This window comes from Lygodium microphyllum, chromosome 16 (genome assembly GCF_053477565.2).
Source record: "Lygodium microphyllum isolate KBCC chromosome 16, Lygodium_microphyllum_v1.1.10, whole genome shotgun sequence".
NCBI classification, from domain to species: Eukaryota; Viridiplantae; Streptophyta; class Polypodiopsida; order Schizaeales; family Lygodiaceae; genus Lygodium; species Lygodium microphyllum.
In genome coordinates, this window is record NC_141150.1 from 49,310,299 (window position 1) to 49,382,387 (window position 72,089).

Consider the following 72,089-nt stretch of genomic DNA (forward strand, 5'->3'; position numbering starts at 1 on the left):
TTTAAAAAGGGGAGGTGAGGGGAAGAGACTTTAATGAAAAAAGGGAGGGGAAGAGAAAATGAGATATTACACGTGAGAAAGAGAGGAGGGGAGGGGATTTTGATTGAAGAAGGAAGGTTTGGAAAAGGGGGTAGGTTCGCGAAAAACCCTCTGGAAATAACTAATATAGTAGTAAGACATTAGACCTATCTTTCTTCGAAATGTGATGCCCTCACAACTCCATACAAAGGAATGGTTACAAATACATTACCCTTCCAATGAAGCATAATAAACTTGGAAGAATTATTATATAACTTTCCAATGTCTCTTTTAAAATTAAAGGGGAGCTCTTCTAGACCTTTCAAATGAGAAGTTTGGTGACTCTTCAAATTTGAGGCCTGCAAAGGCCGTTTGAAGGAGTCCGCCTTTAAATTTGAAAAAAGAGATTAGAAAGGTATGTAACAATTTTCTAAGTTTTGTACCTTTCATAAGAAAGCTAATTTGTTTCTAACCCTTTCCTACACTACAAGAGATAAACAGAATGGTAGTTTTTCAAAAAATTTCTTGGCCTCAATATGCACACTAATATGGATGTAAAAAAAAAGCCCTAGTGTTCACCGCCACTATTTTTGCATGTACATACAAGTGCATGTATCGATGTTACACCAATACAATTTAAAAATTTCCCAATGCTTATATGGATATGTTTTCCAACATTGGTAAAATATACCTATAGTTGGCAATTTCTCTTCTCTTTTCATCTGATACCATCAAGCTTGAATGTAAGTCCACAAACCCTACATGATTTTTTAATTTTCCCTCTTCTTTGGGTCATTTGAGGTACACTAATGAACCTAAGGGTAATGTAGGTTATAAAGAGTAAAAGATTTATATTTTCTTGTGTATTTTTTGGTAGAGAGGGAGGGAGGGAGGGAGACAAAGAAATGAAAATAAATACCTTATTAACATTTACAAGAGGCCAAAAATGATGGATGAAACCAATATTTATAACCAAAACATGCTAGTAGTAGTAATGCAAATGTACAAGAACTATGAAAGGAGAAAGAAAATCTATATAGCCATATAAAAACTATATAGTCAAATCTATAATGAGTCTAACTGGCTCATATATGGGTGGCATGATTGAGGGGTATGATACCTTGCTTTAGCACAGTAATAATATTGCCATGTATTCTCCTCTACATGTGTCATTGGTGCCTATGTTGAGGTCTGGGACACCTCAATTGGCCAAGCTAGACCACTCGATGTATCACAACCCCTTGTATAAGTATGAACTATGCCTATGGCAATGTCAAGATGTCCTCAATGCCTCCATTAGGTGCAAAGTGGGGTAGGGACTACTTTGGGATCCTCTAGATACTCCTAAAGAAATCTATAAGGTGCCTCTAGGTAGGACTATGGCGACCTAATGCTTTGCACTATAAGGAATTGGGCAATTAGTGACGCCGATTAGCGACGGCGGATATCGGCGTCGCTATTGGCGTCACAACTGGCGTCGCTATTTGCGTCACAAAGGCGTCGCTATTTGCGTCGCATTTGCGACACAAATAGCGACGCCAATAGCGACGCCGCAGGGAAAAAAAACGCGGCCGAAACCAGAGCGCCGTTTTCATTTTCTTTTCTTCGCCTTTTGAGAGCAAGAGCGAGAGCGAGGGAGAGAGCGAGGGAGAGAGCCAAGGCTTTGTGAGAGAAGAAGAGGAAGAGACTTGCCATCGCCGCCGCCGCCGCCACCGCCACCGCCGTTGTTCGCGAAGGAGAGGAGGAGCCCTCGTTGCAAAGAGAAGCCGCCCACGCTCGCCATATCTCATTGGTGAGTCTCCCTCTCTCTTCTTTTACTTGTTGAAGGTTTAAATCGTTCTCTTTTGTTTGTTTAGGAGAGGAAATGAAAGAGAAGGAGAGGGAGAGGGAGAGGGAGAGAGAGAGAGAGAAAGAGAGGGAGAGGGAGAGGGAGAGGGAGAGGGAGAGGGAGAGAAAGAGAGGGAGAGTGCATTCTCTCTCTCTCTCTCCCTTTTGCTTGTTTAATGTTTGAATTACTTTCTTTTTTGCTTGTTTAGGAGAGAAAACGAGAGAGTAAGAGAGAAAGAGAGGGATAGGGAGAGGGAGAGGGAAGGAAAGAGAAAGAGAAAGAAAGAGAAAGAGAAATAGAGGGAGAGGGAGAGGGAGGGGGAGGAAATAGGAGAGGGAGAGAAAGAGAAAGAGAGGGAGAATGAGGGAGAGTGCATTCTCTCTCTCCCTCCCTCTCCCTTTTGCCTGTTTAATGTTTGAATCACTTTATTTTTTGCTTGTTTAGGAGAGGAAATGAGAGAGAAAGAGAGTGAGAGGGAGAGGAAGGGGAAGGAAATGAGAGGGATAGAAAGAGAAAGAGAGGGAGAGTGCATTGTATCTCTCCCTCTCCCCTTTACTTGGAGGATGTTTAAATCACTTTATTTTTTGCTTGTTTAGGAAATGAGAGAGAAAGAGAGATAGAGAGGGAGAGGGAGAAAAAGAGAAAGAGAAAGAGAGGGAGAGAGAGAGGGAGAGGGAGGAAATGAGAGAGGGAGAGAAAGAGGGAGGGGGAGGGAGAGGGAGGGAGGGAGAGGGAGAGGGAGAAAGAGGGAGGGAGAGGGAGAGGGAGAGGGAGGGGGAGGGAGGAAATGAGAGAGGGAGAGAAAGAGAATGAGAGGGAGAGGGAGAGGGTGAGAGAAAGAGAGGAAGAGAGGGAGAGGGAGAGAAAGAGAGGGAGAGGGAGGGGAAGGAAATTTAAGATAATATACTTATTGATAATGGTATGCAATGTGCTTTGCATACGGCCACGTAATTCATCAAAATGAACCCAAAACTATTGTTATAGAAGAAGAAACCCTTAAATTGAGTATAGGATAATTTCTCTCAGGTCTTATGACTATGAGTAGAATTGATTGAAATAAATTTTATTACTATAGTTATAAAATTACATAGATGGCGCGCATTAATTTTAAAATGGATTACTTATACTCAAAGCCGAGATATAACAAAAAATTATCTACCGGGACAAACAAATCGTTGAGCATGATACAAGGCCGAGATATAACATCGGAAAATCTCTCGACTACTATATACAATGCAAGGTTTATGGTCAACTTGCAACTTGATGTACATCTCCATAAAGCTATCCATTTAAGCCTCGTTTGCTGTAATGTAGATAAGATGGCAAACGAAGAAGGTCTTATTGTTCAAGACCGCGAGTCGTATCTTAATCAGCGTGTCCCATGTCCTTGCTCTCAATGCAAGTTGACAATTAGACGAAAACGCCGATTGTCTATAGAACACGTACGACGATTTGGCGAGTTTCAATCTGAGATCATTGATCAGGTGATTGCAGATTTTCAGCAAACGGTAATTTGAAGTTAGCATTTTTCATGCATTGTACTCTCAAGCTAATTGAAAACCATACACAATAAGATTGGGTCTTGTTGGCAAATTTTGTATCCAGGGGGGTGATGTCTTGACCCAAGGGGGAGTGCACCCTTTGCGGCCAATTAGAAGAGTTCATGGACGTGCGATGGATGGATTGCAGGAGCCAATCGACCACTCGCAAGGCCCATCTATACCGTCAATGCCAGAGGAGACAGACAACCTTCCCGACTTGCCTACAATCTTGGAGCCTGAGATGGAGGCAATGATCGATGCATTGATTCCCATGGATGTTGAGACATCTGACCCGCTTAGAGAGGAAGCATCCATACCATTATATGACGGGTGCCGAGTATCTCGGTTGAAGACATTGCTTGCACTCTTAAGTGTGCAAGCAAAATACAGTTGGAGCGACACGAGTGTGACTGAGTTATTCAGGTACCTTGCACACAGACTTCATTGTTTTTTTTTTTAAACAGTATTATTGCAAACATGGATGGATTTTTCAAGGTGTTTTATGATTTTTTCAGGTTATTGAAATATCATATATTGCCACCTGCAAACACCATGCCCGAGTCTCGTGATGATGCACGACATGTTTTACGGAAGCTTGGCATGGACTACAATAACATCCATGCATGTATCAACGACTGTATATTGTTTCGAGATGAATACGAGACTATGGAGACATGTCCAAAGTGTGGTGCTCACAGGTATCGACAGGACTTGCAAGGGCAGACCATCCCTCAAAAAGTCCTCAGACACTTTCCGCTCATCCCCCGCATAAACCACATGTTTCGCACGTCTGCCATGGAAAGCTTGACAACGTGGCATGTGCAGAATAGGTCCACAGATGGAGTGGAACGAATATCAGCAGATTCGCGCGCATGGAGCCACATTGACTCTACCTTCCCAGGCTTTGCGCGAGAGCCAAGGAATCTTCGGCTGGGTCTCGCCATGGATGGTGTGAACCCATTCGATCTGCGCTCGACTTCTTACAATGTGTGGCCTATAGTGCTTGTCAACTACAGCATTCCTCCATGGCTTTCTACGAAGAAAGGACATCTCATCCTTAGCTTGCTCGTCCCGGGCCGCTACAAAGTAAAAAATATGGACATGTATCTTCGTCCATTAGTCGATGAGCTTAAGATTTTGTGGGAGGAGGGGGTCACGGTGCAAGATATGAGCAGGCACGATGGTCGGCGGTCAGCCAACATTCGAGCCATTCTCATGTGGACGATGCATGACTTTCCGGGATTGGGAGAGTGCTCAGGTGAGCAGACCTTTGTTCTCGCTGGTAATATCTATATTTTATTTCATTCAATCAAGTATTCACTAGGTCGTGGATCGCCTTGCAGGTCTCGTTACCTCAGGTTATCATGCATGTCCATTGTGTGGGCCACAGTTAGACTCCCGAAGGTCACGAACCATGAAGAAGATGGTATATCAAGGACACGCCACTTTCTTGCCGGAGGATCATGAACTCAGGGAAGGTTTTCTTGGACGACCTCCAGCACGTATGAACGCTGCAAGCTGGTACGAGCTGAAAATGGTAAACTCGAAATCACATCCAAATGGAATGCGACGGTTCTCAGTTTTCTACGAGTTGCCATATTGGACCCACTTATAGGTCAACCACTTGTTGCATCCCATGCATATTTTCAAAAATGTGGGCAGCTTGCTATGGGACCACATCACAGGAAAGAGAGACACTATAGGGTCACGTATGGATTTAAAGGAGGTAGGTAAGATGGAGGCGCTTTGGCCGCAGTCAAGTGCTGAAGGGGGAGTGCAGCTTCCTCGCGCTCCCTGGGTTTTGTCTACCAAAGAAGAGCGCATTGTGAAGCAAGTAATCAAGTCTATCCGCACTCCGACGGGTATGATGCGTTCTCTCAGGTCCGCATTTTCTAAAGATGACCAAATGTCTGGGCTAAAATCCCATGATTGGCATAAGATATGTCAGGTTTGTGAATAGAATGGATTTTAATTAGCGTGGACATTTTGAAATTTGAAAAGTGACCATTATTCTTAATGCTTTCTCATTTGTGGCAGTTTGTCCTACCGATCGCGATCGCGGGATGCCTAACTCCAGAAATTCGCGGGGCCATTTACAAGTTGCCGACTTTGGTGCAATGGATCTCACAGAAAGAGATTAAGACGTCCTCTATTGAATCCGCAAGGCGGGGAGCAGTTGAGACGGTCTGTCTCTTTGAGAAATACCTGCCCACTAGCATGCTCACGATACAAGTTCACCTTCTTGTGCATCTTGTGGACGAAGTGGAGATTGCTGGACCTGTCCATACGCGATGGATGTTCTTCTTGGAGCGCTTCATGAAAACCCTGAAAGGCTTTGTGCAACAATGAGCTCGTCCAGAAGGTAGCATGGCGGAAGGTTGGTTGGTGTCAGAGGCGTTAGTGCATATCTCACAATGGCTACCAACGGTGGAACCAGACAATGAAATGCTATGGACGCTGAAGGACGATGACAGGCTGACTGGAGATGTGGTGGTTGGAAATGGGGTAGAAAAAAGAATGGATGCCTCAATGGAAGAGAAGGTGAATTGCTTTTGTATGTTGCACCATGCCTCCATGGAGACGTGGCTCGCCAAGTACCAGATTGCAAGGCAAGATCGAGAGGAAGCGCGAGCTGAATTCCGACGCAGTACGCGTCACCGACCGATTCGATATCCCGAAGGCATGGAGGAGATGCCGCGGTTTATGTCAACACGATGGTTGCATGGAGCCTTGACCGCAGCATCCAGCGAAGGGACAGAGGTCTCAATGGAGGAGTGGGAGTTCTCGAGGGGATGTAGTCCAAAGGTAATGAGGGGTTTAGAATGTATCGTATCTAAATTTGCTTGCTACATCTAATTTGAGTGTTTCAATGTGCAATACAAAATATATAGTACAGCGTGGTCGCGCCGACGGCATTTTCGGGTGGAGCGTATTGACCAAATGCGCTCCACAATGGACTGTGGTGTCATGGCAAGGTTTGAGCAAGAGAGCCGGCGATGAAGTATTCGATGTGCAGTGGTTCAAAGTGGTACTTGGAGGAGCTGGCGCAACAGTTCGACAAGGTCCATCTGGATTTCTTGAAATAGATTCCGAAAAAAAATGGATGGATTTGCGCGACACCTTTGTGTTGCCGGCCCATTGTGAATAGGTACAAATAGTCATTTGCTTGCTAATTGTAATACGACATGGTTTATGTCACAATGGTTTGAAGCCGCTTTGTAAGTGTTTGTGAACAGGTAATCTTCTATCCAAATCCCCGACAACCTCGATGGTGGTATGTTATACCTTCAACTCCTCGAGGTGCGAGAGTATACGATCAAAGCGATGTTCCAGGCATAGATGAAGAAAATATGCAAATAGAGGGATCGAAATTACAAGGGGTGGAGGCCACCGCAAGCTTGGAGCCTGCATCGGCTAACAATGATGGAAATACAGAAGTCGTAGAATTTTTTGAGAACGAGACAGACTCGTTCTTTTATGGTGACATGTCTATCGACCTTCCAGTGTATGCAGAGTTGTGTCAGGAGATTAACATGGGACCATAGAATACTTCATTCTTGGAGAATTGTATTACTCAATTCGTTGTTTAGATCTTCCATAAAGGTAGATAAGATATGCATTTTAAGAGGGATTTTTCAAAAATGATTTATATTAATGTGCTTTGTATAGTTTAAATTGATTATTCTAACATCATTTTTTATATGTGCAGGTATCGACATTTTCAGGATGAGTCGAGGGATGAGCGATGAGGAGTTTCAGGAGATGATGGCACGCATGTCTCTAGATCAGCTCGCGAGATTCAGAGAGATGGCAGATCAGGAGATGTCTCGTTCTTCGTCAGGGCGCTCTGCTAGATCAGCTTCAGTGTGATCAGATGCTTCAGCTTCGAGCAGACGATCTCGACGCTCGCGACTTGGGCCAGAGGGAGGGATTGCGACTGCGGGAGGATCAGGGGGTGCTGCTGTGGAGACACGGACGCGGTGTCTCCGTCTCGTCGTTCAGCTGGAGCTCGGTCACCTCCAGGATTTGTCACACCTATGGGGACGTCTACTCCAGTTACTCCGGCTTTTGCGCAGCCGTCGGCAGATGGCACGCCTTTTGGTGGCACTCCTTTTGGTGGCACCTCCTTTGGTGGCACCCCTTTGAGTGGCACTCCGGGAGAGGGTACCCCTGTCGGTACACCGGATGTACAGGGGTCTCCTGGATATGCCTAGGAGCGTGGATGGAGATGGGAGAGGGCCCATACAAGGCATACTCCTAGGGGTTATGGATACCTAGTGGATGGCAGGTCAGGAGCCATCATCATGAATGATGAGGGGAGGAGGGTGATGGCTCGCATGAGGGAGTTGTGTCAACAAGTCTTTCGGCACAACGTCTTGGATCATTGGAGGAACATACCGGAGGGGAGCAAGGAGTACGTAGTAGCATCCTTGCACGAGGAGTTCCCGGTGCCAGCCGCAGTGGATAGATTCTCTACGGGCTGGATGATGGATTGCATGCGTGCATACATGTCACATAGACGATCCGACCCACGCAAGGTAATCAAGAGTGGGGCTCCAAAGCCCGAGTGGTTAGATGCAGACGACTGGCGCCGACTGAGGGAGGAGGCCACAAATTCGCCAGGACGTTGGAGTCAGCAGCGGGAGGCGGCGAGGGCACGAATCGAGGCCGGATCGGTACATCATCTTGGGAGTGGCGGCCACAGGACATATTTGGAGGACTTTGTAAGTTTCTCTTTTGTTTTGCTTATTTGTTTTTTTGAGATATTCTTTGTACTGACAATCGTGTTTCTAACAATTAGCATTTTGTTTTCTTTGCAGCACTCCATTACAAATCGTGATCCGCAAGGCCTTGAGACTTGATATGCAGAGAGGCACGGTCTCAGATCATTGATCGACTGATTGTATAGACGCGGCGGCCCAGTAAGTCACTCATCTTTCTTGTCCGTAGTTACCATGAGATATTTGAATGCATTATTCTATGGTGGATTGATATGTTGTTTCTTTTTCTGCAGAATTCGTTTGATGCTCCTTTGCAGCGGGAAGAGCTTTCGGGGGACGAGGATTTGTAGCTCGCCCTTGGATCCTTAGAGCTCACATACCTTTAGTTTTTAGTCGCCCGATCTATGTAGACATTTTCTATGTATTAGTGATATTGTTTTATGATTGTACCAATCGCATTTTATGCGATATCATGTATTTATTTCATCTATCAGTTTTATGATTTCAGTACACATTCTTTTTGTTTGCAAACGCTTTGTATGCAGCAGTGCAGAAACTATTTTGTATGGCTCTCATACAGCAGACAGTGCTATACAAGCTGCCCTGCCACAAATTTTTTTTTTCTCTGTTACCGTCGCTATTTGCATCGCAAATTTACTGCACGCGTCGCTATTGTCATCGCTATAAGCGTCGCAAATTCTCTATAACCGTCGCTATATGCGTCGCTATATACGTCGCATTTGCGACGTATATAGCGACGCATATAGAGAAATGTGACGTATATAGCGACGATTCTATGGCGTCGTCAATAACGACGATTTTGCGACGACGGGGGCAGATTTTGTTGTTTGTATTTTCGTCGCTTTGAACGTCGCTATAAGGTCTATATCTTGTAGTGTTGCTCCTAAGTAGTGCCTCTCTAAAACGTCATATCTCTGGGAGAAAGAGGCCCAAACATCATTTGTTAGTATAATCCATGATCCTCGATAGTGGTCTAGACATCACTGGTCAATATAATCCATGATCCTCTTGATAGTGATCCAATTGCATCTTTGAATAAACAATGAAATCATCCTTAGATCTCATAGTATATTGTGAAATGGTAAATATAGTGCTCCTCAATCTATAACTCTAGTTGACATATGTGACATTGACTTTCCTATGGGGAGTGAATCTCTATACTAATCTCAATCTCTAATTGATGTGAGGAGGTTTGCAACTTGCCAATAGCACATGTAACTCCATAGGATAGGTGCATGTCCATATATATTGAGCAAACTATAAAGCTATCTTGTGAGGCATGAAAAGAAGATCCCAATAGAAAGCCATCTTCATCCCAAGATCCTATAGTGGTGCTATCCATGTCCTTTTGATATCTAACTGAGAGAGAGAGAGAGAGAGAGAGAGAGAGAAGCAAGAAGAGAGAGAAAAAAATATGTTTTTAAATCAATTAATGGCGCAAGGCATATAATAAAAAATTAAGTGGCTAGCTAGACGTTGCTAAAAGAACATAACAACATCTCTCCATGGTTGGGAATCCTCTATACTTGAAAGTCCCAAAGCACCATTCTATACCTGGCTAGACTTTGTTAAAGTTCAAGATGTTGGGAAATCTTCAGACTTAAATCTACAAACTTGAAATATAAAGAAGATGCCATACCTTGCACAAGCTAAGGAGACTTTAAGAAAATGATTATAGCAATAAATAATGATTGAAAATGGAGCTATAAAGAAGAGGTTGAGAAATCTTTAGACTTAAATCTACAAAATTGAAATATAAAGAAGATGTCATAACTAACACAACTTAAGGAGACTTTAAGATAATGATTCTAGCAATAAATAATGATTGAAAATAACGGTGAGATTAAGAATTCAACATCATGAATGGAAACTAAACTATATTTGTTGCAATTTCTTTCCTAAGAGAAGGACTAAAAGTTACCTATTCTTTTGGTTTCCCAAGCTGTTTTTACAAGTAACATGTGGGATTAGTTATAACATTTTAATTTATTAAAATAAACAACCCAATCTAAAAACTATTCATAGCATTTTAAGTAGAGAGTAGAGACAGAGACAATGAATGGAAGACAATAGGCTCTAACATGTTATGACCCATGATGAGTTGTGCTTGAAGGTAACATGATATGACAGTTGGATATTTGCATACATCATTAGAAAAAACTAAGAAGATATGTGTACAATAAGAGAATATTCTCTTGTCCAAAAAGATAACTTCCAATCTACCAAACGTCAGCACTATCTTGATATGCTCACTCGGTTGATAAGCCATCTCTAGCACCAAGTCTATTCTCAACTACTTGTCTAATCTGCACCTCCTTGAGAAGACAAGTACTTCATGAAGAACTTGATACTATAGTTTTCTTCTCATGTGAGCTTGTTAAGTTTATGCTTGAGGATGGTGAAGTAGCATTGATGCTAGATATTGAAGGTTTTCTTCTAGAAGAAAACTCGAGAAAATCTTCTCTTAATGTGGGTCTATCATCTCAAGTTTTTTCTCTTGTGAGAGGATCTTCTATTCATGTGTTGCACTATTTGAGGCAGAGTGAGATAGATTGAAGAGCTATCCTAGATAGGATAAATAGGTAACTTCACAAAATGAAACTTTGACATGGATTGAGACAAGCCAAAGAGAGAGAGAGAGAGAGAGGAAGATGGAGAGAGGTAACTTCATAGAATTGGACTTTGATACATCCTGAGGAAGAGGGAGAGTAGTAGAGAGATATACAGGGAAAAAGGAAGTACACTAGATTTACTCATTTACTTATTTTTACAAGTTGTGAACGCTTGCAACTATGAGTTGTAACCTATGTAATGTTATTGAGTATTTCTCTACAGTGCATGTAGTCATAAAGGAAAACTCGTGTAAATAGGGGACTTTGCAATGGGTAAGAAAGAATAAAATCAAAATATTTATAAGATTTATGAATAAATAGTTTTTTTAATCATTTTGTTCCCCATTGTTTTCTTGAAACGATGCTTTCATCTCTTGCCATCACCCACATAACTAGACATGCCTTCATAATGATAATAAAAGTAAAAAGAGACAATGTTCATGCCATCATGCTAAGAGAAAGAAAAACCAACTAACTATGCACCTCAAAAGGCTCATTCTCATCATAATATAATAGGTCACTATGAAGAAGAGAGGTCAAATCACCTAGTCGAGCTAGAAAGAGAGATAATCTCTTCAGTCTAGATGTTGAGAAGAGAGAGAGTCTACTAAAATTGAGGGAGAGAAGAATATTAATCATAAAGTGAAACAGAGAGTGTTTAGGAGTTGTAACTTTAAGAGACTATATAATAAGACTTAGGAGGAAACATTAAGAGACTTTTTAAAGTCATCATCTATGATTATTCAGTTTTGAATTCATTAGAAAAGGATTGGTAGATGGATTATCTATTCTAAATTTTTGTATATTGACATAGATTGATTCTAAAGGAAGTGTGCTAGACCTACTCCAAGGTTAGCCCTACTCTCAACTCTTCCCCAAGGAGCCGTTTGTCTATTTGATATGCTAGGACTAGAACCGAATGTAAGAGGTCCCTCTTTAGATATTGGATATTAGCTAGGAGTCACCAAGGAGTGAGGGGACTCTCACGTAATTCCATGGGTATGCTAGGACTAGTCTAACCCCCCCATGAGCCCAAGATAGGACTCCTAGAAGAGCTGGATGCTAGTTGAGGGCTGATTGTGGTTTTTTCTTTGAGAAAAGTCCTATTTTTGGACTAAAATTGATTTAATAAGACCATGATTATACAATCTTTGAAATAAAGGTTATGTTTTCTACAAAAAGAAAACTATAGAAAAAGCAATCCCAATCCCACTTTGCACTTGGTGGAGGCATTGAGGAGACCTTGACACTACCATAGTACCATCTCATATCTACATAAGGGGTTATGATAGATCGAGTGGTTCAACTTGGCTGATTGAGGTGTCCTAGACCTTGGCATAGGCATCGATGCCACATGTAGAGGAGGATACATGGGAATATTATTACCCTGCTAGAGCAAGGTCTCATACCCCTTAATTGTGTCATCCATATTTGTACCAATTAGACTCATTGTAGATTTGGCTATATAGCTTTTATATGGCTATATATATTTTCCTTTTACTATCCATGTACATTCAATACTTAATTATAGAGTTGTATCACTACTACTAGGGTGTTTTGGTTATAATTGTTGGTGTCATCCATCATTTTTGGCCTCTTAGGCCTAGTATGGTGACTTAATGCTTTGTCTTAAGAAGCCCAATGTGCGGATCATGGTGTGTAAAAAGTGATTTGACACATAATTATGGTAGATTATACTAGACAAGGAACTCCATGGCTAAAGATAGAGGAGACAACATCCACAATCAACATTGTTAATTGATATTCCACTCCACACAATGCTACATAACAAGGCTTCTTTAATAGATATCCTTTTTCCCTTTCACTCATACAAGTGGCCATCTTAGGCTACATCCTTATCTTGACTTTTCCATAGTCAATACTTATCTACTCACCTTGCACCTTTAGGAAACTATCACACATATACACACACACCCACAAACATCGAGCTTATATTCTCAACACCCCTCTAAAGTGAGTTGTTTACCTTACTTTGTCACCCATCCAATGTACCATTGCACAATTACAAGTGCTCTCTCTCTCAACACTTGTCATTTTTTGACTTTCCCGACTTCTTGTACATTAAATTTGAAAATCTTGGACTATCAAAAGTAGTTTCTCCAATAAAATAATCCATATCCCGTACCTCGACACCTTCCGAGATCAATACGGCTACAAATATCTCATCATGAAAAATGTCATGTGAATGGCCATTGTGGCTAGGTAAGCCAAGTTTAGACTAGGCATGTTTATGACTTAGGCAAGTCAAGCAAATCAAAATTTGATTTGAAGAAGACTAAAAGAAAGTTAAAAATCTATAAGCTTTTAAAAGCTTAAAGAGAGAGAAGGAGACGTCGACATGATGTTCCCCCCTCTCTTCTCATGATTTTCAATGCCATCATCATCCCCTCCTCTTTTTGGAAATTAAAGAGATTAAATAGAGACATACAATCTTCTTTCCATGTCTTAGCGAAAGACTTGAGCTATCTCCCCCTTTTCTCAATTTGACAAGAGGCCCAAATTGAAGGAAGATCACCCAAAAGCCAAATGAATCAATCATGGCATCTTTGGTAGCCTCTCTAGACCTCAAAGAACAGATTGCCAACATCAGATTGTATCTTGAAAGCTCCTAAATAGCTAGATTAGCAAGATACCCTCCACAAAGAACTCCTCTTCTTGGTCACGACTCATGAGAACCCCCCTCCTTTCAATTAAATTATAAATATGAGGCATGAGAAGCCATAGAACACATTAGATTTGAGACAAGAGATGAGACTCTACTCGAATCAAAAGAGAAGAGCAATAGAGAGAAGGCAAGAGGAGAGCAAGAGAGATTATTCTTATTGCAAAAGACACAGGAGATACATTGCCACATTTCTAAGTCAAATCCCATCTCTTTCAACTTCATTCCCTTGTAAAATTGAAACTTTTACTCGATTTTTTCTCAAATTCCTATTGTAGCCATCTCTATCAAAATCAAATCAAGATGACCCATAGTTCTATTACTGAAGTCTTCTCTACAATTCTTTGATCGAAGACCATGGCCACAAATAGGAAAATTGTAAGATCTGTGGGAGTGAGAGTCATTAATAATGTTGTGGAAGCTGCGGGAGCAAGAGTTGCTAATAATGCTATAGGTACGACCACTACAAATGGAATGGCAAGTACCGAAATTACAAATGAACTTACGAATACCAATAACAGCCAAGCGTTCGTCATGAATCCCCATGTGCCATATTTGGCTAATATCTTAAATATTAAATACGACAAATAGATCAACTGATAAAGGATAATTGCATCCATGATAGTAATGAAAGTAAAATTTGCATATAATCTCATGCATAGAAATTTTACTAAAGAGAAAATTTTCCTTGATAATCGCAATTCAAAATAATTAATTTAGATTGCATGGGATTTATTAGGAATGGGTTGTATGAAAAATATTGCACTACATGAAAATAATTTATGATTTTATTGTATCAAGTAGGAATTACAAAGAATTACATTCAAGGACTATGATTTTGCAATAAGAAATATTTAAGTAGTTAAATTTTAAATCCAAATTTGTACTAAATTGATGGAATCTCCAATCGATAGATACAAACACTAACTCTTAGAAAAATCTTGAAATAGAACTATTAGAATACTTTCCATGATAAAATATCCAAGGGTTTTGAATCTAGTGAGGCTAGACAAAGGATCAATAAAATATAGTTTTAAAAATGTTCATCACGAAAGCTTTTGCTCATAGAAGTCCTTTAGAAATCTTGGAAGGATTAATTGGTTGTCCAAACTCTAGAGGAGGAAAGCTTTGAAAAATTAACTCCTCGTTAAGATTTATCTTGGGCAAGATACCAAGGAGAAGAGTAATCCAACAGGATTATTGAAAAATATTGCCACTTAGGCTAAGTTTAGCCTTGATATTGTCACCCTAGGAAAATGGTTTTGTCTAGAAAAAAACCATTAAGTCTGTTGTGTGTGATACACTTAAAGTAAGTTGTTTTTTACTGTAAATTAGATTATGATTTTTCTTAAATTTATCAGGATAAAGAATGGATAATAGGGCATAGATCCCCAATTGAGGCAGTATTCCTAAGCAGAGACCATCAACTGAGGCAGTGTTCTGATATTAGGCAGTGTTCTAGAGAGTATTTTGGAAGTCTTGATACTAGTCTAGGGACTAAACTTAATGGAAATAAAACCTTCGAGTTGATATGATGTCTAGTCAGGTACAAGAAGCATTGTAAAAAGATGTTTTTTTTAAGAAAATGTGTAACAAAGAATTGCTTTACACTATTTTTGCGTTGTGAAATAGAGATATGTAATGAATTTGTATCAGAAGATAATCAAAGAAGCTATTTTTATATGTCAAAGCTAAAGTGGTAGGTAATTAGGTAATTAAAAGTCCTTAGGGAAGCAGGTGGATGGATCCCTGATAGGTCCATACCTATGGCTGGGTGGTATCAATTAGCTGAGAGCTTTTCCCAAAAATTACATTAGTAAATAGGCAAACAAATGGCCAACGAGATACCAGGTAGACTATGACTTGCATTTTTTTAGGGGGGTGGAATGGGATTTTGCCTTATGGGCAAAAGGGTCGACATGCTACACTCCCCTTTGTCTCCCATTCTCTTTGAACCAACTGTAATGCAAGTTTGCTTCACTTCGAGTGATCCACTGAGAAGTGGAAACTTGAAATACTGATGCTAGAGTTGATTGATAGGTGACTCAACCAATATTAGGAACCTAGAACTCAAGTTGATCCTCATGGGAATGGCCGAAAACTTTCACTGTGAGGTAGGCTCAAGTGAGCCTCAACACCAAACTCCGAGACATTCCATGGAGTCCCAGATGGGATTGTCTAATATATCTCTAATGGACTGCTAAGAACGTGCCGACAAGAAAGCAGCTCGGATGGGCACATCATAGTTGGTATTAGAGCCATGTTAACATAGGATACGACACAAGTATAAAATTAGTAAATATTTATAATTACAGCTTAAGATATATTTTCCTTCAGCTGTAAACTCTTCTGTTTGTTAATATATGTTTTTGATTTTTAGCAGAATGACAAACCTTGGGAACGATTCTTGATTTTCCAAGTCATGTTTATGTCAACATGCACTCATCTAGTTTTATCTGGAGAAGCCAAATGATGCAAATATTAGTTAACCTTTGCCCTTGTATTGTGAAAGACGATGGATGTTAAGCGGAGGATACTATTACATTGATGCAAACCATCTTGCTTACCTCTAAACAATTTAAAGAGGGTGAAATGGATGGAAAACCTTAAGATTTCCAAGATTTATCTATTGTATGAGGCCAGAGTAAACTTGAACTTGTTCACCAAAGGATGACAAGTCAAATTAAACTAGTATATCTATGAGGAGGTCACAAAGATCATACCGACCAACAAAGTGATGGTTGTAGGTCACTCTAATTCTAGCAACTACAAAAAAAATGGATTACCTGATCTTTTCCTAAAATATAGGTTTTTGGATATCCATTCCTAAAGCCCTAATTATTATTTAATGGATGTATCATAGTGCCATGCCTAGGTTTATAATAGAATATCCTCTTCCAAGAATAATATAATCCTCTAAGCTACTCAAATAATGTATTCTCTTTCCTATTGATGTAAGGAATTATTTTTGTCCATTTGTTGTAATCAACACAGGTTGCCACTTTAACAATTGAGAATAATGGAAAAATATTATCTGCTTTATTGTACTTTTTTGTAAATTTTTTAAGAAGTCTACATTTGTTAAATCCTAATAGGACTAGGGTTATTACAAACTAATAGTAATTTATTTCAAGAATAATGAAGCTTTGAAGAAAGTTCTTGTATTTTAGTAGGCTATATTTATATATGCCATGCATTTGTCAAATTATGAATGGCAAAATAACTTTATGACTATCTTAGAAAAAAAGTACGGTCCTTATCCCTCCTATCCAAAATGGCGTTGGAGGAAATATGGGATGAATTGTTACATTGAGAGTGATTGTCTCGACCATATGAAGATCAACCTTATGTGAATCCAATGGATGGAGAGCTTAAAGATTGTTGAACTATTTCTCTGTGATGACTAAATAGAATCCCATTCTTCATATTAATAGCTGACTAGTTTGCCAAAATCATTACTTATATGAAGAATTAACTAAGTTCATTCCACTCGATAGAGTTGCTATTCTAGGGCATGACCCTCGTCATAACAACTACAAAGAAGGATATCTAGATCTTCCTACTAAATACCGAATTTTGGATGTACATGCCGCAAGTCCATTCGATAAAACTGTTGAGCTATCTAAGATCCATGGATAAGCCAAAAGATAGAAACAATTTCGGGCTGTAATTGAAACTCTATTTTGATGTACATACCTTGACTATCAATCAAGAAGACTAAATAATAAATACTTCCTTTCCAAAATTTATGTGATCAAATTAAGCAAGTTAATATTTTTCTTGAATACTATTACCAAAAAATCATGAAAATTATTAAAATCTCTAGGATGTTACTTTGAACCTCAATAGCATAGAAGCTCAAGAGAAGAAATTTCTTTTTAAGCAGTATAGGCCACCAGACTTCCATGGTAAGGGGAAGGATACTCCAACCGAGGTGGAAACATGGATAGAATCTATGGAGGATTATTTCATTGCTACAAGGACTGCACTGTTAAATCAAGCAATGCCCATCTTTAGTGGAAACAATGATGCAAGGACCAAGGAATGTCCGAAAAATTGCTATCACCTAGGATAGGCTTAAGGATGCTCTGTATGAAAGATACCTTCCATCCACATATCGAGCCTAGAAGATGAATGAATTTTTCAATTTAAAGTAGCTAATCCTAAGCCTAGCATCTTACTACTCTAAATTCCTAACGCTTCTAAAGTACGCACCATCGATGGATATTTTACAACAAGTATCCAAATTTTGCAATGGTCTAAATCCACCCCTGAATACACGTCTTGAGTCAATGTGACCATTAGACTTACAAGATACATTGATTTGAGCAGCTCCAATAGTTCAAGTGGTGGAGCAAAGCCAAGAAATGCTAAAGTATGGAGCAAAAACTGTCAAAACAAGGGCAACTCCCAAGGCTATGCAAAAAGAGCCCAAGGGCAGTATCAGCCAAATACGACAAAGAGAGCCAAGTCAAATGTGGTGGAAAACTTTGTACCCATAGGAAAAGACAACAAGGCTCCAATGTGATTTTATTGTAAGGAACCAAGACACTTCAAGAGACAGTGTCCGAAGCTTGGCCCAAACAACTACTAAGGGCAATTTCGAGGACAAAACCAAGTTGCCAAGGGCAAAGTTTCTGGAGTAACCTTGAAGGAGATAAGTGATGATGAAGATCCTACAATGGAAACTGATATGGAAAGAGCAAGAGTACATGCCACTCTCAACAAGAAGGCCGAATCGCCAATTCTCGATGATCCAGACACTAGCAAATTAATGTAAACCCTTTTGAATTTTAATTGACTGTGGACGTACCCATTCTTTCATATCACCAAGGTGTGTAAAAACGCTAGACATAGACACTATTCTTGCACCCAGATTGCTTGTGGATCTAGAAAATAGTAAAGAAGTTCTTTTAATACAACAGATTAGCAAGGTAGAATTTATTTTGGGTGTCAATTCTTCCAAAATGGATTTTCAAATTATGAATCTCGGGGCTTATGAATGTCTATACTGGGTATGAATTGGTTAATTCCAAACAACACCTATATCCATTGCAGAAAGGGTCAAATTACATTTCAAAACTTAGAAGGAGAAAAAGTAGCCAGTCACGGAGAAGTGGAAAAACCTAAAGTTTAGCTCATGAATAGTGAAAGGACAGAAGAAAGGATTTCCTGTCTATCTAATTAAGCTCAACAAGGTCGAGCAAGATAGTAAAACCAAGGACCCAACCATCTTGGTCAAAATATTATGCATATGTTTTTTCAAAAGATCTGATAGAATGTTAGGTTATCGTCAAAGAAAGAAATCATTAAGATAAGCTCTGAAAATGTCTTACATCAATCTATTGTACGTGGCAGGAGCATTCATTTATCCAAATGACATCACAATAATTTGTAATGACCGTACCTTGTGTTAAAGGTGGATTTGGGGATATCTTCCTCCTTGATTCTTATTTTATAGTAGCCTGATCTGAGGTTAATCTTTGAAAATATCTTTGCTCCTTGGAGTCAATCAAGCAACTCATCTATCCTTGGGATTGGATATTTATTTTTCACTGCCACCTAGTTCAATCTGCGGTAATTGATACAAAGATGGAGTGTTCCATCTTTCTTTTATTGAAATAGTATTGAGGCTAGTGAATTACTTGGCTGGATGTATCCTTGGTTTAATAACTACTTGAGTTTTTCTTTTAGCTCAATGGCTTTCAAGAATTGACATCGGATAGGGTCTCTTGGCTATAGGAGCAGTGCCACCTGGAATGAGTTTGATCTCATGATCTACCTCTCTTGATGGTGGAAATTCCAAGGATGAAGAAGACCATGAACCACAACTACAAATAGTTCTTGAGACAATGAGAACTCACAAGCTTTATGCTAAGAAGAAGAAATGAGCTTTCTTTAAGAAGTAGATTGAATATCTAGGGTTCATAGTATCAACAAATGGAATTTTGGTGGATCCATTCAAGGTCAAAGATGTATAAGATTGGCCACCTCCAACAATGGTTAGAGAAGTTTGAAGCTTTCTAGGGCTAATGGATTGGTATAGAGTCCTCATGAAAGACTATGCCTTGATCGATGCACCTCTTACTAGCCTACTCAATCAAGAAGCAGGTCGCCATTATATGGATATATATTGAGCAATCCATCTTTGAAAAACTTGATCATAGTTTGGTAACTGCCCCTATTTTAACGTTGTCTGACCTAAGTAAGGAGTTTGAAGTCATAACTGACACAAGCTCTCTTACATTAGGATGCATGCTTATGCAAGAAGGATATCCAATAGCCTATGCTTCATGGAAATTAAAGACTCATGTAAGGTTCAACAAGGCCCTTTCTGAAGGCTTTCTTGCCAATTGGTTAGCTACTATAGTACCAATCCAAAAGGCTAGAGATGCTATGGTTTCCACTAACTATAGAAACATCATGGTTGGCCATATACTAGCCAAGGCTTATGGACCAGTACTAGAGTATAAGTGAGCAAATGGGCGAAGATGCACCAACATTGGGCCTTAATATAGTCAGAAAAATCTTCTATTGGGAGAGACTCAAGGGTGATGTATTCAAGTATGTTATTGAATGCCTAAAATGTCAGAGAATCAAAGCTGAAACACGTCAAGTTGCTAGGTGAGCTCCAACCACTTGACATTCCTCAAATGAAATGGGAATACATTAGCATGGACTTTATAGCTGGGTTATCCCGAGTACAAGGAGGATATAATTCAATTATGGTAGTCTTTCATATGTTGACAAAAGTTACACACCTTATTCCTGTAAAAACCAATTACAAGGCTTTCGATATCACTAGAATTTTCATCAAGGAAATTTTTAGATTACATGGATTACCCTAGAGAATCATCAGTGATTGTGATTCTCTCTTCACATCAAACTTTTGCAAGAGCTTGTTTTGAAGCTTCAAGAACCTAGCTATGCTTCAATTTTGCTTACCATCTCCAAACTGATGATCAGACAGAGTGGGTTAACCAAATTATTGATGATATACTTAGAGCTTATTGAAACAAAGAACCTAAGCGATGGATCCAATACCTACCCTTAGTTGAATTTTCCTATAATGCATCATATCATCAAAGTATTTAGATGACTCCTTTCTAGGCATTGTATGGGCAAGATTTTCTTATGCCACTAAGTTTTTCTTATCCTACCCTATGGGTAGAAGCATCTAAGAAAATGCTGGGAGAAATGGATCAACAAGTAAAGGCTATCATGCAAGATATTCAAACTACCAAGGATTGGTAGAAAGCATATGCTGATCATCGAAGACAAGAACACATTTTCAAAGAAGGTGACATGATTTTTATTCAAGTTCGCCCAAAGAAAAGTTTCTTATCTTTGGAGAAATTTAAGAAGCTAAGTCCCATATATTGTGGACCATATAAGGTGCTAAAATGTCTATGACCTAATGCTTATAACCTACAACTCCCTTACAACTTGAAAGTGCATAATGTATTCCATGTCAGTATATTAAAAGCCTATGTTCCTAACCCGGATCATGTACTTAATTATCAATAACTTGTATTGCCAAGTCAAGGAGTTCTTGAACTTCAACCAGATAGGATGCTTGATATGTGAAAGAAAGTTCTAAGGAGTAAAATTCTTAGGGAGTACCTCATCCAATGGAAAGACCATCTTGAAGAAGATGCCACTTGGGTTGATGAAAAAACACTATGTAACCAATATCCCCAATTTCATTCGAGATGAGGACATCTTGATTCCTCTAAGGGGAAGAGGATGTAATGTTTCGACTTTTCTGACTTTTTCTACATTAAATTTGAAAAGCTTGGACTATCAAAAGTAGTGTCTCGAATAAAATAATCCGTTTCCCATACCTCAACACCTTCTGAGATCAATATGGCTACAAATACCTCATCACGAAAGTAATCCATATCCGGTACCTCAACACCTTCCGAGATCAATATGGCTACAAATACCTCATCACGAAAAATGTCATTTGAATGACCATTGTGGCTAGGTAAGTCAAGTTTAGACTAGGCATGTTTATGACTTAGGCAAGTCAAGCAAATCAAAATTTAATGTAAAGAAGACTAAAAGAAAGTTAAAAAGCTATAAGATTTTAAAAGCTTAAAGAGAGAGAAGGTGACCTCAACAAGATGTGCCGCCCCCTCTCCTCATGATTTTTGTTGCCATCATCATCCCCTCCTTTTTGAAAATTGAAGAGATTAAATAGAGACATAAAATCTTCTTTCTCTATCTCAAAAAAAGACTCGAGCTATCTTCCCCTTTTCTCAGTTCAGTATAGCAAGAGGCCCAAATTGAAGAAAGATCACCCAAAACCCAGGCGAATTAGTCATGGTATCTTTGGCAGCCTCTCTGGACCTCAAAGAACTAATCTCTCACATTAGATTGCATCTCGAAAGCTCCCAGATAGCTAGATTAGCAAGATACCCTCCACAAATAACTCCTCTTCTTGGTCACAACTCATGAGAACCCCCCTCCCTTCAATTAAACTATAAATATGAGGCATGAGAATCCATAGAATACATTAGATTTGAGACAAAAGAGGAGACTCTACTTGAATCAAGAGAGAAGGCAAGAGGAGAGTGAGATAGATAATTCTTATTGCAAAAGACAAGGGACATACTATGCCGTATTTCTAATCATAATCCCATCTCTTCCACCTTCATTCCCTTGTAAAATTGAGACTCTACTTGATTTATTCTCAAATTTCTATTTTTGTCGTCTCTATCAATCAAATCAAGACAACTCATAGCTCTATTATCGAAGTCTTCTCTACAATTATTTGATCGAAGACCATGGCCCCAAAGAGAAAATTTGTAAGAGCCATTGTCGGAGGGGTTTTAGTCAAAAGGTCGTATCCACCGAGGATCAGAGAGAGAATGAATTGGAGAATAGGAGATTGAAGAGAAGAAAAAGAATAGGTAGGAGATTCAAATGAATCCCAAGAATGTTGGAAATCAAGTTCTCTTCAAGACATGTCCATACATCATGACTCAAGCATAAAACCTTCTGCACTCCAAATAAACTTTAGTCTTGTGTATTCTTGGTTATTATAGTAGTCATAAGCTGAATATTTATGGTGGCTAACCTCCATGAAAAATGATTCTTGGATTATCTAGGCAGTGTCTACTACTACTCGGAAGCAATCTCAAAGCGTTAGATCTCATGGGGCTCCCTATTATACCAAAGACACGCACCAAAATATTAGCTTCTTCTCTTCTGCCTCATACAATAAATTTGATGGTTCTATTGGCTCCAAAAGGGGGCTAAAACCCCAGGACACTTGCTTGGAATTCTCTCAAATCACTCCTTCTCCCCTCCTCCCCCATTTGGAGTGTTGTTTGCTATCTGAAAACTACGATCTGAAAAGAGAAAAATCAAACAACAGGCTTTGATGTTTTCTTTGATCACAAATACTATATCGGCAGGGTGTTGAGGATATCTATCGCCAATGTGTGATGCCTGACGACATTCCTTTCATCTTGGAGGAGTGCTATGACTCTGCATGTGGAGGGCACTTTGTTGGACGGTTGACGGCACAGAAAGCTTTAAGAGCTGGATATTGGTGGCCATCCATCTTTCAAGATTCCTTTGAGTATGTTAAGAGATGTGATACCTGTCAAAGACATGACAACAGAGAGAATAGGAAACGCCCACTTACGCCTATTATGGCTATCCTTCCCTTTGAGAAGTGGGGCATTGACTTTGTGGGTCCTATCACCCTGTCGTCTACTACCCAGAAGAGGTACATTATAGTAGCAATTGATTATTTTACAAAATGGTCAGGAGCGCGGGCGACGAGGTAGGACAATGCAAAAGAGACTGCAAGTTTTCTCTTAGAGCAGATTATCTATCGTTTCGGTCCACCGAAGGAACTAGTGTCGGACCGTGGAACCCATTTTTTGAATAAAGTGATCAAAAGCTTGACTGAATCAAGTGCAATGAAACGACCCCCTATAATCCGCAAGACAAGGGGCAAGTTGAAAGTACTAATAAGCAACTTGTGGGTATCTTGTCTAAAATCGTGTCTGAGAAGAAACAAGACTGGGACAGGAAGTTATATGTGGCAGTATGGGCATATAATACAACGTTCAAGCGAGCTACCGGCTATACTCCATTTAAATTAGTTTATGGGAAATAATGTGTATTACTCCTCAAAATCGAGTTGCCAACCATCCAGTTTGCAATTAACCACTCTTTGGGAGATGAGGATGCACTCTTTGAATGTTTCACGACCATAGCCCACCTGGATGAACTGAAATTGCAGAGCTTATTACACCAGGAGGTAGCTAAACGTCGGATGAAGCAGTTGCACGACCTTAAATAAAATAAGCATACCTTTAAAAAAGAGCAATTAGTTCTGTATTATGATGCGCGTAGGGAGATGTTTCTAGGGAAGCTGAAACCTAGATGGGATGGGCCCTACAAGATTGTCAGCATAGGGAAAAATAGGTCTACGGCTCTACTAGCTGATCTGCAGGGAGTAGAACTTAAAAATAAGGTTAATCTTAATAAGATTAAACCTTATTATTTCCAAGTATGCTAATACGGAAAAATGCATTGCAGGTCCATGCTAGGGCTGATTCGAGACCTACAAAAGAGCTTAAAGCTGGTTGATGGGGTGGTTAATTCCTTATTTGGAGCACCCATATTTGGAGCAAAGATACCATCAGAGAGAGCACTTGTTGGCAATTGAAGCTTACAAGTATAAAAGTATTTGTTTCTTAAATTGAATCCCTTACCTTATTGTGTTCACAAATGTAAGTGGTGCTTTGACAATGAAGGTTTACAAGGTTGCTGCTTATTGAAACACATTATTTGCCATCTACATAAATGTAAGGTCTATTCGGTCAATGGAAATGTAAACGTATCTATTGTTATAGGTATTATCGTATGTTTTGACGTGGTTTTAAACGTGTTTTCCCCTAAGGTTTCTAATGCAAAACTATCACAGCACGTATGGGCTGCTTGATGTTTCTTCTTATGGGCCATTTGACATTTTTCTAAATATGTTATAGACTCAATGAGCACACAATCTGATGATATTATTAATGTGCTAACTATAGTAGGTATTTTCATTATGCTGATATTACTCAATTGCTTTCAATCAAGATTATTAATTATATATTTTTATTTTTTGGTTAATTTCTTATGTATGTAGGGTGTAGCTCATCATTAGGCTATCAAAGGTATAACTATCTATATTCAATTTTATGTTTGGTTTAGTTTTATCATACTTATGGTTTATTAAGACTATAGTCAAGTGGGTGAGGGTATCTAAGCCAATGCTTGGCATTGTATGATAGTTTGGTGATAGATGTGAGAATGTGTGGAGTTAATATATGTGATGTTAAATATGTTTATACAAGGGTGACTAGGGATCTAATCCCTGAGCGGTATAGCATGCTCCTTTTAGAGGCCATGGTGGTAGTTAACCTACTAGGAGGAGTCTACTATTGTGCTCTAGTGGCATGATTATCAATGTGTTTGGAAAAATATAAATTATTGGATTTGGGATTAGTAGTTTGTGGAAAGTGATTAGGTCATTCTTATGCATATATCTATACATATGGTTATGTACATACATGTGCATGTATATAGGCTATGCATACCTATACGTATGCTTACTCATAGTCTATGTGTCTATGTAGGTATACTTGTGTGTAGCATATGTGTATTTTCACCTGTATACATATCGGCTACATATACACCTATACATATATGTGTATGTATGCATAGCCTATACGTATGCATGTGTATATATGCATACACACACACACACACACACACATATATATGTGTGTGTGTACATGTTTGTATAGCCTATACATATGTATGTGTGTGGACTTTGTATGTGTCTATGTATAGCTTGTACTACATGTGCATATACGTATGCATATGTGCATATATATACACATAGGCACATATATATTCATGAATTATGCATACATTTGTAATCTTACACATGCATACATATAGGCTATGCATACATCTATACATATGCATGTCTATAGTCTATACTTGTGCATATATGTAACCTATGCATGTGCATATGTGCATCATATGTGTATGTTTATGCATATATATGCATGGAGGCTCCTTATGCATGCATAATAATACGCTATTCATATGCCTATATGTATACATGTGTCTACGGAAGCTCCTATACTTATACCTATGTATATATGCATATAAATTGATATACATATGCATATACATAAGCCTACCTATGCATAGTCATGTTATGCTATTGATCTTGTTTTATTGTGTTATGCTACATATACATTATGGGGACACACATACACATAGGTTACATATTATTAATACATGTAGATGTGCCTATACATATATGCATTCTATATCCATGTATATCTGTATATCACATTATGCAACTAAACCTCTAGTATACTATGTTTTTGGAGATGTTTCTACTCTTGATGCAAGTTTTGATGTTGTATGGGTCATCATCACAACCTTGAGTATGAGACACAAAGGATGATGACTGAGGTAGAGGCCTTGTTTGGGCACCCTCCTACCCCACTCAATTTATATGACTATATGGTTACCCCTCGATCATCTTGAGCATAAATGACCACACAATTGCCAGTCACTCTAGTAATGTTAGCTTTGTCTTATGAAGGTCCAAACCATCAATAAAACCCTAAGTATGGGTCGTACCATGATAGTGCTAATAGTAGCATCCATGGGCACAAGCACAAAGACAAAGGTTGCTTTGGTAGAGGTTATTTTGGTGGTGATTGGAGCCCCTCTCCGTAGCATGAAGAGAGGGAGACAGAACTCCAATGGTATGGGTAATATCAACTAAAACCTTTGGGTGGGGTTCTTTAAGATTCTATGGGAAATGAGGTCTTGAGCTACTAATTGCACACTGTAGTGTAGGAAAACTATAGATATTGCTTTTTAGCCTTCAAAAACCAAGACCTAAATGCACTGCAACAACCAATAATCTAGTGCACAAGGAGTATCCTAATCCCCACATATAAGATTTATAGATCATTGTGCTCTAGAAAGAATAAAAAAGGCACTTTTCAAGAAGAGAGCCATGGTCAAATTTACGGTAGTTGAAAATAAGAGGAGGTTAGAGCAAGGCTTAGATCCTAAGCCAAAGCCGATGTGACCACATACAGTCAAGAGCGGATAAAAGCCAAAAGTAGAGTGGAACAAAGGATCTTTAGTTCACAATAGAGGCACACACAATGAATTCAAATGAAGCGATTTGGTTCTATCACATTTTGGGTCAGGAAGCATCGATACATGTGAAGCAAACTTTATAAGTATATATATTTTTTCAATTTTTTATATGTGACTATTTTGCACGAGTTGTATCTAATACTTGCAGTGTTTTCATTTTGCAATTAAATGTCATTAGTCAAATGTCCACTTGCCATGAGATGGCTTATAAGCATCATGATAATAAGATTAACACATGGATGCACTTGTGCTAGCGAGACGTCATCATAGAGCAACAATGGCATGAAATCATAGTATAAAGAATTTGTTAAGTTGTCTCTTTTGCTAAATACATTGAAAGCTCTAAGTTATTCTAAGCTTGAATCTTTTGCATATATAGGGACAATAGTTGGCTAGAAAGGGAGAAAGTGGAGCAAGGGGTGATGCAAATTAGAGTGAAGAGGAAGATAGTGATGAGGATGATGACAATGATGATGTAAAGGGAGAGAATAGTGGTCACAAGAGGTATGAGCTTTGATGTACATAGTAGCCTATTAGGTAGGCTAAAAGCTATAATAGCTGGGTTCAAATTCATATGCACATCTTTGATATATTTTAAGCAAATACCAACTACTCCTGATCATTTTCAAGTAATATAAGCTACTTTTTCTCGTTTTTGTTATCTACATTTAATTGTCTCAATCTTTGTTAATATGTGTAATATTTTTCTAATATGTGCATATAATTTGTAAAGTTGATACTTAGCCCAATGCGTACACAAGAAGGACTTAACAAAATTGGGGAGCTGTTGGTTATAGATATGCACAACCAGTAGCTCCTTGTCTTCAACATTACTTAGCCACATGATTGATACTCGTGCTATGCAAATTTCCCAGGGAATTCACTATATGTATACTCTCTATATCACGTTTGTTCAAGGCCTATTTATAAATATCCTTATTTGTGATTTTTTCCTTAATAAAACATAACCCTTTTCTATTCAATTTGTACGTAACCCATTTATATGGGACCCTTTTTTATGTAATTTTTTTAATAAAAATGGTATTTTAAAAATCCCTTATGTTGAACCTGCGTGATACGTACATATATTTATGACTTATCTCCTCGAGGTAGATTTTGCATAGCACTTTCTTAGAAGAGGCCTAATCATGGCCTATTCTTTGTATAAAAGTGCTTACAAGGCTTTTTTGCTACTTAACAATTATATTATAATGCCTAGAAAGTAATGTTTTTGCAAACGACAACATGCATTAGAACTTTTGATTATGGTCCTAGCTCTTCTACCTCTAGAGCTAGATACTTCCTTGCATTCTCCTTTTATGCTTTGTTAGCAAAATTGAATAGATATCAAATCCATAATTGGATATAAGAGAATAAAATTTTTATGTTACATAGGCAAAAAGTACCTGAGGACCATGATATAAAGGCTATTGGAAGGTAGCCCTATGTACCAATATTTTGAAAATAATATGGCTATTTAGATTTCATAGACATTTTTTGTATTCTTCATTCTTTGAAGCTACCTTTAAAAAAACCAATTGATTAACTCCTCAAGAGCATTGCTCTTTGTAACTTCTACATAGCATCTTGTGCTCCAAAAGTAACCTTTATGTCCTTAATAGTGAGATTTTTCCATATCTTTTTACTGTAACCTGCTAAGGGCCCTTGCTCTTTCACAAAATAAGTCCCATAAATAATAAGAATGTGTTGCACTATACAAAATGCAAGAGTTAGTTTGTATCATTTGACCTTTATTTTGAAAATGTAGAGATTGAATTCTATTTCTATCTTACCAAATTCTAACTAGTAAAATCAATTTTCCCTAATGCTCCCTTTATTGTGTGAACAAGGTCTGTAATTGAATATCTATACACTTTTGGATACTTGAATGATGTCTTTTGCTACCCGAGCACTTTTAGAAAGATGTCAAGCCGGTTTCACCAAACCTCCATTCGTAAAAATACAACTCAGGGTGTGTTGACCATCATTTATCGTGATCTCATACAACTCTCTCCAACTCCCACACCACATTCACTTAGTTTTCATCACGACTTCTTAGAAATTGTATAGCTTCTACAGGACCCATAAAGATATCTGCTAAGACATCTCTTGTTTTCCTTGGAACTATTGGATCTTTAACCCCCATGAAAATCCATTCTTAAGAGTAATGCCTCACATTTATTAATGCACTCATCTGACAAGGATATTGGCTTTATTGAATATGCATAATCAATATGCAATATGAGAAGCTCATCAATTATTCTAATCTCTACATGCAAAGTACAACTATAAACATACATGAGAGAGAATTTAGACTATGTGCTCTATGTAATAAGTATACAATGGTAATTTTCATTAGCCCCATTGCATATTCCAAGCATAAATTAGTTAGTACTCATATACCATTCTACATTGAAATTACCAACCACTCATTTGTCATTATACATTGAAATTACCAACCACTCATTTGTCATTCTACATTGAAATTACCAACCCCATTAACTATTAATGTTTCAATGTTCATATGTCATTCTAGATTGAAATTACCAACTCCATTAACTATTAATGTTTCAATGTAGAATGGCATATGAGTGGTCACTCATAAATATGTACATTACAAATGTATATAAGTGGATTCAAAAGAAGATATTTTTAAAATAACAAATTTACACATTTTTTATATACATAAGGGTGCCATATAAAGGGCTCATTTACATATTGAATAGAAAAAGGGGTGTGTTTTATTTTGAAAAATCCCCCATATATGAGTAAGTGTGAAAAAAATAGAATGCAAAGGACAAAAAGATGATGTATTGTCTATCGAGAGTCATTGATAATACTATGTTGAGGCATATAAAAAATGTAGAAACTTCACATGCATCTTAGACAAAATTTGAGAATATTAGTAAATACAAAGGTATAGAAGATTCAACTCAAGAAAGAGTGAAATACCTTAAAAAAAGGAAAAATATCTATCAATGAGTATGTTTTGAAGGTGAGGAGTATTGCATATGCTTTAGTAGTGATTGATGCAATGCCTAATGATGATGATTTGGTTTTATCTACTTTGGGTGGCCTTAATAATGGTGGAAAGTCTTGGAAATCATTTGTCACTTTTATATATGTACGAAATGCATTTCCAAATTTTGATAAGTTGGTCTCTCTCATGATCACCAAAGAGATCAATATACAAGGTGAATCATCTGAAAGAAGTGGTGAACATGTCCAAGCATTTTACTCAAGTTCACGAAGGGGATATGGCAGGTCCTCTTCAAGAGGTTGTGGTATGGGATGCCTAGAGACAACCAATAAAGTAGGTTAAATTAGCAATTTGGTGAAATGTAGGTTTTAGGAGGCCATGGAAACTTTAGAGGTATTGGGAGCTCTAGAGAAAGAGGTGTATGAAAGAACAAAGGTTGTGGAAATTGTGGTATTGTTTTTTATTTTTTGAAAAAATAAATGATATTACAACTCATTGTTATACTAAGAAGGATAATATTTACAATGGTAAATTACAACAAGGAAAATATCCATCGTCTTCACAATAGAATGAAGACAAAAATGAGCATCTATTTGTTATGCAACATATGATGAATGTTATTTCATGAAAGAAAACACATGATGATATATGGTATATCAATTCAAGTGCATCTAATGATATGACCAATCATGCTAAATTATTCAAAGAGATGTAAGATTTACAAAATCTAGGTTATGTGTAGATGAGTGATGATTTATGTCACCCAATTTCACACATTTCAAAAGGTTCCCTGGTTATTGCATGATGGCTAGACAAAGAGTGGTCAGATGTATTACATGCGCCATCAATCATAAATAATTTAGTATATGTTGGCCAAATGGTCAAGCAAGGGTTGCAGGTTTAATTTGATATAAAAATTTATTTTGTAGAAGACTTTAATGATAAGTATAGCTTGGTCGCAAAAGGAAGTAGAGTTGGCAACATGTTCACTTCAGATACTAGAACTCCTGCTATGAATGTTGCTATGTATGCTGAAGAAAAAGAAGTGGTTGTAGACATTGATATATTTCATAAATATATTAGACGTGCAAATGTGCAAAGGTTTAATTCAATGCAATCCAAAGGATTGGTTACAAGATTGCCTACTTTTAGAGTTACAGAATTTCATAAAGTGTGCCAAGCATATCAAGAACATATCTCTTGGTAGTAATATATACTTTGTCATGTTTATTGATGATTGTTCAAGAAAGCTATGGGTATATTTCATAAAGAAAAAGAGTGATGTATTTGAGCACTTCAAGGCTTTCAAGGCTGATGTTAAAATAGAAACATGATTGAAAGTTAAGTGCTTGAGATCAGATAGAGGAGGAGAGTACCTCTCTAATGAGTTTAGTTTTTTGAGGTCTTATGGGATAAAGAGACAGTTTACTTGTAGATATACCCCACAACAAAATGGGGTTACAAAAATGAAAAATATACATAGTGTAGAAGTTGCATGGGCATTGATGGCTAAAAAGAATATGTAAAATACTTTTGGTCTAAAGCAATTTATACTATTGTTTATATTATGAAGACAACTCCCACAGTTGCACTTCATGAGATGACCCCTCAAAGAATTCTTTACATGCAAGAAGCTTGATGTGTCACACTTGAAATTGTTTGACTATATTGCATATGTTTATGTCCCAGTTGAGCTACAAAAGAAGCTTGATCCAAAGGCTAAAAAGTATATTTTTATTGGATACTCTTTAGAGTAAAAATGATATCATTGTTATAACCTTGTCATAGGCGAGTTCAGAGAGTGCACAAGGATGTTATTTTTTATGAGATGAGTAGTTGTTATGTATCAACACAATATTAGTGAGTTTGGGAATCTCCCAATTCCCATTTTTTGAATACTAAAAAGGTGGCACACGAATAACATGCCCATAAGTTTCTCAAAACTATATGATAAGACCTATCATTGGAAAACACTTGAAAAATGGAATCTATTGAACTATAGAACACTCAATTTGGAGTTATAGTGTTCAAGTTATGACAAATCCAAATATTTGACCAAGTGTCCCAAACTTATGGGAAATTCCCATTTTTTCCAATATGGTGTTTAGCTAGTGGTGATGCATTAGACGATGATGATGATCATGATAGTTATATGTAGAAAGAAAAGTAAGAATTATGAAGCCTTAGTGGACCAGAAACATTATTTGGTACTACATCTATAGTTAGTCCTTGGTCTAGGAGAGTAAGGAGTAGCCCCACATCTTCAAGAGTATCTACAAGTGTCACAATGTAAATACAAAGGGAAGAAAAAAGTGTCAGATGGTAATCATGTATCTACTAGTCATTTGATAGCAGGTAATCATACATCTACTATGCATTTGGGATTTGTTAGAGATTATAGTGGTTCAGAGAGTTTGGATAATGAGCTTGGTATTCCTTCAATCAAAGAGCACATGGTAATATAAAGGCTCCACTAAGAGATCAAGTGGTATGCAGTTCTAGTAAGGTTAGCTACCCTATTAAAAGATTTAGTTTTAAAGGTTATGCAACTTATCATTATGATTGTATGATAAAGGTGGTTGAGGATGTTGAGCCCACTTTCTTTGAGGATATTGTTAGTCATACTCATTAGAATGCAACAATGGATGAGGAGATGGTTGCATTAGAAGCCAATAAGACTTGGGATCTAGTACCATTATGTAAGGGCAAGAAAGCTATTGACTGTAAGTGGGCTTACAAGATCAAGCATAATGTAGATTATTCTATTAGCATGTATAAGGCTAGGTTGGTTGCAAAAGGCTATACTCAAACATGCGGTATAGATTAGGAAGAGATATTTAGTCCAATTGCTAGAATGGAATTGTTAAATGTATGATTGCTTTGGCAATATCCAAAGGTTGGATTTTGTAGCAAATGGATGTCAAGAACGCCTTCTTGCATGGTGAGCTGCAAGAAGAGGTATATATGGAGCAGTGAATAGGTTATGAGGATTTAGAGCATCCCACATATATGTGCAGGTTAAAGAATGTGCTCTATGAGCTGAAGCAAGCACCTAGAGCATAGTATAACAATATTGGACTAACCACTCACTTTATGTGAGAAAGGGAGATACAGGCTTGGTCATCATTGTCATCTATGTGAATGACCTGATCATTACAAGTGATAGTGACAGTGGGATTGCTAAAGTTAAGGACCTTTTGAAGGAGTTTGAAATGAAGGATTTGGGTCAGCTGAGGTACTTTCTTGGTATTGAGATGATCAGATGTGATGATGGTATATGATTGTCTCAAACGTAATGTAGCTTGGATATGTTATCCAAGTATGGTATGAGAGCATGTGAGCCTCTTTTAGTGCCATTGGATCAAAATGTGAAGTGGACTACTAATATTGGAGATGAGATAGAAAACCCTACTATGTTCAAGAGGATAGTAGGGAGTCTAATTTATATGACTATCACAAGGCCAAACTTGAGTTATGATGTTGGTCTTATCAGTCAATTTATGAGGATGCCTAGAAAGTCTCATTTCGATGTAATTAGACACATATTGATGTCCCAAGGGGTTCACCTTATAGAGCATGTAAGATACCACGTGAGTACAAAAGAAAGAGTATTATATTTAGTAAAATTTCCAAGATTATATTTATAAAAGGGGGTTTTAAATTAGCGTTTGAAACAAATCCATAAGTTTAGTAAAGTAAAAGGGATTATTTTAAGGCCTTATAGCATATAAAGAAAGGGTATTTCTTAATATCCTTTGAACACACGTTATATAGATGACTTCTTATAGGTGGACTCCCTCGAATTGAGGTATGTGAAGTCCACTTTGCATTATGGATGTTTTTATGAGGCATATAAGGACATACAAGTGTTTGGATACACAGATGCAGATTGGGCTGTCTGATAGAAGATCTACTAGAGCAGATTATTGTTTTCCCTTGGTAGTGGAGCAATTATGTGAAGTAGCAAAAAGCAACCTACAGTTGCTTTATTGAGTATAGAGGCTGAGTATAGAGGTGCTGCTATAGCAACATGTGAGGTGAAATGGCTATAAAAGTTATTGGATGATTTGGATGTGCAAGGAGGTGGTACAGTTCTCATTCATTGTGATAGCATGAGTAACATACAGTTAGCTAGGAATCTAGTATTCCATGCTAGGAAAAAACACATTGAGGTGCATTACCACTTTGTAAGAGAGAAGGTACTTGTAGGAGAGATTGACTTGGTATATGACAGCACATGGGATCACATAGCTAATATTTTTACAAAGGCATTGGTTGCAGAGAAGCTTCAAAAATTTCGAAGCTTACTTGGAGTTGCAGAGATATAGTTGAGCTTGAGGGGGAGTGTTGAGATGGGAAGCTCAAAACCTATAGACATTAATGATGGACCGCCTAGCTAGATGGGTATGCATGTCTAAACTTAGCACTTTGGTGGTCATTATGATCCCCACATGGCCACCACTAACTTGTCACTTATTATATTTAGTTTGTTTCACCTACCAATAGCTTGCATAGTTATAGTTCCAGTCAATTAGTATAGTCAATTATGCAATGTTTGACATAGTAGGCCACTTTCCTTTATATTGTATCTTATCTATACTTTGTGTACATTTTATTGTGTATGGAAGAAGAAGAAAAAACCAACAAGATAATGTTTTGGTCTCCATATCTCTTCTTGTGTTCTTGAGTGACCTTCCTCTTGTGTGTATGGTATCTATTTAGTGCAGCAACTCCAGCAAGTCCCTGCACCACATGATTCTTCACAATTTATAGAGAATACGATTACATTTATAGGTCAATACTTACATCTGAGGAGTTCAATCATAAATATATGTATGAATCACGTGGATTCAACATAAGGCATTTTTAAAATACAATTTTTACGTAATTTTTACATATAGAAGGGTCTCATATAAAGGGGTTTCTTATAGATTGAATAGGAAAAAGGTTATGTTTTATTAAATAAAAGTTCATAGATAATGATCTTTACAAATAGACCTTGAACACATGTGATATAGAGGGCATACATGAAGTGAATTCTCGGGTATGTACATTGTCACATCTCTCTACTACATTTGGTTTTAGAATCGCGTTTGAGTCTTTCATTAACTCTTTGAGAGTTTGACCTCTCAAATCTATATTTTTTTGGGATTAAGAATCCTCAAAATCCTTTTCATTCATGTTCTTGTTTTAAATCTAGATTCTCTCCTTGTTGTCTTGGATATTTATGCATAATATGCTAGAGACATATCTCTTCTCCAACATTTAGTCTCCTTTTTCTTACTTGTTTACATAAGTCAGTTATATTTTTGTGGTATTTTTCTCTCTCTAAATTATATCAGAGTTTCCTTTAAGTGTATTAATTTTTCTTGCAAGGACTTATTAGTATTTTCTAGAATATCAATCTCGTTTATCAGCTTTAAAATAGCTTCTTATGTAGTTGTTAATGCTTTTCATTTCCTGCATCTGTTGGGTTGTATTCATTAAGCCTGTGAATGAAGTAACTTGGCTATCTCCTATTGTATTACTCCTAAAGAAGAACAGAAAGATCAAAGTGTGTGTAGACTATCAAAAGTTAAATGCAACTACTATAGCTGATTCATTTCCTATTCCCTTTAAGTTTCATAGCTTGATGATATTGCAAGTCACTAAATGTATAGTTTCATCGATGGATTTTAAAGTCATAAGCAAATTAATATGTATCATGATGGTATGGAAAAAAAAACACTCATAACGTAATGGAGTGTTTTTTTTAGCATGGTTAAAAATTTTAGCCTCAAGAATAGTCATGTAGAGTTTTAGGGAGCTAGGTAGCAGAACTTTGATCCTTATTTGATCTCTTTCCTGAGGGTGTTTTTAGATCATTTTTGTGTTTTTGGAAGAAAAGAGGATCATCTACATCATCTCAATTTATTTTTTGAAAGGTATTGGATGTATGCGTTATCTTTGAATTTTTTCAAATCAAATTTTTGCGGTGAAGACAGGAGTGCTACTTGGGCACATTTCCTCTGAAGAGGGAATGTCTATTGATCCAAGGAAGATTGATGTGGTGAGAAAACCTTCAAAGACAATACTTGAAGTAATGAGACTTGTAGGTCAAATTAAATCGCATAGCAGGTATCTATGCTGCTTGCCTTATATTTATGTTCTTCTTACCACATTAACCAAGAAAGGGGTGCACTTTGTTTGGAGAGACTCTCAATAGAAATATTTTGAGGGGTGCACTTTGTTTGGAGAGACTCTCAATAGAAATATTTTGAGGCTTTAAAGAAAATGATTATAATAACACCCATCTTGTAGCCTCAATGGAATCTCACATTCCATGTTTTTATGGACATATCCAATGTTGTTGTTGGTGTTTTTTTAAAGTAGGATGAAGTTTTGGGATGGTTATGTACACTTTATTATTGTCGTACAAGACTTACTGCCTATAGAGAAGCATTATTCAATTATAGAGAGGGAAGCTCTTGGCATGCTATTTTCATTACAAAAATATGGGCATTACTTGTTTGCTAACAAATAATTTTCCATGTGGATCATCATGTTTTGTTGTATTTCTTGAATAAACCTAAGTTAACAAGTCAATTAGCTCATTGGATGCCATTGTTACAAGAATTTGATTACTTTGTGGTTCATACACCTGATAAAGAGCATGCAATGGATGATTTCTTGAGCCAATTAGAAGGCTAGGAGCAACGTGCTAATATTGATGATTAGTTATTACTAGATGCAGACTTGTTTGAAGTATAGGTATATAGTGATAATACATATTATGATCAACTCTTGAAGTGTTCACTTTAGGCAACATGCCTAATTCACTAAGTTCTGATCAATTGAATAAGTTGCTTTACATAATATATATTTTTATATTATTTTTTGGTAGCTTTATAAAAGAGAAACTTATGATATTTTTCGAAGATGTGTACTCAAAGAAGAACAATGGAAAATATTTGAAGAAGATCATGCTAGACTTTCAGGAGGATTTTTAAAAGATGAAGTGATGGGTTGGAAGATTTTGAAATCCAAATAATGGTGTCCTATTGTTTTAAAAATTTCTTACTAGTTTGCTAAGACCTATATGATTTTTTCTAAGGAGAGGCAACCTCCACCTAGGGATCCCATGTGGAATCATTCGATTCTACCTTTGGAGACTCTCCATAAGTGGAGGATAGATTTCATGGGCTTGAATAAACTTTCAACATGCTATACTCAAAAGAGATATTTTGTAGTAAAATTATTAATCCTAAACTCATTTAAATGTTGATTTCTATATCATGCATAAATGCCTTAGGATATCTATTACATATTTATATCTCATTTGTCTCAATTGGAGGTTTCTACCCAATATTGTGGCTTTTTACTACACTAGCTCTATTCAAGATAGCATTCATGCTAATTCTCATAGTTTTGTGATAGTGATGGTGCTTTCTTTCCATGTAGGATTCCATACTATTTCATGGAGTTGATTCAACAACAATCATTTATAATTAATATTTTCAATATGACTTATCTTTGTACTCTTGTAATTCTCAAGTTTTGAGGACAAAACTTCTTTGTGCAAGGATGGTCTATACTAAAGAAAATTTAGCCCTAGTTATTTTTATATCAAGCTTTAGAGAATTAAGGTTTCCTATAAAAGGAAAGAGGTTACCCTTGTACAAAATCTTTGATCATTCGTTTGAACATCTCCATCTTGGATCTCTTGAGATTACAACTCCCACCACCTTTGCGAGCGAGTTCTCATGGCCAGCATTGCATGAGGTGTGTATCATGTTGCCCACATTTTCTTGTATTTCTATTTTATTCCAGCTATGGCTTTCTTATGCCATATATCACATGTGAATATAGTTCATGGCTATGGTATGGCTATGACATTCTTGGATGATGTGACATGTAATTCCTTGGTTAAAGTGTAAATTTCATTCAAGTAGAAGTTCGTCTCTTTCATCTCAGTGTCTAGCTAGTGAGGTATGTGAGGTGCTAGAATGGGATGCGGTATTCTATATCAACAAAGATGAGTAGTATGAGGTCCTCCTATGTGCAGTATACTCCTATATACTTGAGCCAATAATAGATGCATTGTTAATAATTTGGAACCTATGCTGTTAATTAATGCATTTTTAGTTATAAATTGATAGGCATGTAAAACATAGGTTAGTAGCATACATCTACAATATTTCTCATAAGAACTCATGGCAAGGCCATAGGAGTAGCCTAAAGTAACATGATTTAGTTGTTGACATACCAATATTCCAAGGATCTACTTCAGTTCTATTGCTTACAAAATCTACTCAAGGGACCCCCCACCTGATAATAGACATAAGCAACCTTGTGTCAACATGCTAAATTCAATCCTCCTTTGAAAGTGCTAATCAGTGGAACCATGATTATTTTATAATTAGAGCTACTATTGTCATGTGTAATGGACCATGATGAAGGTATATGTTGCTATGTTGAATCTCCATTTACATTGTATAGAATAGTGAATTATGATAAGTTGCAACATGAACAAAAATAAATGTGGTCTATTGTTCTACTTGATCATTGCATATTTTCTTTTCAAATTTTTTGAAAAAAGATGCAATCATCAAGGAGAACAAGAGGTTGTTAGGTCCTTTGTGAGGAGTCATAGAGCCACTTCAAATGGTAGGAGATTCATGGAGCATGTGATATGGATGTTGTTACTTGAGATGAGACTTCCAAGGGAAGGTATCTCACCAAAAAGTAGGTGGAGACTCCCCAAATGAGCATATGAGGGGGAGACCCATGGAGAGTAGGTATGTTATTCTAAGCATCCTAACTTAGATATAAGGGCTGATGATGACTCAAATAACAATGATGACAGCATAGTCTAAGTCACATTTTGATATATTAGCCAATTTCTTGGGCTTTTCTTGAGCCTTGCTTTTATTTATTAGCCAACTACTTTGCATTTATCATTATTTTTTTCAATAATTATTACTTTAACATTTGCATGCACGTATTACTATTATTGGTATAATATTGTTCAATCTCATAGTATTCTTTATTTGATTTAATCTCACAAATAATTTTAGCTAGAAAACTATAGAAATTTTGTCACTAATATGTCGTACTTATGTTCTTGAATTGGCCATGTGTTGTTAGAAGTATAGCATGGGAACCTTGTGTAAGCAAGAGTGTAGGAGGAAAGGTGAGGTGTGAGATGTGAATGGCTATATAAATAGCCCAAAGGGCACTCTGAAGTAGATGAGTGAGTGTACTTCAGTTGTACTTGAACAACTTACTAATCAAGATCTTTTTCTTGTACTTGAGCTCCCTTCTCCCTCGTGTGCAAACATCCCCACATTGCCACTCTGATATTTCAACATGGTATTAGAGCCATCTCTAATCCAGTGAGCTTTCTCTAACTCCATCTTGATCTAAGTACACATGAGTGTGTGGTTTCTCACTTGAAACTCTCAACCTTCATAGCCAAAACTGGACCAACACTTAGTGGAGGACCTAGTGAGGTCAAAGGAGGCCATTTTAGCCCACAATTTCTTCTAGATAGTTATTTTTTAACTTAGGGCATAACATCTTAGTGCTTTAGAGCTCGACATTGGGCAGCTAGGAGGAGGATGGCATTGAAGACATCGCATAAACCAGGCTCAATTTTTGCAGCGTAACATTTAGCATGGTGCTACATGTTATGGATGGCACAATGTTGGTGGGCTCCATAGGGATTTTAAATCCCCCCAAGTGGGCTATCAAACCCTAAAAGGTTTGAACTAATTCCCTCTCTAGTACTGATCACACAGAGAAAAATCCTAACTATCACCTGTCTAATAGCCATAGCCAAGAAGCTCAAGCTTTCTTCATTTTCACTTTAATCATCCTAGAAGTCACTAACAATGATTCTAATAACCAATCAACCATCTTTGGAGCTCATTGCAGGTATGGAGGCTCAAAACTTAGAGCTTCTTGTCCCAAAGGTGACTCTTAAACCGACATTCAATCGGACTCCAATACAAGCATTTCATCAAGCTTGGATACTAGTATTTTTAAACACTACTGAGAAATCTATTGATCATCGCTTGTTGGTTAATCTGTGATATAAAGGTTTTTAGGTATTAAGCATATTCATTAAATTCTTAACTATTCTCATCTTTCTTGAGTAGAGTTGTAAGTGTTGAGATGACAAGCTCAACACATGCGGACATTGATTATGGACCGCCTGGTTAGATGGGTCTGCACGTCTACACTTAGGACGTCGGTGGTCATTATGACTCTTACATGGCCACTGACTCATTACTTATTATATTTAAGTTGTTACACCTATTTACAGCTGGCATAATTATAGCGCCAGTCGACTAGTGTAGTCGGTTATCCATTGTTTGACTTAGTAGGCCACTTTCCTTTATGTTGTATCTTATCTATACTTTGTGTACATTGTAAAGTGTGTGGAAGAAGAAGAAGAAATCAGCAAGAAAACGTTTTGGCCTCCATCTCTCTTCTTGTCTCTTTAGTGAGCTTCTCCGTGTGCATTTTGTGTGTGTTCGGCATAGCATCTTGAGCAAGTGCCCCCACCACAAGATTCATGACATGGTATTAGAGCCACACCACTGAGAGAGGCTGATTTCGAAGGTTGAAGTGAAGGAGAAGAAGCAAGGTTCGAGCAAGAAAGTCATGGGTAAGAAGCTCTTTTATTCTTCCACTCTCTCTCTTGGATAGTGCCTGTGGAGGCACCGGAAGCTGGGTCGAGCAAAAATCTCAGATTGCAGTGAGATTTGGTGTGCGCAAAGAGCACTGTGTATTATGCAAATGAGCCCTTTAGGGTATTCCCACAGTTATTTTGGGCATCTGAGGCCGTTTCAGGCCCCGTTTTAGAGCCGCAAGGTTGCGGACAGCAGTTTCAGGGTACATTGTGACTTCGACTTTATTGATCGAAAGCGGGTGCACAGGTTACAGATTTCAGACCTGTAAGTTCAAAGTTATTTACCAACAAGTAAACATAAGGTTTATCTGCAAACTGGTTGCAGATTGCATGTATTGTTGAGCAGACAGTGAAAAAGGTTGTCTGGTGTATTGCTGTGCACTACAGGTTGAGGGTTGTAGAAGATTTTCTTGCTGTTGGTATTAATTTTGTGATAATGGCAGAGAACAGTGGAAGCCCCATCATTGAGAAGCTCGACAAGAATAACTACCCTTCATGGAAGTTCCGTGTCACGAACTTCCTTATTGGAAAATGCCTCTACGAGTTTGTTTCAAGTGAAGAAAAGGAACCGGAGGTGAGTGATCCTCCAACTGCAGAAGAGACAAAGGCACGGAAGGAATGGAATGCAAAAGATAAAAAGGTCATGTATTGGTTGTCTGCAGTAATTGACAATAATATGCTGGGACACATTAGAAATGCAGAGAATTCATATGCAGCTTGAACCATACTTGAAAGTATGTTTTCTATAAATACAAAGGCACGAAAGATTCAACTCAAGCAAGAGTTGAATACATTGAATATCAATGAGTATACACTTAAGATAAGGAGCATTGCAGATGCCTTGGTAGCGATTGATGCAACGCCCGATGATGATGATTTGGTGTCGTCTACCTTGGGTGGACTTAACAATGAAAAGTCTTGGAAGTCTTTTGTAACTTCCGTATATGTCAGAAAGCCATTTTCAGATTTCAATGAGTTGGTCTCCCTTACTGAAGAGATCAACATGCAGAGTGAGACATTTGAAAAAAGTGGTGAACAGGTCCAAGCTTTCTACTCCAGTTCAGGAAGGGGACATGGCAAGTTCTCTTCAAGAGGCCGTGGTACAGGACGTGGTAGTGACAACTAGCAAAACAGATTGAATCAGCAATTTGGCGATATGTAGGTTTCAGGAGGTCATGGTAACTTTAGAGGCAGGGGGAGCTTTAGAGGAAGAGGTGGATGGCAAAACAGAGGTTCTAACAACTCTGGTATTGTATGTCACTACTGTGGCAAAATAGGTCATATTGCAGCCCAATGTTATGCTAAGAAAGATGATATTCGCAGTGGTAAGTTACAGCAAGGAAACTATGCATCGTCTTCACGACAGAATGAAGAAAAAAATAAACGTCTGTTTGTTATGCAGCATATGTTGAATGCTGTTACAAGAAAGGGAACACATGATGATGTTTGGTATATTGATTCAGGTGCATCCAATCATATGACCAGCCATGCAGAATGGTTTGGAGAGATGCAAAATTTGCAAAATGCAGGTTATGTGCAGACGGGTGATGATTCATGCCACCCAATTTCACACATTGGAAAAGTTTCCTTGTCAATGCATGATGGTAAGACAAATAGTCTTTAAGATGTATTACATGTGCCATCTATTACAAAGAACTTGGTGTCAACCAGTCAGATGGTAGAGCAAGGGCTGCAAGTCAGATTTAATGCAAAGGGCTGCTTTGTAGAAGACTTCAATGACAAGTGCATGTTAGTTGCAAAGGGAAGTAGAGTTGGACGTATGTTTACTCTGGATGCTGGAATTCCTACTATGAATGCTTCTATGTATGCTAAAGGAAAAGGTATTGTTGCAGATATTGAAATTTGGCACAAATGCATTGGACATGCAAATGTACAAAGGCTGAAATTAATGCAGTCCAAAGGGTTGGTTACAGGTTTGCCTACATTTAGAGTTGCAGAATTTCATAAGGTATAAGAAGCATGTCAGTTTGGTAAGCATGCAAGACAACCCTTTTCACATGACAGAGATGTAAGCAGAAATATTCTTGATGTTGTGCGTACAGACATTTGGGGGCCTACACAAAATGTATCTCTTGGAGGCAGTTCATACTTTCTCACATTCATTGATGATTATTCTAGAAAGCTGTGGGTATATTTCATGAAGGAAAAGAGTGAAGCGTTTGAGCACTTTAGAACTTTTCAAGGCTGCAGTTGAAAGAGAAACAGGCTTGAAAGTAAAGTTCTTGAGGTCAGATGGAGGGGGAGAGTACCTCTCGAATGAGTTCAGTGATTTTCTAATGTCTCATGGGATAAAGAGACAGTTCACATGCAGGTATACCCCATAGCAAAATGGGGTTGCAGAAAGGAAAAACAAGCATATTGCAGAAGTTGCACGCGCCTTGATGGCTGAGAAGAATATGCCTAAGCATTTTTTGTCTGAGGCTGTTCATACTGCGTTTATATTATGAACAGAACTCCGACAGCTACAGTTCATGGTATGATCCCCGAAGAATGTTTTACAAGTAAAAAGCCTGATATCTCACACTTGAAAGTTTTTGGCTGCATTGCGTATGTTCATGTGCTAGATGAGTTGCGGAAGAAACTGGATCCAAAGGCTGAGAAGTGTGTCTTTATTGGGTACTCTTTAGAGCAGAAAGGGTATCACTGTTATAACCCTGTCACATGTAAGTTCAGAGTGAGCAGGGATGTCATCTTTGATGAAATGAGCAGTTGGTATGCATTTAGTGGTGATTCATTAGATGATGATGATGATCATGACACTCATGTGCAGGCTGAAAAGCAAGAATCACGGACTCTTAGTGGACCAAAGACATCATCCGGTAGTCCTTGGTCTGGGAGACTAAGGAGTAGCTCTACATCTTTAGGTGCATCTAGTAGCACTACAGGTAAAGACAAAGGAAAGAGTAAAGTGTCAGAAGGCATTGATGCAGTTCTTGATGGAGACTCCAGTGGCTCAGAGAGCTTGGATGATGAGCTTGGCATTCCTTTAGTGAGGACACAAGGTGTACAGAGAGCTCATAATAATGTAAAGGATCCATTGAGTGATCCGGTGGTATGCAGATCTAGCAGGGTCAGATACCCTGTTAAAAGATTTGGTTTTGAAGGTTATGCAGCTCACCATTATGCTTATATGGTGAAACTAGTTGAGGATGTTGAGGCCACATGTTTTGAGGAGGCTATTGGTCATGCTCATTGGGATGCAGCAATGGATAAGGAGATGGTTGCATTAGAGGCCAATAAGACTTGGGATCTAGTATCATTGCCAAAGGGCAAGAAAGCTATTGGATGTAAGTGGGTTTATAAGATTAAGCACAATGCAGATGGTTCTATTAGTAGGTACAAAGCTAGGCTGGTTGCAAAAGGCTATGCCCAGACATATGGCATAGATTATGATGAAACCTTCAGTCCAGTTGCTAGGATGGCAACTGTCAGATGTGTGATTGCTTTGGCAGCAGCCAAAGGTTGGAGGTTGCAGCAAATGGATGTGAAGAATGCCTTCTTGCATGGTGATTTGCAGGAAGAAGTGTATATGGATCAGCCAGCAGGTTATGAAGATTTAGAGCATCCCACGTATGTGTGCAGGTTGAAGAAGGCGCTCTATGGGCTCAAGCAAGCACCTAGAGCATGGTTTGACCAGATCAGAGAGTATCTTGTCAATATTGGCTTTTATGTTTCTGATGCTGATCACTCACTTCATGTGAGAAAGGGAGATGCAGGTTTGGTCATCATAGTCATCTATGTGGATGACTTGATTATTACAGGTGATAGTGATAGTGGGATTGTTGAAGTCAAGGACTTTTTGAAGAAGAAGTTTGAGATGAAGGATTTAGGTGAGCTAAGGTACTTCCTTGGCATTGAGGTGATCAGATGTGATGATGGTATATGGCTGTCCCAAAGATAGTATGGCTTGGATATGTTGTCCAAGTATGGTATGACAGCATGCAAACCACTTTCAGTCCCATTGGAGCAGAATGTACAGTTGAGTGCTGATGTTGGGGATGAGATAGAAGACCCTAATATGTTCAGGAGGATAGTGGGGAGTTTGATCTACATGACCATTACAAGGCCATACTTGAGCTACGCTATTGGTTTTGTGAGTCAGTTTATGCAAGTACCTAGAAAGCCACATTTGGATGCAGTCAGACGCATATTGAGATATGTGAAGTCCACATTACATTATGGACTTTTCTATGAGGCAGGTACAGATGTACAGTGTTTGTAAACACAGATGCAAATTGGGTTGGTAGTATACATGATAGAAGATCTACCAGCGGATACATGTTCTCTCTTGGTAGTGCAGCAGTTGCTTGGAGCAGCAAAAAGCAATCTACAGTTGCTTTATCGAGTACAGAGGCTGAGTATAGAGGTGCTGCTGTTGCAGCATGTGAGGTAGTATGGCTACAAAAGTTAATGGCTGATTTGGATGTGCAGGTGGAAGGTCCAGTTGTCATTTATTGTGACAACATGAGCAGTATACAGTTGGCTAGAAACCCTGTGTTCCATGCCAGGACAAAAAATATTGAGCTACACTACCACTTTGTGAGAGAGAAGGTACTAGCAGGTGAGATTGACTTGGTGTATGTCAGCACACAGGATCAAATAGGTGACATCTTCACGAAGGCATTGGGTACAGAGAAGCTTCAAAATTTTTGAAGCTTACTTGGAGTTGCAGAGATGCAGTTGAGCTTGAGGGGGAGTGTTGAGATGACAAGCTCAACACATGTGGACATTGATGATGGACCACCTGGTTAGATGGGTCCACACATCTACACTTAGCATGTTGATGGTCATTATGACTCTTACATGGCCACTGACTCATTACTTATTATATTCAGGTTGTTACACCTATTTACAGCTGGCATAGTTATAGCGCCAGTCGACTAGTATAGTCGGTTATGCATTGTTTGACTTAGTAGGCCACTTTCCTTTATGTTGTATCTTATCTATACTTTGTGTACATTGTAAAGTGTGTGGAAGAAGAAGAAGAAATCAGCAAGAAAACGTTTTGGCCTCCATCTCTCTTCTTGTCTCTTGAGTGAGCTTCTCCGTGTGCATTTTGTGTGTGTTCGACGCAGCATCTTGAGCAAGTCCCCCCACCACGCGATTCATGATAGTAAGACTATGTGTCGGATTTAAACACATAGACCATTTCTATCTCTTTATTTAATCTTTTTTTAAAAAAATATATCAGTTACTTTCAACTTGATACTTACTTTGTTTGAAACATCATTTCATTTGCTTTCGCTCTTATTGCCTACCTTGTAAAAGATTAGACACAGCCATTGCCTTGTGCAATCAGTAAAACCTTTCTATCATGGCCTATGTTGATATAAAGCCTCAAATCTGCAAGTTTGATGGGAGAGACTTTCACCCATTGTAGGTATTAGTGAAATGTAAAATTATGGAAAGGGGTTATTAGGCCTTCATCAAAGGGACCAAAGCCATTAATCCATCTAGCCCTATAGATATCGAAGATGATGAAAGAGCCAAAGCCATAATAATGTTGCACGTGGATGAATCCTTAATCCACCACATTAATAAACTTCCAACTACAAAGGAGAAGTGGAACGAGCATGAGAAATTTATGGTACAAGAGGAAAGAACTCCAAAATTGTAATATAATGAAATTACAAAAAAAATTCGCCTTTCATGGCGGCGCGCGATCTGATCCGTGACGCCACAGGCCGTTAAGTGATCGAGGGGGGGGGGGGCCAGCAAGCTCCTCGCTGGAGCTTGCTCAAGGCCCTCTCCATGCACGCTGACAGATAAGGGGGAGAGGATTCCCTCCCCTCATCTATTTAAACAGGGAGGCTGCTGCTATCGAGAGGAGGGTAGGCTAAGGGTATAGTGCGGAGGCGTCGCCGCACTGAACAAAAGGGGAGGGTGGTCGTAGAACTACAGTGGTCCGAGAAGAGAGGGGTGCCATCACCCTGTTGCTCCAAGCTTAGGGGGAGAGGGTGGTCGTGGAGAGGGAGGAGCCAACCTAGCTGCCGCTGGATAACAGACACGCCAGCGGACATCCTGATTCACTGCCAAAACCGGTCGCGGCCACCTCCTGCCGTCACATCACGGCTGGGGAGTTATTTTTTCCCCCACGTGTCCTTCCCCTGAAGCTTGGAAGCTTCCAAAAGGGGGGCCTTCTTAGCCCCCTTTCCCCTGGTGTTAAACCCCCCCCTTCCCCCCTCGGTTTTAATCCTCCTAAGGCCCTTTCATCCCCCTTCTCGTGCCTTTCCAAAAACCCTTCCATACCCCCCATGATTTAACCTTTAGGCCCTTTGTCATGGGCTTTGAAACCTTTTCCCCCCGTGTGTCTAAATCCCCCTTTTCGATGGGTATTAGAACCCCTATGTTTTACCCATGAAGCCTTTCCCGTAGGCCTTAAAAAACCTTATTATTTTTCTCCCTGGTGGTAACCCCTATAAGCCCCCTTCCTCTTAAGCCTTAGAACCCATCCCCCTTCATGTTCTATAATCCCTAAGACCCCCTTTTTGTGTGGATATTGAAATCACTTTTTTTTTTTTTCCTTCCCCCCCATGATTAAACCTTCTCTAACCCTTCCCTTGTGGCGTATTGAGAACCCTTTTCTCCAAGTTGGGTTAGCGTCCTTTGACCTTACTTATAACCTTTATGGTTACTATATTCCCTTAGAGTTCTCTCCCGCACCTTGTGTCTTTTCCATCCCTTTTCATTCCTCGTTTGAACAAGTCATTAAAAGGCCATTAAGCCTTCCCCATGGATTCAATGGGTCTTAGTCATAAAAGATTCTGAAACACCCTTTCGAATTCCCCGACTTCAAGGAGGGAGCCTTCCAAAAACTACTTTCGACGGACGGTGCAAGGAAGCGACGGTGGAATTCTGAAAAAAAAAGAGTGTAAAGTTGCTTCCACGTTCGAAGGACTACAACTGTGATGCCTCCTAAGAAAGTCCAAGGAGTAGCTGCAGGAGGTGCATCTCCTGGTATCCATGTGGATATCTCACCCCAAAACCAGGTTTTTCTTCTTGGCTTTAATTCGGTTTTAAGTCGATCATGCAAAGAGAAATTGTTAGGGATAGGATATATTTGTCCGAGTTATTTGTAATGAAGGAGTTTAGCTTATTTGAATGAATGATAATGTATAGAACTTAGTTTCCTTCGAATTGCATCAAGCATTATTAATTACGAGCAAGATTATCCATTTACTATAGTAGTATATTTTAGTTAAATCCTAAAGGTATAGAAATTATATCTTGCACCATTAGTCTTATTTCTTTTCGCAACGAATCATTGTAAATGATTAAATTCATGATAGGTTTCTTTCGTTGCTCAAATTACTAGGAAGTTATCATTGCTAATTGCACATCTTAGCAAGGGAAATGTTTGTTATTTGGCATGAGTTCATCTGCAAGGAAAAAGGAAGTTTAAATTGAACTGTATTGACTAAAAAGTAAATTGTCACAAGGATAGCAAAATCGTGACAAGACGATTAATATTACCTTCCAAAAGATAACCAAACCAATCTAAACATAGAAATATTCATACCCTAAGCACTTGACTACTTTCCTTATTGTAGGGTCAAAAAAAATTCATAAAAATAAAGAACTAGGGTTGTCCCCTAGATTCTTAAAAAGAAACCCTAGGGCCGACATACGTCAGCTTAAAGGATCTAAAACGGATTATTCCATCGCAGGACTTGCACAGCAAGTACGAAATCATTTAGTCTTGTGATTGATTCACAATGAGAAAGGGTAAAAACCCTCAACAAGGATGGCAGATCCCTACGCAAGTTATCTTGCAAAAGGACATATTTTTGGATATCCTTCTAAATAAGGAAAGTTGTAAACCGGAAACTAGCATATCTAAGAAACTTTAGGATTGACCAAGTTGGGTTAATAAGGTACGCCCTACACCAGGAATGTAAAGGATCTTGCCAATTTACAAGACACCTTGGGAACGAGTGCTGATACACTCAAAAAGGAAAGAACACTTCCTTAGCAGTTTGCCAAACAAAACGGTTGATTAATGGAAATGTTTGTGCTTGCTCGAGATTTTAGGGCTCTGTTTGAATTATGAATTACAAATTAAACGAGTACCTATACTTCAGGTTAAAGGCTGAAGGAAGAGGCAGTTTCAGTTACCCCCGACTACCTGCCTAACCCTAACCAAGGGGGTTGTTCACCGCGCTGGGAACGTGGACCGAACCCGCCGCGAGAGGTCTCTCCGTTGAGCTCTAATTGGAGTAGGAGGACGCTTGGGTACCGGGGGGGCTCTGGCCGTAAATCCCTCGCCTTCCGAGTCTTGCATAAGAGGCTAACGTGACTCGGGATTGGATCTCGAGGCCCGTATACTAGTTTACGGACGGAAGCTTGGAATAGTGATCCTTGGGGATTACTGGATAGCCTTCGAGCGGATTATGGACAAGCCTACGGGCGGAACTCCTTGTATTTCAAAGATAAAATGATGAAATGTTTAAAAAAAAAAAAAGAACTTGCTTGATATTGTTTTTCTATGTCACGTGATAAGATTACGTGAAGGAACCAGCGCTTAACAGGATTAATTAAAGAAGCTGATTGTTATATGTCAAAGTAATGTATTAGATAATTACATAACTAAAACAAACCGAGGAAAGTGTGGAGGATGGGCCATGGGTCCGTCCTACGGTTGGGTGGTCCTGGTTAGCCGGGAACTTTTCTCAAAAATCTCGAAGAACAGCGGGATGATCATCATCATCAAAACGAATAACGAGAGCGATGACCTAGAGTTACGTCTTACCCGATTTACGTTGTTTTAGGGGAACGGAATGGGACTATGCCTTATGGCAGAGAGATTGAGGCTTGCATCCCTCTCGTTTCCCATTCTCCTTGAACCAAGTGCAGTGTGAATCCGCTTCGGACCTGGCGTTTCTGCGTAAAGTAGTTCGTTCGGGTCTGACGCTAGTTGGTGTTAGCTAATGACCAATCAGGAAAACCCTAATTCCGGTCGATCCTAAGTGGGAACGGCCAGGATACTTCCGCTACGTGGCAGACGCGGGAAGACCTAGATCGCAAAACCCGTAACATTCCATGGGAGTGCCGGGCGGAGTTTTCTAGACATCCTTTCCGATGGACTGCTAAGACGTGTCCTGGATGATACTAGTGGACACGTTACAAAAATCTTTCTCAAAATACAGTTCTTCAGCTTGGAATACAAATAAGAAGAAGACTTGGGAAAGTTCATTTCCCACATGAAGGGACTGATGGCCCAATTAGCTTCAGTCCACGCTCTAGTTGTTGCTGAAGAAGATTCCATTGCCATATTTTAAAAGCTGTAAGAAAAGTCTTTTAAGCTCTTGTTACTACCCTAACAAATGTACCAAATTCTACACTTGAAGGTGTCATTTAGACTTGTCTAGATGAGTAGAAAAGAAATCAAAAGGAAGGCAACACTAGCTCAACATCTACCTCAACAACCCATGATCAACTCTTAGTCCATACTATTTATACTAAATGTTTCTTTTGCAATAAAAAGGGACATATTGTAAGAAACTATTGGAGAAAATATCCCAACATGATCAAGTGCAACAAATATGAGAAAATAGGATATATCACTAGTAAATGTCCTAACTCCTCTAAAGCACCAAAAGAATTGAAGGCCAACTATGTCTCCAAAGCACTTAATGGCCGCTTTTTTGGATCTTTTGTATCATCTTTCCATAAACATCATTGTAACCTACTTTATAAAGGCATCCCACTTATTCATTGAGGGGGGAAACCATTCACATGATATGTAGTCCAATGCCACCTTGGCATTTGGGGGGGTGTTAGAAGTATAGCATGGGAACCTTGTGTAAGCAAGGAAACAAGAGGAAAGCTGAGAACCTATGAATGGACTAGAGGATAGGGAAAGCCCTAACCTTAGCTTCTAGTGGCTATATAAATAGCCCAAAGGTCACTCTCAAGTAGATAAGAAAGTGTACTTTAGTTGTACTTGAGCAACTTACTAAGCAATATCTTTTTCTTATACTTGAGCTCTCTTCTCCCTCTTGTGCACACATCTCCATGTTGCCACTCTAATATTTTGACATATGTGTGGTGCATCTATAGCAAACTCATTGAGTAGTAGGTGGGGATGAGAGAGAGAGAGAGAGGAAGTGATAGATACTAAGCTAAGAGTGAGGGAAAGTGAGAGAGGGTATATAAGTAAGTGAGATAGAGAGAATAGATGATTTTAGTGGCTATATGCCACCAAATGGCTATACTTTTATTTTTTTGGATTTTTTTTCGAAACTCGAGTAAGTTGAGTTATAACTCCAAAATTTTTTATTTGCCAACATTTCTAAGGTATATCGAGATTTTGAAGGCTCTTTCGCCATTCCTGAGAAACAAATATTGAAAGAAATATATTAAATTCACCACAGTATTTATAAGTTATGGGATATATATAGAAACATTTACCACATGTACATATGTACTCATACACATAGTACATACATAGACACATGTCACATACTACTTATCCTTGAACACAATATTAGTGAGTATAGGAATCTCCCAATGGGAATCTCCCAATTCCCATTTTTTGAATACTAAAAAGGTGGCACCTAGATAACATGCCTATAAGTTTCTCAAAACCATATGATGTGACCTATCATTGGAAAGCACTTGAAAAATGGAATCTATTAAAAGCTATAGAGTGCTCGATTTGAAGTTATAGTGTTCAAGTTACGACAAATCCAAAGATTTGACCATGTGTCCCAAACTTATGGGAAATTCCCATATTCCCCAATATCGTGTTCTCGCTCCTTCTTTACATACTCATACACATGACTCACACACACCATTCCGCACACACACATTACTCAACATTACATCTACTCTTGTATTCATACATACATATACACAATTCGTAGAACCAAAATGTTTGAGGTACTCATGGTTCAATAACTTGAGCTAGCCAGATCTTTGAAGCATGTATCTTGAAAGTTGCAAAAAAAGACATAGCTCTACCTAAAACCCATAAATGTTAAGGGACTTTCCCTCTTCATAGACTTGAGCACAAATAATACCTCCCCTTCAATGAATGGTTTATCCAAGAGCAAGCTAATTTCAGCAAGGTGCCAAGGACTCTCTCCATTTCCACATCCAAGATTTTAGTAACACACTAGAACCAATCAACAACACACCTGGGCTCAACTCCTAGGGATTCCACCTTATAGAACATGTAAGATACCACATGAGTTCAAAAGAAAGGGTATATTTATTATGCTGACTTACTGTTTTCTAAAAACAAAAGGGATTTATAGATGTGCTTAATGTAAATTCCCATTATGGGTATTTTTATTTGAAAATTATTAGAGGCACAATTGGGGGGGGGGGCGGGGGATGTGCCTGAGATGTGTTTATTTGAGAGCCCCAAATAAAAGTCATGTCTCCTTTACCACCACTTTCTCTCTTGGTATACAAAGTGTTGGTTTATTTTCAAACCACTAGCATGTTTGCTTGGGATCTCCCTACTTCATAAGGAGCCTATGCCTCTTTCAACATCCACTGTTAGCTATTAGTTTGTACCTTTCTCATTCAAACCAAAAGCATATAGTATATAAGAAAAAAACTAATGCTTTCTCTTTGTAAACTCCTCAATGGAAACCCTCAAATAGCATTGTACCTTCCCTCCAAAAAAAGACAAAAGAAAAAGCTATGCCTACAAAATTATACCATACAGTTTTGTTGAAATATACCTCACTTTTACTAATGGGTGGGTGCTTTCTCTTCTAATCACCTTATCATCCTCTACATGCTAAGACAACTTGCTTCAACCTATGAGGATACACCCGCCTCCATGATCTCTACAAGGATTTGAGACCTAATATCCTCCTCATAGCTAGATTTGGGAGGGCTACAATTGCATCTCAAGCCCCCCTCAAGTCTTTGGGTCCTTGCTTTATCTTTTGATCTTATGCAGATGTGGAATATCAAGAGTATGCTTAATATATCAAAAGTATGCTTGAACTTCATGCTCAACCATAAGTTTTAGAAGAATACAATATTTGAAAAGAAAAGAAAAGCATTCATCAGACACTCTTATGTTAGGCCACCAAATATGGATGCAATGAAAAAATTTAGCTAGCTTGGCCGTGTGTGTCATGAATGGTACACAAGACATAGGGTTCATTAATTGAATTTTATCATAAAGAACTCGTCTCATCCCTAATGAAAAAAGAGAATAATCTTCACTCTATCATGTGTTCCAAACTCTTTGAATGAATTAGATTAGAAGCCCACTTTAATTTTGTGGAGATGAATTGTTTTGCAAAGGGAAGAGAGGGAGAGTGCGTACGTATGTAATTTTGTGAAAATGTGTTATTTCGTGAAAGTGGAGCTAAAGAGAGAGAGAGAGAGAGAGAGAGAGAGAGAGAGAGAGAGAGAGAAAGAGTAGAGAAGAGTAGAGTAGTTTATTATAATCCCCATGGAAGGCCAAACTATGACCCATGGGACCTTTCTAGATATACAATGATTCTCCTCCCCCATGGTAGGAAAGGGTAGCTACGGTGAAAGAACGATTTATGCAGCTGGTTCTCCCATAAGCGTAACATGCAGGTGATGAGAGCCCCTAACTTCTATATAGGAGCAGTAGTCAGAAACTGGTAAAGTGGCCCGTGTGAAGGGATATCAAAGTCAGCTCGTATGTGTGTATATGCTGAGCATGTCATAATAATGTGCTCCTCTGATTCTACACTCTGTAGTCCACACAATTTGCATAACTTTGTCTCTCTTGTTGGTCCACTCCATGCACATGTCTCGATCAATAAAGTGTGTGATCAAGTTTGAAGTCGTGAAATACTCCGTCTAAATACCACTGAGAGTGGGATGGCTATGTATGGCTGCATATGTGCCTCTACCTGCATATAGGATTCCCAACATGAAGGATAGATATGCATATTGTAATAAGCAAGTTTGCCATTTTCTCCCTTGCTTTTATGTTTTGCTTGATACACTCGTAAGAGGTATGATTGAAATGTGTCCATGCATGTATCTTTTCGGATGATGCCATATCTAAATATCTATCCACTCCCCACCCTTTAAACCATTTTTGCATATCCAATACCCATCCTGTGGAAAGCACTTTACTTTTCCACGTTTTTTGTAGGCGTATGCTAGCATTCCATGCCCGTTTGGGGAGCCTACTATCATCCATTTGACGTACTCGAGTGGCATATCTCTGTATTCGGATCATAGCATGTACCTCAATTGGCTGACGATCAGTTTCCAAAAGCATAAGTACATATGGTGTGGTGATTTTGATGCCCAAATGTCTACGAATAAAAGCTTTTTGTAGCTTCTCAATGTCGTTCCATGCAGATGAGGAGATGCTCCCCTCCACACTTCCACTCCATATAATCTCGTTTGTAGAACATATGTATAAAAAATCATACAACGTATTTTTCAGCATTTAGTATCTGTACAGTTGCAGTTGTTTTCAAAGTGATAATACTTGCTTTTCCCTATCGTTAATTGCTGCTCCACATATGTATGCCATCTATGGTCTAGAGGTATCTCAATCCCCAAGTATTTGAAAGTAGATACTATCTCTTTAGAGTGTCCCGTGTAATGTACTTTTGGTGGAGTCTTTCATTGCTTGGTGTGCACAGCCATTAGCTTTGTTTTTTATACATTTACCATCAAACCACTATCTTGACAAAATGGTTCAAGAATCCCCATGAACTGCTACATACGTTCCCAGTATATGTAAAGAAGACCACATCATTTTGCATAAAGTAGGAGCAGGATGGCAAACATACCAATATGAAGGCTTTTGGCTTCCTCTTCGTTCATAGTCGTGAGAAGTATTTCCTCTACTTATCAATGCATAAACCAAATAATGTAGGGGAGAGTGGGAAACCTTGTTTGACTCCCATATTACTCTCAAATACTTGTGACATCCCATTGCGAACTCTGCGGTGGCACACCACTCGTTGATATGTCCTATAAATTAAATTCGCATGCATAGATCATTTGGGACCCCTAATTCTTGCATTTGTTACCATAAGCCAAACCTTGGTACGGTGTCGTATTGCTGCGTATTCGAGGTGTGAAAACCACCCAAAAGTTGTGTGTGTGATTTGATACTTTGTACATACTTAGTCGTTATGTTTGCTCTTTTTTTTTTAATGTGGGTAATATAGTGAAGAGGGGTTTGAAGCAAGAGGAAGAAATAATTCGTGATGAGTTGACATACATGACTGCCCTTCAAGCTTGTGGTGCACTTACAGATGTAGAAGCTATTGTTTGGAAGGAACAATTGTCTCTACTTGGGTTTCTGGAAATTGGTCAGACATTGTATCATGATGCTTGTATGAGGGGTTATACTTCAGATGTCTTTGTTGGTAATGGCCTTGTGAGTATGTATGGAGCACATGGGACCATACAAGAAGCAGAGAGTATGTTTATTGGCTTACCTTTATGGACTCCATCCCAAGTTGATTGATGGAAACGCATTTCGCGGGTTGGCTACAAGTTAGCAGATGGGTGTGGGATCAACGATTGGAGTTGAAGTGCCTACCATTATGCCTATATTTGTGTTGGGGAAGAGGACAAAGGGGGCGTGAAAAAGCAAAAGCAAAAGAGAACTATGTTTAAAATAGCCCTTTTTGGGGGGAAAGAAAAAGAACACTATTTTTGGGAAAGGGGGATGATCAAGAACAGAGGACGTGGAAGAAAACAAAAAAAGGAGGAAAGGAAATCAGGAAAGGAGGGCGATCCTCCTATCTACTTACTTGCCAGTCTGGAGTTTTTCAGAATGTAATGGAAAGAGAAGATGAAGCCGATGATTACAAAGGAAGATGACGACGCTAGTGGCAACTGCTTTACCCTTTCTTATGTGGTCTTCTCAGACATGGAGCGCCTCATTGAAGAACCCAAGAGGAGCTCGGAGGCAGGGACACTGGTGTGAGCGCAGGAGTGCCTGGTATATATGACACTAATGAAAACTATTGTGGATCAGAAGGAAAGGAGCAGCTCGACATTGCTGCGAAACAAAGAGAGAGTCATGGCGTTAAAAAATCAGAAGCTGATTATCAGGGAATAAAGATAACGAAGTGGTAGATGATGACAGAGAGGATTGAGGAACTGACGGGAGGAAGAAGTCGATGATAGAATTTTCGGTGGACATTGCTGCTGCAGAGATCGAGGAGCTCTGAGACATCGAGGGATGGGATGAGAGAACTACTTTGTTCAATCTTTGGAGGATATTGCTGAAGGTGAAAAAGAAGACAAACTGCCGAAAAAGAAGATGCTCAACGAACGCTGAAGAGGTGACAGAGATCGTGACTATAGAAGATGGTGCAGAGTACGAAGGAGAGAACATGGTTTGGATAAAGGTGGCCATCTTGGCATTCAAGGCCTCGGGGAGAATAGTGGATTTTGACAGGGGAAAAAAACAAAGGAGCAGAGGATTGAGGAGGAGGGAATTACTGTTGAAGGGGAACAACAACTGACGTATCCAGAAGAGAGCTAGCGGGCTGAATCATTGCGCAGTGATGGCAATGTGTGATAATCACATATGACCGGATGATCTGAAGCAACGTGAATAATTGGAAGCACGATTTTTTTATTATAGAAGTTATCATCTTCTTCAGCGAATCTGCAGTGCTAGTCAATGATGCTGCTGACCCTGCTTTAGTGCAGACAGCCAATGATAGAAAGGTAGCAGAAGAAGATGTAGCCCAAGAAGCCCAATTTCTATGGATCCCTCTCTATTGACTCTTGTCAAGAACCTTGACAAAGAAGAAGAAGAAGCCTATGCACGAATCCCACCTGGAGCTTGCATCGATTCTTTTTCAAGCTGGATGAAGTAATCAAAGCCAAAGGAGAAGTCTACGAGAAAGAAGCTTATGAAGATAATGTTTTTTTTTTGTGCCCACAAAGAAGATTTTGTCGTTGTATCCAGGCCGTTCTCACTGTTCAAGATCCTGTTTCATCACAAGCAGAAAACATAGGAAAGGAGAAGCTACAGTTAAAGAAGAAGACACAGCCTTTGGGGATCCCATACATTCTAATCTGCAGATGAAAAACCTCGAAGGAGATGGATCCCATGATGCTCCTACCCTCCCTTATGGCAACCTTGATCAAATGTGGGAAGAAAAAGAAACAGTAGAAGAAGTCGATGTAGTGAAAGAATAAATTGTAGTTCTCTTTGCTGCCTTCAATGAGTCTTATGTCGAACAATGGAGGCAATCATGTTGAGGACAACGATGTTGTTCCTGGGCCATTCTGCATATGCAAGGAATAGAAATCCCATTTTTTTTCTGATCATGATGATGCTAAAGTTGAAACAGATAGGTTGAACCCTGTTTATGCTCCTGTTCCAGTTATAGAAGAAAGGGAAACAGTTAAACAAGAAGTCCAATAGAACCAGCTTTGGTTTTTTTTTGGTTTACTAGGATGAAATGGGAAGATTAATGGCCTAGAATAGAAAGGATCTGATCCATTGATTTGTTTACTATCACTGATATTTCCTGCTATAGAGTATATTTTTCAGAGACATCATGTGGCAGATTTTCTGTTTAGCAGATTTAGATAAAAAGAGAATATCAATGACCAGCAGGTTAACATATTATATAAGCCTTCAACTGAACCTAAAATAATAGGCATTTTTGTCAGGATGTTTACTGGAGATGCTCTCATTCAGATGAAGTTGATTGTATGTCAGATATTATCTGAATTTCAGCTTTCAAATTGAATTTGATCTTGCTAGATTGACTTCTATCCTAAAATTATTCAAAGTCCTCTATGGACGCGACTTTGCTTTCCAAAACCCTTCGACATCTTTGGTGAACCCGACGTGAAAGCGTCGCAGAAATTTCAGGATGGGAGATACTTCAACCTCTATTTCAGCTTCTTCTACAATTCCAGCTATGTCTACTTCAGCTCCATCAATGGCTGCTGCGTCAAGTACTTCAACAGAGGATCTAAAGCAGATTTTGCAGAATATGTCCATGTATATGCAGCTCCAAAATCAGTAGACACAATTGTATATGCAGCAGCAGCAACAATTACATCAACAACAGTTGTCTCAGCAAAGGCAACTCTATTCAGAGCAGGAGAATGCAAATAGTGCGACTAAGGCTATTGAAGCAGTTGAGAATGAGAAGAAGCTATTTGATGGCCGTAATGTTTCAGCATATTTGAAGACATATGAGATCAAGATGGGGTTTTTTGGAGTTCCTGCTGGACTTATGAGTAAGTACTTCCTTCGTCTTGTCACACCCGCTTTGAGGACAAAAGTGACTGATCTTTTTATTCAAAATACACATTGGCAAGATTTTAAGAAGGCCTTGAAAGAAGAATACTTCCTTGAGGACTTTGGTATGGCTACTCGGCGGTCATTCCGAGAGTGGGTCTACATGCCAAACAAAGGTCTAGCTGCTTCGGAGTTGATTCGAGAATTCGAAGAGAGGTATAGTCAGCTTGTTGCCATTGAACAAAGAGCATTGGATGTTGAAAAAGTTGAGCTTTTCTTGCAAGCTGCGGATCCTGCTCTTCAAGAAGAATTGGGTGAGCTTCTTGAGGATTGCACGAAGCCTATGGGTCTTAAAACTGATTGGCAGGATGCTCAGGATGCAGTCTCGACTTTGACCAAGAGGAGGATATGGAAGACTCGCCTACAGAATGGTTCCATGACACCTACACCATCATCAGCTCCTATGCCTGCTTCTATCCCTGTTATTTCTTCTCCTCCTCAGCCAGTTTCTTGGCCTATGCCAGTGCCTACTGTTTCCACTCCACCTATTCCTCCTGTTCCACGACCGATGCCTACACCTTCTGCTCCAAAACCATCCGCTCCATTGGTGCCTACCTCTCTTGATGACATAATCAAAGGCATAGCAGATTTGACACTGGAGTCAGTCAAAGCGGAGTTGGTTGGAAAGTTGAAGGAGCAGTTTGCTTCGACTACGCCTACTACTTCTTCTAGTGCTCCTACTGCACCTAGGAGTGCTCCTAGTGCACCTAGGAGAGATCGGAGATGTATTTGGTGCGATAGTACAAACCATCAACATTGCAGGGATTGTGAATCTTTTCAAGATGCAAGGAGGAAGAATTTGGTATATTGGGGGCAAGATGGTAAGATTTGGTTGACTGAGACAGGAGCTCCACTTGCTACCAACTTTGGTAAAGGTGGAATGAAGAAGTTAGTGGATGACATGGCTGCGCGTACTTCTTATGTGACAGCTAGAGGTGATGCTTCTGCATATGGAGTCCAGATTGAGAAGGGATCAGAGACTCAGTCAGCGCTATGGACTTATGCTATGGAGACTGCAAACAAGGGAAAAATTCAGCAAACTGTTTTGACTAGTGCAGGCTCTAGCATCAGATCAGAGACAGGTTGGGACTCGCCTGTTGACAGGTATTCTATTTATGCTTATTTGGCTAAGTCTCATGGTGCAGATGTACTTGTTGAGGAGAAGCGTAAGAGGGATGAAGAAAATCCAAGTGCAGCTAAGAACACTAGAGGGGGTGAGTTTGTTACTCCACCTACTGCAGGACCGTCTTCAAGACCAGGGCCAGATCGACAGATGGAGGATGCTCAAAAGAGAGAAAAGAGGCAAGAGCCTAGAGAGAGAAAGCAGCCAGGATTTATATTGATGTCCGATATTGAGACATCTATGGACATGAAGAAAATATTTAACGACAAGATACTTGGCAGTGAGGTGACTTTCACTATTTCTGAGATTTTGGGCATCTCGAAAAGAGAGTTTCAGGAGGTTTTGAAGAGGAAAAGACATGCATTGTCTACCACTGATACACATGGAGTTTTGATTGGGGAGTTGGATGAGGATGAGGATGAGGTTATGGTTGATAATTCTTCTGTTTTTCCGCAGGTAGAGAAGAGGGTTCAGCCTATGCATTATGCTAAAATTGATGAGCCTGTCATGATACCGCGTAGTCACTTTTTGCGGAGCCATTGGGCTAGGGCAACTACAGAGACGATGGTAAAGATTGGAGAGAAACAGGTGCCTTATATTGCATTGGTGGATCATGGTTCAGAGATTAATCTCATAGTTCGTGGAGTTTATGAGAGGAGTAACAGATGGCCTATGGATGTAGAGCATGGGTGGCGTATGAGAGCTGCCAATAACATTGCAGGTGATTTGTATGCTGCCTGTCCTAGTGTCAGGGTTTCTATTGGTGATGTAGAGGAGGATTTTCATTTCTTTGTGCAGGATTCATGCTCTTATCCCATAATTCTTGGTCAGCCATTCATCACAGAGATGCGCATGGAAACAAAGGTCATGGATGATGGATCTACTTCTTTAGTTCTGCCTTGCCCTTGTCCACTGTAGTCTCCTACTTGGTTAAACATCCATTGGATAGTTGACCAAGAAGGAACACATACATGCAAGACATCCCATTTGGCTTTAAATAACTTGAATATCACATGGAATATTCCAATATCAAAGATCCACATCATTAACCTATGGTCGATCACATTCGACATACAAATATGGATTGAAGTCTGCTTCCATACACCCCCTCTCCCAAAGGGGGTTGGTTCATTGGATGCTACACATGCTTAATCTAGGCATGTTAGGTTTTGGAGAACTTGCTAGTTAGGCAGAGAGGGTGTAGGAGGGTGGCTCGCCTTAACTATAGCCTACTGACTAATTGGCCTCATCGAATTATAGTCCCTTTTTGTATTGTAATCCACAATCAGCCCCTTTAGTAACCTCAACATCTTTCGTTGTCATCAACGACTTCTTTCCCTACATCACCCATCAAATTCTATCTAAAAACATTAGGAAAGTCTTGTAGATTTTGGTGCCAGCAAGTGAAGCAGTTTACATATCAATCAGTATTGTGAATTTTCTTATTTGTTTGGTGGCTAGACAAGTAAGGCAGTGTACATGTATTAGACCTCGAACTCTCATTGTGGCCAATTCTAGACCTTTTTCTAATTGAACAGTGGTCCTGTTTGCCCTCTTCAAAGAACTTTGGACTGCATCTTTACATAAGTTGTTTTCATAGAATCCTTTTGTTTCAATTGTATAGGTATCATCTCTAATCCTACAAATAGGATTTTTCTCTAGTAGTCCACCAGTGAAGTAGAGAATCATGGCTTGGAAAAGAGAGGAAGATGCATGCCTCTAGCCCACCCAATGACACTCTAATCTCAGGTAGCACCACAACTGTCAGTAGTAAGAAATAGAACAAAATAGGCTTCCCCTTTGTCAAGCAACAACCCTAGGTGCTTCATTGAGTAGTAAGGAAGGTATATGAGGCTTAATGAGCACAACCCAAGCATCAAAGGGATGAAAACATACTGTTGTTACTAGGGTGAACTGCGTCAAGACTTGAGGTTGCATGGCTGGGGAAAGGGTGTATCTTCATCTACCTTTTCATCTTTGTCTTTCTTTTGTCAAGTCCTCCATTGCATACTCTTATATATCTCTTCTCTTAAAGACTTTGAACCTTTTCCATGCTGTGGGTATCCTCAAGTCAGTCCTATCCACTTGTGCTAAAGTATATGTCATATACAATGCTTTACATCCTTTAAATTCAACCTCTTTGTGCCTGAAAAACCATCCTACATTACAGGACCACATTGTAGAAAAATGCCCATATCTTTTGATTTGTAACTTGGATCGCTGAGGTTTCTTATGCAAAGTTGTAGCCTTGATTTTGATCTACAACTCTTATGAAGAAATCAGAACTAAATTTCAAAGATTTTAGACCCTAAAATTTTTTGCACAGCTTGCAATTGTCTTTTACTACGCACAAACTTGGCCAAACATCGACCTTCTTGTCCCTGTAACTTTCACATACCAACTTGGATGACAACCAAACTTGGTAGACCTCTCCTTAGGTATAGAAGCCCATCGTAGAAGTTTTGGCCACCATAAATCCTAGATGACATAGAACAATTTTCAAGATCTTCAATTCTTCTCCAACCTGACTACTGTAGTAACCTACAGTTTTATCCCTCCTCCTAGATCAAACGGCCATTGGATAATCAACCAATAAGGCATGCATACATCCCATACATTTGATTTTGGTCTAAAAAACCTATATATCATACTAACAAACACATGGAGTCTGCTAGGATTGAAAACTTGCTTCATCATTTTACATATGTCACCCTCTTGAAGACAATCACTTGAATATTCTATCAGTCCTTTTCAGGTTGGTGAAACTCTTGAAATCCATAGATAAGTATGTATACATCTCCTTGTTTTAGCATCCATGTCTAAAATACAAGTCGAGTGTCATCACCCCCTCTAGCTTTGCAATCCATAGCATATCTCTCTATGATTAATTTGGGGAAAACACCTATGAAAGTATCTTTGTCTTGTACAAGCAACATTGTCACAATGTCTTCTTTACACTCCTCTCTAACTTTTGCATATTGCATATGAACACCCTCAATCAAAATGTCCATTTCTTTTGTATAATTGTGAGTCCATACCATCTACATGCACTTTATCTTTCATCTACATTCCCAAGTATTTTAGTATTAATACTCTTGGTCAAGGTATCATTAGCATGCTCTTTTAGTGTCTCTTTTGCATTCATTGTTGATATAGCTTCTCGATCTTTCTAAACATTGCATCAATAGTGAGCATATTCTCCTCAAAGCATTGTCTCTTTGCAAGAAGCAAGATCTTCCCATTCCCGATCTTCAATTTGGCTAATGTCTTTGCTGAAAAATATTTTTTGGATTTCTCAAAATTTGGATGCTTGGCAACCCTCTTCATTTGCTCATCATTGTTAGGAGGTAATGACCCTACAGCTGGTTTCACTTTCTTGTCAATTGTTTTGTACTTGGTTTGAACCTTGGCTTCACTCTTTTTCTCTTGTAAACCCAACTTTTGCTGCAAATAGGGAGCAACCAACTCTCTCAGTTGAAATAAATCAATCATATTCTCTTTGGACTGCATATAAATAGCCCCAAACTTTGTATGCTGATATGAATTAGCATAAAACTCTTTTGGCTGAAATAACTCAGCCCCCTCTAACTCTGTTGGCTAATAATTCATCCCTCTTCTCTATTTACTGAAATACATAAGCAAATAACTCTTTTTGTTGAGAAAACTTAGTACCCAACTCTCTTTGTTGCATAAAATCAACAATCTCATGGTACATATCTAGGGAATGTACTTGCACAAAATTGAAACCACTTTGCACCTCTGTTTTCAACATATCTTCAATCTCTGTAATAGTATTCGTATAAGACAGTCCATCATACATCCCATCAATGCATTCCTCATCCTGCAATAAACTTGCTCTTCTCAACTCTTTTTCCTTTCTTCATGCATATTGCTTGGCAGCTCTAGACATCTTTGCAACTTTGTGAAAACAAAATGAACTCTCAATTGAAATATCAATAAATATTGAAGAAAAAGCATCGTTGTTAGGAGGCGAGAGAAATTCTCTCCTTGTACCACTGTTATCTTGTAGGACAATGGAACCTAGTGAAATTTTGGCTTTTTTGCGGGTAGAGGAGAGTCCCACAATGTATCTTTGTTTCGTTGGTGATTTACACAGACTGTAATAAATTGCTCAGCTCTTTTCCCATCTTTGCTTCAGATCCACATACATGTAGATCCATCATCTATAACCTTTGCTTCCATATGTGCTTCATGATAAAGGGCTGGCCCAAAATGACATCATAAGAATATGAATCCTACATTAAGAAATGACAATCACCCTGAGCATTCCCTATGGACACTCTCATATTTGGACATGTTGCATATAGCTCTCTTGTAGTATTATTGGTGGCTCTCATTTTTCAACCATGTTCTACATCTATAAGCCACTTCCTGCTCCCATACAAATGGAAAACTATAACATTTTTCAGTTGTGATCTAACAAGGCAACACATGGTGTCTCCATCTCTCCAATCTTAAGCAATGTCTTAGTGGTTGCTCGTGCCTAATGACTTTTAGAAAAATGCATGCATGTAATCATTACAGGTGCATGATCCTCTGCATAGTGCACTGGTTGTATACTCTTCACAATGTTCGGATATACTGCAACACTCTTAACAAGAATTTCATTATCACTCTCCTTAGTCAGCTCCTCAATTGTGATACCCTGTATGACAAACTCTTCTATAATCTGAATCACATGTTTCTTTCTCTTTATGATGTCTATAATTTCCTCATGAAACTCTCTCTTTACAATTCCCAAAATCTCTCCTAAGGTGAATTCAATATTGCTATTCAAGATTCTCTCCTTCAACACACTTTTAAGATCTATTGCGGACTCAACATCTGAAGCAAGCTTGTAACCTGGTTGTTTCTTTGGTCTAGCATCTTGTTTCTTCTACTTCTTTTGTGCATCTTCTCCATTCTATTCAAGCCGTGGTCTTGAAGGCGGTGCCGTAGGCTCACCCCCTCTAGTCTTCTTGAAAGTGCTAAGACCATTATCATCCCTTTTTCACTTTTCCTCAACAATCACTTATGTACCTAGGGTCTTTGATAAATAGGTATAAACTGAGTATTTATCAATTAGAGATCCCCACCCAATCTCTGTTGGGATGCTCTTTCTTGCACCAGATAAATTTGCTTGCTACACTTTGTCCTTATTTATAGAAATTTGCTTGCTACACTTTGTCCATATTTATAGTCTGTAAAGTAAAAGTCCATAACTTTGACTCACACATTGGTTTCTTTTCAATCTGAACACCTTAAGCTGAAGCATCTCTTATGGCTACATAATATGTCCGAGTAGTCATATCCTCAAAAAGCTTCTTCATTCCACCCTTACCAAAATTTATAGCAATATACTTATTAGTCTTGGTTGCACAGATCTTTCCATCCAGCTAGAAAATAAAAAAATTTCATATAACATTCTTAAATGATTCACAATCTTTGTGTTCCTAGTTAGGGCTATCACACCATATGCATCTACACACAAAATTATTCCTAGGTGGAGCCTGTGAATTACCAGTTTTCCCAGAATCTTCATACTTAGCCAATTTAATATGCAAATCCTCCATAGTTTCTCACTAGCTTATCAATGATCCTCTTTCCTTGACAGTTTAAACCTTTCATTACTTTCTTATTTTCATTAAAAATATTCGCCAACCAATTATAGGATATCTTTGGTTTAGAGAACAAATCGCCACACTTTTGAATGTCTAAAATACAAGTTTTTCCACATATTATATAACATGGAAAGTATACATTGGCTCTTAAAATCATCTATGAGAGAGAGAGAGAGAGAGAGAGCAAAAGTGTAAGAGGGTGAGATAGAAGAAGCTTTTTAAAAAAAAGTTAGCATTGCTTAAGCAATGCTTAAATCTAGACATTGCTTAATTGACCCTTTTCATCATATAAGCAAGCAATGCACACAAATGACACCTCTAATGATGCGTTTGGATATTGTTTATGTGACAAAAATATCATTGCTACAACCCATGAATCATACTAGGAATAATCCATTATGCCATCAGATGGTTGTGATTGCATCTGTTTGTAATAGAGATGCAAAGTATAATTACATGGTAGAAACAAGGCTATTGAGTAGATTAAAATTAACTCCTCGTTAAGATTTATCTTGGGCAAGATACCAAGGAGAAGAGTAATCCAACAAGATTATTGAAAAATATTGCCACTTAGGCTTAGTTTAGCCTTGATATTGTCACCCTAGGAAAATGGTTTTGTCTAGAAAAAAACCATTAAGTCTGTTGTGTGTGATACACTTAAAGTAAGTTGTTTTTTTACTGTAAATTAGATTATGATTTTTCTTAAATTTATCAGGATAAAGAATGGATAATAGGGCATAGATCACCAATTGAGGCAGTATTCCTAAGCAGAGACCATCGAGACTGAGGCAGTGTTCTGATAGTAGGCACAGGATGATGCCAAGTGAGGCAGTGTTCCATAATGATGCTAGACCTTCCCAAGGTTAGTGTGAATAACCTACTCCAAGGGGTTTTTGTTTTCCCGTCAGCGAGTATGGACCGGCCATGATGCGAAAGGTTTTATCGTAGGGAATCCTAGTTTGGCAAGAGGAGATGAGGATACCAAGGGGCTTTGGTTGCAAATTCCTTAGACTCTTATGAATTGTCAACTACCCTTCGAGTCTAGAGAGTATTTTGGAAGTCTTGATACTAGTCTAGGGACTAAACTTAATGGAAATAAAACCTTTGAGTTGATATGATGTCTAGTCAGGGACAAGAAGCATTGTATAAAGATGTTTTTTTAAAGAAAATGTGTAACAAAGAATTGCTTTACACTATTTTTGCATTGTGAAATAGAGATATGTAACGAATTTGTGTCATAAGATAATCAAAGAAGCTATTTTTATATGTCAAAGCTAAAGTGGTAGGTAATTAGGTAATTAAAAGTCCTCTATCGAGGGAAGCAAGTGGATGGATCCCTGATAGGTCCATACCTATGGCTGGGTGGTATCAATTAGCCGAGAGCTTTTCCCAAAAATTACATTAGTAAATAGGCAAACAAATGGCCAACTAGATACTAGGTAGAATATGACTTGCATTTTTTTAGGGGGGTGGAATGGGATTTTGCCTTATGGGCAAAAGGGTCGACATGCTACACTCCTCTTTGTCTCCCATTCTCTTTGAACCAACTGTAATGCAAGTTTGCTTCACTTCGAGTGATCCAGTGCGAAGTGGAAACTTGAAATACTGATGCTAGAGTTGATTGATAGGTGAGTCAACCAATATTAGGAACCTAGAACTCAAGTTCATCCTCATGGGAATGGCCGAAAACTTTCACTGTGAGGTAGGCTCAAGTGAGCCTCAACACCAAACTCTGAGACATTCCATGGAGTCCCAGATGGCATTGTCTAAGATATCTCTTAATGGACTACTAAGAATGTGCTGACAAGAAAGCAGCTCGGATGGGCACATCATAGTTGGTATTAGAGCCATGTTAACATAGGATATGACACAAGTATAAAATTAGCAAATATTTGTAATTACATCTTAAGATATATTTTCCTTAAGCTGTAAACTCTTCTGTTTGTTAATATATGTTTTTGATTTTTAGCAGAATGACAAACCTTGGGAATGATTCTTGATTTTCCAAGTCATGTTTATGTCAACATGCACTCATCTAGTTTTAGGTGGAGAAGCCAAATGATGCAAATATTAGTTAATCTTTGCCCTTGTATTGTGAAAGACGATGGATGTTAAGCGGAGGATACTATTACATTGATGCAAACCATCTCGCTTACCTCTAAACAATTTAAAGAGGGTGAAATGGATGGAAAACCTTAAGATTTCCAAGATTTATCTATTCTATGAGGCCAGAGTAAACTTGAACTTGTTCACCAAAGGATGACAAGTCAAATTAAACTAGTACATCTATGAGGAGGTCACAAAGATCATACCGACCGACAAAGTGATGGTTGTAGGTCACTCTAATTCTAGCAACTACAAAAAAAAATGGATTACCTGATCTTTCCCTAAAATATAGGTTTTTGGATATCCATTCCTAAAGCCCTAATTATTATTTAATAGATGTCTCATAGTGCCATGCCTAGGTTTATAATAGAATATCCTCTTCCAAGAATAATATAAGCCTCTAAGCTACTCAAATAATGTATTCTCTTTCCTATTGATGTAAGGAATTATTTTTGTCCATTTGTTGTAATCAACACAGGTTGCCACTTTAACAATTGAGAATAATGGAAAAATATTATCTACTTTATTGTACTTTTTTGTAAAATTTTTAAGAAGTCTACATTTGTTAAATCCTAATAGGACTAGGGTTATTACAAACTAATAGTAATTTATTTCAAGATAATGAAGCTTTGAAGAAAGTTCTTGTATTTTAGTAGGCTATATATTCTATATGCCATGCATTTGTCAAATTATGAATGGCGAAATAACTTTATGACTATCTTAGAGAAAAAGTACGGTCCTTATCCCTCCTATCCAAAATGGCGTTGGAGGAAATATGGGATGAATTGTTACATTGAAACTGATTGTCTCGACCATATGAAGATCAACCTTATGTGAATCCAATGGATGGAGAGCTTAAAGATTGTTGAACTATTTCTCTGTGATGACTCTGAATAGAATCCCATTCTTCATATTAATAGCTGACTAGTTTGCCAAAATCATTACTTATATGAAGAATTAACTAAGTTCATTCCACTCGATAGAGTTGCTATTCTAGGGCATGACCCTCGTGATAACAACTACAGAGAAGGATATCTAGATCTTCCTACTAAATATCGAATTTTGGATGTACATGCCGCAACTCCATTCGATAAAACTGTTGATCTATCTAAGATCCATGGATAAGCCAAAAGATAGAAACAATTTCTGGCTGTAATTGAAACTCTATTTTGATGTACATACCTTGACTATCAATCAAGAAGACTGAATAATAAATACTTCCTTTCCAAAATTTATGTGATCAAATTAAGCAAGTTAATATTTTTCTTGAATATTATTACCAAAAAATCATGAAAATTATTAAAATCTCTAGGATTTTACTTTGAACCTCAATATCACAGAAGCTCAAGAGAAGAAATTTATTTTTAAGCAGTATAAGTCACCAGACTTCCATGGTAAGGGGAAGGATACTCCAACCGACGTGGAAACATGGATAGAATCTATGGAGGATTATTTCATTGCTACAAGGACTGCACTGTTAAATCAAGCAATGCCCATCTTTGGTGGAAACAATGATGCAAGGACCATGGAATGCTCGAAAAATTGCTATCACCTAGGATAGGCTTAAGGATGCTCCGTATGAAAGATGCCTTGCATCCACATATCGAGCCTAGAAGATGAATGAATTTTTCAATTTAAAGTAGCTAAGCCTAAGCCTAGCATCTTACTACTCTACATTCCTAACGCTTCTAAAGTACGCACCATCGATGGATATTTTACAACAAGTATCCAAATTTTGCAATGGTCTAAATCCACCCCTGAATACACGTCTTGAGTCAATGTGACCATTAGACTTACAAGATACATTGATTTGAGCAGCTCCAATAGTTCAAGTGGTGGAGCAAAGCCAAGAAATGCTAAAGTATGGAACAAAAACTATCAAAACAAGGGCAACTCCCAAGGCTATGCAAAAAGAGCCCAAGGGCAGTATCAGCCAGATACGACAAAGAGAGCCAAGTCAAATGTGGTGGAAGACTTTGTACCCATAGGAAAAGACAACAAGGCTCCAAGGTGCTTTTATTGTGAGGAACCAAGACACTTCAAGAGACAGTGCCCGAAGCTTGGCCCAAACAACTACTAAGGGCAATTTTGAGGACAAAACCAAGTTGCCAAGGGCAAAGTTTTTGGAGTAACCTTGAAGGAGATAAGTGATGATGAAGATCCTACAATGGAAATTGATATGGAAAGAGCAAGAGTACATGCCACTCTCAACAAGAAAGCCAAATCGCCAATTCTCGATGATCCAGACACTAGCAAATTAATGGAAACCCTTTTGAATTTTAATTGACTATGGAAGTACCCATTCTTTCATATCATCAAGGTGTGTAAAAACGCTAGGCATAGACACTATTCTTGCACCCAGATTGCTTGTGGATCTAGCAAATAGTAAAGAAGTTCTTTTAATACAATAGACTAGCAAGGTAGAATTTAGTTTGCATGTCAATTCTTCCAAAATGGATTTTCAAATTATGAATCTCGGGGCTTATGAATGTCTATACTGGGTATCAATTGGTTAATTCCAAAAAACACCTATATCCATTGCAGAAAGGGTCAAATTACATTTCAAAACTTAGAAGGAGAAAAATTAGCCAGTCACAGAGAAGTGGAAAAACCTAAAGTTTAGCTCATGAATAGTGAAAGGACTGAAGAAAGGATTTCCTGTCTATCTAATTAAGCTCAACAAGGTCGAGCAAGATAGTAAAACCAAGGACCCATAGGAAAAGACAACAAGGCTCCAAGGTGCTTTTATTGTGAGGAACCAAGACACTTCAAGAGACAGTGCCCGAAGCTTGGCCCAAACAACTACTAAGGGCAATTTTGAGGACAAAACCAAGTTGCCAAGGGCAAAGTTTTTGGAGTAACCTTGAAGGAGATAAGTGATGATGAAGATCCTACAATGGAAATTGATATGGAAAGAGCAAGAGTACATGCCACTCTCAACAAGAAAGCCAAATCGCCAATTCTCGATGATCCAGACACTAGCAAATTAATGGAAACCCTTTTGAATTTTAATTGACTGTGGAAGTACCCATTCTTTCATATCATCAAGGTGTGTAAAAACGCTAGGCATAGACACTATTCTTGCACCCAGATTGCTTGTGGATCTAGCAAATAGTAAAGAAGTTCTTTTAATACAATAGACTAGCAAGGTAGAATTTAGTTTGCGTGTCAATTCTTCCAAAATGGATTTTAAAATTATGAATCTCGGGGCTTATGAATGTCTATACTGGGTATCAATTGGTTAATTCCAAAAAACACCTATATCCATTGCAGAAAGGGTCAAATTACATTTCAAAACTTAGAAGGAGAAAAATTAGCCAGTCACAGAGAAGTGGAAAAACCTAAAGTTTAGCTCATGAATAGTGAAAGGACTGAAGAAAGGATTTCCTGTCTATCTAATTAAGCTCAACAAGGTCGAGCAAGATAGTAAAACCAAGGACCCAACCATCTTGGTCAAAATATTATACATATGTTTTTTCAAAAGATGTGATAGAGCTTCCACCATCAAGAGAGGTAGATCATGAGATCAAACTAATTCCAGGTGGCACTGCTCCTATAGCCAAGAGACCCTATCGGATGTCAATTCTTGAAGCCATTGAGCTAAAAGAAAAACTCAAGTAGTTATTAAACCAAGGATACATCCAGCCAAGTAATTCACTAGCCTCAATACTATTTCAATAAAAGAAAGATGGAACACTCCATCTTTGTATCAATTACCGCAGATTGAACCAGGTGGCAGTGAAAAATAAATATCCAATCCCAAGGATAGATGAGTTGCTTGATTGACTCCAAGGAGCAAAGATATTTTCAAAGATTAACCTCAAATCAGGCTACTATAAAATAAGAATCAAGGAGGAAGATATCCCCAAATCCACCTTTAACACAAGGTACGGTCATTACAAATTTATTGTGATGTCATTTGGATAAATGAATGCTCTTGCCACCTACAATAGATTGATGCAAGACATTTTCAGAGCTTATCTTGATGATTTCTTTCTTTGATGATAACCTAACATATTCCAAGGATGAAGAAGACCATGAACCACAACTGCAAATAGTTCTTGAGACAATGAGAACTCACAAGCTTTATGCTAAGAAGAAGAATTGAGCTTTCTTTAAGAAGTAGATTGAATATCTAGGGTTCATAGTATCAACAAATGGAATTTTGGTGGATCCATTCGAGGTCAAAGATGTATAAGATTGGCCACCTCCAACAATGGTTAGAGAAGTGTGAAGCTTTCTAGGGCTAATGGATTGGTATAGAGTCCTCATGAAAGACTATGCCTTGATCGATGCACCTCTTACTAGCCTACTCAATCAAGAAGCAGGTCGCCATTATATGGATGTATATTGAGCAATCCATCTTTGAAAAACTTGAGCATAGTTTGGTAACTGCCCCTATTTTAAGGTTGTCTGACCTAAGTAAGGAGTTTGAAGTCATAACTGACACAAGCTCTCTTACATTAGGATGCATGCTTATGCAAGAAGGATATCCAATAGCCTATGCTTCATGGAGATTAAAGGCTCATGTAAGGTTCAACAAGGCCTCTGAAGGCTTTCTTGCCAATTGGTTAGCTACTATAGTACCAATCCGAAAGGCTAGAGATGCTATGGTTTCCACTAACTATAGAAACATCATGGTTGGCCATATACTAGCCAAGCCTTATGGACCAGTACTAGAGTATGAGTGAGAAAATGGGCGAAGATGCACCAACGTTGGGCCTTAATATAGTCAGAAAAATCTTCTATTGGGAGAGACTCAAGGGTGATGTATTCAAGTATGTTATCGAATGCCTAAAATGTCAGAGAATTAAAGCTGAAATGCATCAAGTTGCTAGGTGAGCTCCAACCACTTGACATTCCTCAAATGAAATGGGAATACATTAGCATGGACTTTATAGCTGGGTTATCCCCAGTACAAGGAGGATATAATTCAATTATGGTAGTCTTTGATATGTTGACAAAAGTTACACACCTTATTCTTGTAAAAACCAATTACAAGGCTTTCGATATCACTAGAATTTTCATCAAGGAAATTTTTAGATTACATGGATTACCCTAGAGAATCATCAGTGATTGTGATTCTCTCTTCACATCAAACTTTTGCAAGAGCTTGTTTTGAAGCTCCAAGAACCTAGCTATGCTTCAGTTTTTCTTACCATCCCCAAACTCATGATCAGACAGAGTGGGTTAACCAAATTATTGATGATATACTTAGAGCTTATTGAAACAAAGAACCTAAGCGATGGATCCAATACCTACCCTTAGTTGAATTTTCCTACAATGCATCATATCATCAAAGTATTTAGATGACTCCTTTCTATGCATTGTATGGGCAAGATTTTCTTATGCCACTAAGTTTTTCTTATCCTACCCTATGGGTAGAAGCATCTAAGAAAATGCTGGGAGAAATGGATCAACAAGTAAAGGCTATCATGCAAGATATTCAAACTGCTAAGGATTGGCAGAAAGCATATGCTGATCATCGAAGACAAGAACACATTTTCAAAGAAGGTGACATGATTTTTATTCAAGTTCGCCCAAAGAAAAGTTCCTTATCTTTGGATAAATTTAAGAAGCTAAGTCCCATATATTGTGGACCATATAAGGTGCTAAAATGTCTATGACCTAATGCTTATAACCTACAACTCCCTTACAACTTGAAAGTGCATAATGCAT